General features: G+C 40.0%; 1 protein-coding gene and 1 pseudogene across 1 annotated transcript; both read right to left on the bottom strand.

Annotated features, from left to right (window-relative positions):
* Positions 1–34,987: 34,987 nt before the first annotated feature.
* On the bottom strand, positions 34,988–35,901 carry LOC142437146 (olfactory receptor 10J5-like; annotated as a pseudogene).
* Positions 35,902–45,912: 10,011 nt separating this feature from the next.
* Positions 45,913–46,694, bottom strand: LOC142438533 (serum amyloid P-component-like). Its single transcript, XM_075540791.1, has 2 exons — positions 46,631–46,694; positions 45,913–46,520 (listed from the first exon to the last, which is right to left on the bottom strand). Exons 1-2 carry the CDS (start codon positions 46,692–46,694, stop codon positions 45,913–45,915), a joined length of 672 nt encoding a protein of 223 aa, XP_075396906.1.
* Between the last annotated feature and the right edge of the window lie 25,395 nt (positions 46,695–72,089).

Here is a 72,089-nt window from a genome sequence, read left to right as displayed (position 1 = left end):
GCACAACCTGGCCTGTTCAAAAATCATATCCATCATCTCTAGTCACAGGCCATCTTCTTATCACCCCCACTGCTGCCAGCCACCAAACTGCCACTCCCTTATGTAGTATCTCAATACCCAAACACAGTAGGCCACAGGCAGGCACCACCCTCATGGTTCCCAGCCTCACAAAGCTCAGGGCTTCCGTGTCTTTTGGAAATATGTCACCAAGTGCTACCTTAATGACACACAAAAAGCAACAACACTCTCAACAAGAAAACAAGAGAAACAATGGAACATCGGAAGTAATCCTAAACCAAATGACACTCAAGAGGAAGCAGGCGTTGATCTGTCACAAAAAGAAATCCTCAGAGTGCTTCTTGGAGTTTCAGGAGGTGATGTCCAAGAACCAAAGGGAAATACAAGACTTCAGGGGCAAGGCAACAGAAGCAGAAAACAAAACAAGATAACAGACCTCACAAACAGACTGGAAGGGGAGGAGAATCATACCAGTGATCTCGAAGACACTAGGCAGACTTCAACAAATGAGAAAGACAGTAAAGAAGACAATCAAAGAGGCAGAAGAAAACCTGAGATCAATGACAGATGCTATGAAGAGGAGCAATAATCGAATAATAGGAATACTGGAACAATAAAAAGTCAACAGCTAAAGTATCAAAGGAATTCCAGGAATAAAACTTCCCCACTTAATGAATGAGAATCAAACAATCCTACAGAAGGCAGGGAGGACACCAATTAGACCAAACCCCAGGAAGAAATCACTAAGGGACATAATAGTTAAATTACCCAACTTTGAGGATAAGTAAGAACTCCTAAGAGCAGCTAGAGAAAAGGCAGTCATATACAATGGCACTCAGGCAATAATATGCTCAGACCTATCAACAGATACAATGAAGAGGAGGAGAGAGTGGAGTAACATGTTCAGAAAATTGAGAGAAAACAATGCCAATTCAGGAATCCTCTATCTCACCAAACTGTCTTTCAAGATAGATGGAGAGGTAAGAGTCTTCCTGTACAAGGGAAAACTAAAAGAACATGTTATGACACCCAACCATAAAAAATTCTTGTCAATTCACTGTGGTCAGAAAATCAACATTCACCAAGTACAAATAGGAGATCACTACGTAGAGCAACATCACATGGAAGTCAATGTGGCGAAAACAACCACCAAAATAACATTGCCTTAATGTCGAAAAGAAGGCAAGAATGAAGCCCCTCCCCCCCAACATGTAGTTTGTACAATGTTATTTGAGGAGAAAGGAAAACACTCAACACCAAAGTCATGGGATGACAACAATGCATCCACAGTTGATGGCAATAATTTCGAATGTCAATTGTGTGAATTCACCCATTAAAAGACAAAGACTAGCAGACTGGCTCCAATAACATAACCCAAGAATTTGTTGCCTGCCAGAGACTCACCTTCAGCTCACAGACAAAAATAGGCTAAGAATAAAAAGCTGGCAAAAAATACACCATGCAAACAATAAAAAAAAGCAGGGGTTGCAATCCTAATCTCAGACAAAATCATTTTCAAGTGCAAATCATTACAAGCGATAAGGATGGTCACTGTATAATGCTAAAAAGATCAGTAAATCAAGAACCAGTGAGCATAATATTTGTATATATGCCCAATGAGTGACCCAGAAAATTTGCCAAAAAAATTCTTCAAAAAATGAAAACAGAAATCACAGAGTCAACAATCATAGTATGTGACTTTAATATACTGCTACCAGAGAATGATAGTCAGCAGGACAGAAGCTCAACAAGGAAGCTAAACACCACAATTAGGTGACTTCACATGATAGACATTTATACAGCTAACCATCCAAATGAAAAATTTTCCCTTATTTCCAAGTGCATGTGGCTTTTATTAAAAAATAGACCACATGCTGGGGCACAAGTAGAGCATGAATAAATTCAAACATAGAGATCACTCATATGTCCCTCTTGGACCATCACGCCATTAAGCTGGAGATAAAAAGATGATCAAAAAACAAGGACAAATTTGGAAGATGACTAACAATCTGTTGTGGAAGGAGTGGGTATCTGCCAAAATTAGAGAGTAAATTAGGATGTTTTTTAGAAACTAACAAGAATGAGAACACAATGTACCAAAACCTATGGAACACAGCAGTTGTTTGTTAGCGATTAATGTACATATCAAAGGTTGTTTGATAGTGATTAATATACATATGAAAAAGGAAGATAGACTCAAGACTGATAAGCTATCACAAAATCTGCACCAACTAGAGCAGACTCAGCAGAACAATCCCTCCAATAGCAAAAGAAATAAAAATAAAAACCAGGGCAGAGATTAAGGAGTGGGAATACAAGGGAACAATGCAAAAATCTGATGCAACAAAAAGCAGGTTCTTTGAAAGGATTAACAGAATCGATAGATTGCTGGCAAACCTAACCACAGAAAGGAAGGAGCAAACATCAATAGCCAGGATGAAGAATGAATCAGGGGAAATTACAACACATTCTAATGAGATTAAAAGGATAATTGAGAACAACTATGAAAATATTTATTCCAATGAATTCAACAATCTGGAATACATGGACAAATACTTGGAAAAACAATCCTTCCCTAGAATATCCCAGGTAGCAGTCAAGAACCTCAATAGACCCATAGAAATTGAATAAAGAGATATAGTCTCAAGAAGCTACCAACTTACAAAAGCTCCCAGACCAGACAGCTTCACAGAATTCAGGGAAGAGCTGACACTGATCCTACACAAATTACTCCAGAACATAGGAGAAGGCGGTAAACTCCCAAACTCATTCTACGAAGCTAGTATAACACTGATACCCAAACTGAACAAGAATCCCACAGGAATAGAGAACTGCAGACTAATATCGCTAACGAACATTGATGCAAAAATCCTTAACAAAATATTTTCCAACAGAATACAAAAGTATATTAAACACATCATTTATCGTTACCAAATAGGATTCATTTCAGGTTTTCAGGGATGGTCCAACATCCTAAAGTCCATCAACATCATCCATCACATTGAGAAGAAAATGCATAAGACCTACATGATAATAAAAGCATTCGACAACATCTAACACCCATTCCTAATTAAGACACTCAAGAAAATAGGAATGAAAAGGGAATTCCTAAAGTTAATACAAGCTATCTATGAAATAACCAACAGCCAACATGGTGGTCAATGGAGAAAAGATTAAAACAATCCCACTGAAAAAGGGGACCAGCCAATGATGCCCTTGTTTGCACTTATATTCAGCATTGTACTGGAGGTCTTAGCTAACAATTTTAAGGTAAAAAAGAACATTAGAGACATTTGTCTGGGGGAGGCAGAGGTGAAACTGTCATTATTTGCAGATGACATGATTCTATACATTGAAAACCCCCAATCTCCACAACAGGAGTGCTGGTAGCAATAGGGGAATGTGGAAGAGTGGCTGTATACAAGATCAACAAACTGAAGTCTATTGGATTGCTATATACATTGAACAAGTCCACAGAAGAGGATATCAAGAAGGCAGTGCCCTTCACAGTAGCCAAGCAGAAATTGAAATACCTAGGGAAACACCTAACTAAAAAATCCAAAATATTTTGATGAGGAAAACTAAAGAACCCTATTAAAGAAACCCAAAGTGACCTCCACAAAACGAAGAATATCCCATGGATTCAACATAGTAAAAATGTCAATCCTACCTAATGCACACTATAAGTTTGATGCTATACTGATACAAATACCAACAACCTTATTCAAAGAAATGGAAAAATTGATTACCAACTTCAGATGGAGAGGGAAGAAGACCACAATTAGCAGAGAACTCCTCAAGAGGAAAGATGAAATTGGAGGGCTTGCTTTACCTGGCTTTAAAACATACTACACAGCCACAGTGTCAATACAGTGTGGTACTGGTATAATGATAGGTACTCCGACCAAGAGAAAGAACAGAAAACCCAGAAATAAAACCAGCAGCATATAGACAATTGATCTTTGATAAGGGACCAAGTGGTTCAGGAAAAAATGTATATCTACATGCAGAAAAATGACGCAAGATCTTTACCTCACCCCATGTACAAAAACAAACTCAAGGTGGATAATAACCTCGAAATAAAACCCCATACTATAAAGGCCATCAACGAAGAAATCAGGACAAACCTGAGTACGTTGGCACAGGGAATATATAGGCTAACTTCAATAGGTAAGGACACACACACACACAGAAGAAGCTGAAATTGACAAATGGAATATTCTAAAGATAAAACACCTGTGTGCATCTGAAGACTTCACCAAGATAGTAATAAGAGAAACCCAAAGACTGGGAGAAAATCTTTAGCAATGGCACATCAGACAAAGGGCTTATTACTAAAATATACAGCATCCTAATAGCCTGAAATAAGAAAACAGCAGAGAACTCTCTGAGGAGAAGGGCAAAAGACCTGCACAGAAGTTTCACCAGGGAAGAAAAGCAAATGACCAATAAACATATGAGAAAATTTACATGATCACTAGCCATGAGAGAAATGCAAATTAAAACAACTAAGAGCTATCACCTAACACCCCTGAAGATACCCCAGTTAAAAAAAAACAAACTGGAGATCAAAAATGATGGAGGAAATGTGGCGAGATTGGAACTTTCATTCATTGCTGTTATTCTTGTAGACTGATACATACAGCCACACCACACTATCATGGCCCCAGTTCTATCTTACAAATATGTTTAGATCACAGCATGTAAACAGGTACAGATAAGAAGTCTCGACACATGGAAGCCAGAAAGCCAGAACAGATAATCCCCTCAGGACCAATAATGAATGTAGTGATACCATGAGGGTAGGGCAAAGGAGGGGGAGAAAGAGGAGAAAGGGGGAAACAATTGCAATGATTGACATACAACCACCTCCACTCCCTGCCTAGGGGAAAAAACAACAGAAATATGGTTGAAGGGAGACAGTGGATGGTGTAAAATATGAAAATAAAAATAATTTATAAATTATCAAGGGTTCAAGAGGGTGGGAGGGTGGAAGAAGGAGAGGAAAAAGAAGAGTTGATACAAAGGGCTTCAGTAGAAAGAAAATGTTTTGAAAATGATGATAGCAACATATGTACAAATGTGCTTGATAACAATTGATGTATGGATTGTTCTAAGAGCTTTAAGAGCACCCCCATGAGATGATTTATTAAAATTAAAAAGCCGAAAAACATTGTTTATGAAATTTGTCCATATGTTCCTTGTAATAGTAATTTATTAATTCTCATTGCAACATTATAATATACAATGCATTCATTGTACTGTTAATGAGACACTTTTTATCTATTATGGCTATTGCCTCTATGAACATTATTGTATGAAGTATTGTATGCCTATTTACTGTAGAAAGAATCATTGGATCAATAAGTCTATTGGAATTAAAAGGTTTTGTTGAATGAGGGGGAAGAGGGGCTGTTCTTCAATAGAAAGCATTCATTAAAAAAAAAATCTTATCATAGTGAATGAAGGGGGGAAGTGCAGAGTGGAGACCCAAAGCCCATTTGTCGGCCACTGAAGATCCCCTTACAGAGGAGGAGATGAGTCAGTCAGGGTGTGACATAACACCGATGAAGAATACAGCTTTCCTCCAGTTCCTAAATGCTTCCCCACACCCTACCATGATCCGAATTCTACTTTGCAAGTCTGGATAGAGCAGAAGTTGTACACTGGTGCAGATGAGAGCTGGAGGCACAGGGAATCCAGGGTTGATGATATCTTCAGGATCAGGGGTGTGAGGGGCGATACTGGGAGGGTAGAGGGTGAGTGGGTTGGAAAGGGGGAACCGATCACAAGGATCTGCATGTGACCTCCTCCCTGGGGGACAGACAACAGAAAAGTGGGTGAAGGGAGACGTGGGATAGGGCAAGATATGACAAAATAATAATTTATAAATTATCAAGGGCTCATGAGGGAGGGGAGCAGGGAGAGAGGGGGAAAAGAGGACTTGATGCAAAGGGCTTAAGTGGAGAGCAAATGCTTTGAAAATGATGAGGGCAAAGAATGTACAAATGTGCTTTATACAATTGATGTAAGTATATGTATGGATTGTGATAAGAGTTGTATGAGCCCCTAATATGTTAAAAAAAAAAGAAAATAAAGAAGTCACTGGTAGTCTAACTAAATATGCTATATCAAATAAATATTCATTTGCTAAATGAGTAAGAAAAAAGAAATGCACTGTTATATCGCCATTTGTCTTCTTGTCAGTTTATATACAATACAAATTGTTAGGGAATTTTTCCAAAAGGAAAATTTAAAATGATTGGTTGTCATTCCTTAATGGACAGGAGGCAGCTTGTACTGGTTTATTAAGTTTATGTTACTCGTGACTTATTGAATTATTTAAACTGTCCCCGATGCTCTATTATACATTTTTTAGTTTCTAGGAAGGCTGAGAGCATCCTCTTAACTGATCTTCCATATGACCCATGAGCTTTGATTGTCACGATAGAGAAGAAAAGGGCGAAGGGGGCTTTGCAGGAAGAGAAGTCAGAGAGAAGAGGAAACACGAAGAGCAATTGCAATGAAAAACAACTAAAAGGCAAATGCATTATTATTATTATTATTTTTGCAAATGCATTATTAAAAGAGCAAGCAGCTCAGTACTCTGCATGGTGTTGAGGTGGGATTTGAGGGTCAAAAATCCCTCATGCCAGAAGAAAGGTAATGTGAATAAGAGACTTGAATCAACTCTGGGTTGTTTTTTTTTAACTTTGTTCTGGGTTTAAATATTTTATGCTTTTTTTTTATTGAGGTTTTAAATCTGTTTAATTTTCTTATTCTCGTTAGCTCTCCGTCATTTTTGTGTTTACTGCTCTGCTGGTGTCATTGCCAGGTCTCTCCCATAGTATTTATCAATACTAATGAGTTAGCCTACACCATTCACTGGATTATGAATCCTTGGAGGAGGCCTTTCCAAGTTGAATTAATTAATTTACTAATCAGTTAATTAGTGTATTTTCTCTGTCCTAACTTTCTGTTTCAGTGGCCTACTTTGTCCTGTTTCAGGGATGAGAACTGGTAGCCCTGCCAGCGTCCTTGATAACTAAAGCCCACATGCTCTTGCCTTTTGATGGATGAGCCTACCCCTTCATCCCAAGTCACCGTGAATTAAGATGGACGAGTGTTCGATCCTAAATCATGTATCACTTCAGCTCAGCAGATAGTTGCTTTTGTCGTCAGCCACTGGCCCTCAGTGCTTCTCGGACCCAGAGAAGGTTTCCTAAAGCACAGTCTCTGAGAACCCTGATGAAAGACAACAACGTTTCTCATGAATAGGGAAAAGTCTCAGGTTATCTACTTTTGAAATAGAAATTCAATTACAGGATACACACACGGACACAAGCACAGACTTCAAACGTTTTGTGCAAGCAATGAAATTTCCCCAAGAACCTTTTGAAGACAGCATGTGCAACTCTGTGTGTAAAACATTTCATGAATGTGTGACCTTGTTCTTAGAAAAGCCCCATGGTTGACTTAATGCTCTGCTGAAAATCTTAAGAACTTACAAACAATAGTTTTGCATTTTTGTTGTGCAATGAGACCTGAAAATTAAGTAGTCTAATCATCACTCTGTGCGTGTGTGTCTGTGTGTGCAAGCACTTTGGAATAGTGTTATAAATACTAGGGGGCTTCAAAATGTTTGTGAAAAAATCCATTATTTAATTCCGTTTTTCCACAAACTTTTTGAAGTCCCCTTGAAGAAATATACATGCCCTTACTTCAGAAACTGACGGTGAAGACTTACTTTTCTAAAAGTTATTTCCCAATGTTAGTGGGGATATCAAGAAAAGAGTAATCTCACTTATTACAGTGGTAATGTAATTTTCTTTTCCTGGAGAGAAATTTCATATATAATGTATCAATATATCTTTTAAAAGTCCTCTTGCATTTGAAATTCAAAATCTTCATACTTAAAAAAAATCTTTGCCCCTAGGTATATTTAGTTGTGAATTTTATTGCTTTTATTTTAAAGTTTATTTTTATGATAGTGATTCATGCCCATAGTTTAAAAATCAAAAAATACTTTATACTTAAATAACACAGTTTTCTGCTTCATACTTTCTTACTTCTCAATCCTACTTTTGGGAAACTAGTTAGCTATGTCTTTTGGTATTTACCATTTATACATTATTTCTTGATATATCAAATATAAGTATTATATTAATGTCCTATTCCACTATAGATGACTTAGGTCTCTAACACCTTCCCCAAATCACACTAATCTATTGAATGTGTATAATGTTGCATGTATTCTTAAGAAATTTATTTGTATTGTTTGTCTTACATTTCAAATGTATGGAATTACTGTTATATATTTCATTATTTCTTGCTATTTTCACTAAGCACCACATATCAAATAGCTATGAATAAGTTTAGTCACAATAACATTCTTAGTAATAGAAAACTACTAAAACAAAGCTAAATGTCTATTAGTTTTTGAAAGGTGCAAATGAGCACAGTGCTTGGCCGCTGACTTTAGGGTTGGGGGTTTGAATTTATCCAGTGATCTACTGAAAAATGAGCCATTGAAAACCCTATGAAACAAAGTTTTTAAGGTGGCACATATGGGCTTACCCTGAGTCAGAGTTGACTCAATGGTAACTTAAAAAAATCCATTCACAAGAGGCAGATTAAATTGTAGTGAAACATTCTGTTACAGTTAAAAAAGAGAGAGAGAATGAACCAAGGCTTCCCCCTGGTTAGAAAGTGCAGAATCAGTGCAAATGGGTCACTTTCTGCCTGGACAGACAACTGGTTTTGTGTACTGAGGGGCTCAACCAGGGCCTTTTTCTCGCTTTCTAATGCTTCTCCAGACCATCTTGGCCATCATTTCCTGGGCATTGGCTTCCCTTTTGAATTACTTTTTCTAATTTTAATCCCTGAATTTATTCACATTCACTTTGGTCCTTCCTGCTGTGAGTTTCCAAGACTGTAACCCTTTACAGGAATAGGCAGCCCGGTCTTTCTCCTGAGCAGCAGCTGGTGGTTTTGAACGGTCACCCACCCAGTAGTTTATTAAAATGCAACCAAGTATTGTTACGCATTTTTTGTTTTGGGTGTTCGATGCCTGATACTCGATCCCATCAACACCTCATGACCACACAGGCTGGTGTGCTTCTTCCAAGTGGACTTTGTTGCTTCTCAGTTAGATGACTGTTTCTTTTGCTTCAATCTTTTAAGACCCCAGACGTTATAGCTGCCAGGAACCATCAGCTTTCTTCATCACTTATTTGCTTATGCACCCATTTTGTCTTCAGCCATTGTGTCGGGAAGGTGAGCAGCTCAGACTGCTAGGTTATTTGAACAAAGTGTTCTTATGTTGAGGGAGTTCTTGAGTGGAGGCCCAATGTCCATCTGCTACCTTAATAGTTAACATATAAATATATGTACATAGATCTATGTCCCTATCATTATATATAAATATGTTTACATATGTACATGTCTGTATTTAGACCTTTGCCTCTTAGTTTTTCCTCTATTTTCTTTTACTTTCCTCTTGTCCTACTATCATGTTCGGCCATTATTTGGGTTTCAGTAATTCTTCTTTTTTAGCTACATTGCCCTTGTTTAAGCCCCACCAGGCACCATATGCCCTCATTGCAATTGATTTTAGATCACTTGTTCCCTTGTCCCTGGGTTTTTGACACCCACCTTCTTTTCCCCCGCTTCCCCCTCTTCCGTGTCCCCCTGTAACCATTGGTCCTGTTGTTTTCTATGATATATATTTCTATTGATATGTATCCATCTCAATGTGAATTAGGGGGGGGTGCAGAGTGGAGACCGAAAACCCATCTGTAGGCAAGTGGACATCCCCTTACAGAAAGGTCACAAGGAATACACGTGTCAGTCAAGGTGCAATATAGCACCAATGAAACATATAACTTTCCTCTAGTTCTTTAATGCTTCCTCGCCCTACTATCATGACCCCAATTCTACTTTACAAATCTGACTAGACCAGAGCATGTACACTGGTACAAATAAGAGCTGGAAACACAGGTAATCCAGGACAGACAAACCCTTCAGGACCAATAATGAGAGTAGCAACACCAGGAGGGTAAGGGGAAGCTGGGGGGAGAAAAGGAGAACCTATCACAAAGCCCCATCTATAATCCCCTCCCAGGGGACAGACAACAGAAAAGTGGGTAAAGGGAGACAGTAGTTGGTGTAAGACATGAAAAATAAATGATAAATTATCAGGGGTTCAAGAGGGAAGGAGGTGGGGGAGGGAGGGGAAAATGAGGAGCTGATACCAAGGGCTCAAGTAGAAAGAACATATGTTGAAAATGATGATGGCAACATATGTACAAATGTGCTTGACACAATGGATGTGTGTATGGATTGTGATAAGAGCTGTACAAGCCCCAATAAAATGATATAAAGCAACCGAGATACTAATAAGTGTTTTAATTTCTCATAGATCAATGGTTCTACTAGAGAAAAGTAAAAGGAAAGCTTAAATATTCAAGATTATGCATATGTAGTTAAATGTTTATGTATTCTCATGTTTTGTTCTTTTTTATGCGCTTTCTTTTTCCCTTCATCTTTTCCCCTTGAGAAGAATGTGTAAATGTGGCTGCAGATCCAGGCAAAATAGCACAGGTGTTCAAAAAAGACTGGCTATATGGCTGTTAACTATGAACCAGAGTCACTAATTTCTCTGGGACTGAGTCCTCTGGGTGGGATAACACTGTTTCGGCAGTATAGGGACAATTCAATGCTTACAGCTTGAATTTGGAAGTCCAGATTTGATTCTCACTGTGTTTGTTACTAAAACCATATAGTTATAAAAAGAGACTTGTGGGGAAGCCTCTGAACACAAGTTGAGAAGGTGCCGGCTTTAAGTCAGGACTGGGAAGTTGCACTGAGTTCCTTGTTTGGTAGGCCCAAGGACTGCTTCACATGCTGGCTTTTAGCACTGGATTCTTAAAAGGTTCTCATAAGGAAAAGGAATGGAGGCTCTTCCCAGATAAACTATCTGGAATAAGAGGAATAATACTGACTTGGGGTTGGGAGAGAGATACAATTGATAGAATATAAAGGGAATATTAGATATAAAGTCTGGGTCAATTATTTATCCTACATACTGTTCTATGATTCATTACATACTATTATATTATTCACTATATATTACATTCCTTTGCCCTTTGTCATTATGGATTGAAACTGACTCAATGACACCAAACAACAACAACAAAGATGGTCACTATCATTTGACGCTTGATGTCACCTGCAGCATTTGTTGTTTCCCTTAATCCAGAGTTATTGTTACTATCAAGTCAATTCCGTCTCATAGCCACCCCATGTGACAGAATGTTATTGTCCCATGGGACTCCCTAGGCTACAATCCTTATAGACGTAGATTGCAGTGTTAGTCTGGTTTGACTAGAGAAACACATTCCGAGACACTCACATGTGTCTAAGAAAGAGCTTGATATATAAGAGCAGTTGAATATTGAGAAAATATCCCAGCCCAGTCCAGATCAAGTCCATACGTCCGATATTAGCCCATATATCTGATATCAATCCATAAAGTCCTCTTCAGACTCACACAATACATGCAATGATGCCGAATGCAGGAAGTGGGCCAGTGGGTGGGAAGTCTTGGGGATCCAGTGGGATTGTAAGCATCTCAGTGAAGTCAGGGGTCTTCACGTGGCTTCTCTGACTCCATCAGCCTCTCGCCACCTGTCTTCTCCACAAGGATGTCTCACAGGGAGCGAGTCTAGAGAAAGAGTGTCTCCTGCTTCCAAGGAGGAAATACAGGTGTTCCCAGAACCCTCAGGAGAAGACCATGCCTACACTGAGGCCTCATTGGCTGTATCCTGATTGACAGGCTAGACTCCACCCCTACACTCTTAATCCTCGAATTGACACCAGATTGTATAACTACCACAGAAACCGTTGTCAATTTGACACTTCCACGTAACTCTTTAGTCATATATAATTTTCAAGCAAACAATAATAAATCATATCTGTACCCAATAGGATAAAACTAAAATGCATAAAATTAAAAAATGTGTCACCCTCATTTAAACATAACATTCTGTAAGTGAACAAAACAAAAATAGTCTATGCCTAGCAATTGCAGTTAAGTAACACCTACACCTTGATCCTATAATCTTATGAATATATTCCCCCACCTAGGAAAGTTTGTAAGCATTCTCACCAATGCATTTTTGTTTGTTTACTGTTTACTGTTTGCTGTGAATCTTCTGATGCCCATTGCCCACTTTTGACACCTCATCATCGCACCGACTGGTGTGCTTCTTCCATGTGGGCTTGTTGCTTCACTGTTGAATGGCCGCTTGTTTAACTTCAAGCCTTTAATACCCCAGACACTATATCTTGTAATAGCCTGGCACCATCCTCTGTCTTCATCACATCTGCTTAGGCACCCATTTTGTCTTTAGAGATCATGTAGAGAGGGGATGTGAGCATCACAGAATGCCGGTTTGTTAGAACAAAGTGTTCATGTAATGAGGGAAGGTGTGAGCAGAGGTCCAAGGCCTATCTGCAGCTTCAATGTATTGCCTTATACATATATGTACATAGGCAGATACCACTATTGTTATGGATTAATGTATTTACATAAGTACACACCTCTGTTAATCTCCCTATTTATGTCTTTGCTTCCTCAAGCTTGCCTCTGTTTCCTTTTTTCTTTTCCTGCCCCAGTATTGTTTTCCCACTTCTTCCATCTCTTAGTGCTTCCTCTCCACTAGCTTGGTGTTGCTCTAGTACTCACAGGATCTCTACCCTCTCCTAGATGCTGGCTCTGCTTCCCTAGTTGTTCCCCTGTCCATAACGCTGTCTGCTCACCACACCCTCCTCCCCACCTCCTTCCTCCTCTACCTTCTGGAGCCATTCGTCCCATTGCCTACTCCCTGGGCTTCCCTCCCATGGTCCAACTCATATAATTAGGCACCGCATCCATGTCGTAGTCCAAACAGTAAGAAAACCTACGGTTAAAGAAAGAAAGGGGAAGAGAAAAAAAGTGAGAGAAAGAAAAAAGATCCTAAATTTGACCAGGTCTGTTTGCTGGTCCCCATGGGACACTCCCCTCTGGTCCTGAGGGAGATCTGGGGCTGCCAGATCCAAAGTCCATTCTTGGGGCTCCTCAGGGGCTGTGTTCTTGGCTTTACTCCAGTTGCTGATCTGCTATGCTCCATTCCCAGACTGTCTCCCCACCGTGTGTCCCCATTATTGTCTCATCTCCACATGCTCCAGTTAGGGGGCAACATATCTTGAGCTATTTGTAGTCCCACAGTGCTCTCAGTGCCCCAGCAGCTCCATGCAGGGAGCTCATCCTCTGGGCTTGGTGTGCCTACATAGAGTCTAGGCCTATGGCCCCTTTCTCTTTTTCCTTCTTGGCTTACTTCCATCTGGGTATGGTAGGTTGATTCCTTACCCCCACCAGAAGGTCTAGTGTTGTCATCTGCTGCACACAGGGGTCAGGCTGGTTCTGGTTGGGACTGGCCCCATCGTCTTTTGTTTTCATGGATTCTTTCATGTGTTACATTGCCCTCCTGGTTTGATGCATCATGGTAGGGTCTGTATGCACCCTTCAATTCTGTGGAGACACAACCAATAGTCTCCCCCTGGGTGGTTTAGCACTCTGTTCCCCCGATGTCATTCTCTCCCAGTCTGTGGGCTGCCTTGTTACCCTCTGGGTGAAGTCTTTCGAGGTGCACTGGTGTTTTATTCTTATTAAATCCCATTTGTCGATTTTCAGTTAAACTCAATTCTTAAATAATCAAGTTCAATCCTTATCTAATTTATCTTAATCCTTGTCCAAACTACTCCATTGATACAAAGTATGGGAATAGGCCTCTGACAGCATCAAACCAGATCCAAGTTTTCTGTCAGCCATTTTGACCTTTGGTCAACCATTTTCCATAAGCAACACGGTTTCTGAGAAATTAAAGGGGCAGTTTCTACCCCTGAACTCAAAATATACATTAATCACATTCCTTTTTGCCATTTCAAACAGCAATAACCAAAATAAAATAATCAAAATGTTTACTTTCCATATTCTTTCCAGAATACAACACGATGAACTGCATAGTTATATCTGACCTCCAGCTAGCCAAAGAAGAAAAACTGCCATGAGGAAGAAGTTGAACAAGCATCTACTCTCCATCTTAATTGTTCATTTCTCTAGTACTACACTCCTGGTAACATAATGTGTTAGTCCAGGTAGACTAGAGAACCAAATTCAGAGAGACTCATATGTGTATAAGAAAGAGATTTATATACAAAGACAATTGAATATTGAGAAAACATTCCCGCCCAGTCCAGATCAAGTCCATAAGTCTGAAATTAGCCCATATGTCCAGTATCAGTCTGTAAATTCCTCTTCAGACCCTCACAACACATACAATGATGCCGAATGCAGGAAGATCACAGGCTAGTGGGTGGGAAGTCTTGTGGATCCAGTGAGATTGTAGGGGTCTTCACATGGCTTCTCCAGATCCAGAGGTCTGGCTCCATCAGCCTCTCTCCATATATCTTCTCCACAAGGATATCTCCCAGGGAGTGAGACTAGAGAGTGTCTCCCGCCTCCAAGGAGGAATACAGGTGTTCCCAGAATACTCAGGAGAAGATCATGCCCATACTGAAGCCTCATTGGCTATATCCTGATTGACAGGTTAGACTCTATCCCTACACTCTTAATCCTCAAATTGACACCAGATTACCACAATTACCAAGTATATTGTCCCATCGGAGGACTGGTGAGCTCAGATCACTGTCACTTTTGTTGCCAAACACTTTAGCACCGCACTACCAGAGCTCTTTATGGCTCCAAACGTCATTAGCATTTATTCTCTCCTCAAGACTGTATGGTGGTCATAACTTGTGATGATGGGGCATTCCGAGTCCCACCCATTCTTTCAATTCCTGATGTTAACACATCACTCTGACTTTGAGACACTGCAGCAGAGCTCACCGACATCTTTTCCTCCCTGTTGGATGGGCAGCAGACAGCGATCTGACACCAACCCTTAGAAGCAAACTGAAAAAACAAACAAACAAAAAAAAACAAACAAAACCAGAAAGAGTTGTCAGGGAGAATAGCAGGGCAAGATCGTGCTGGTGATCAAATGGATTCCACTGAAGAGAGGCTGGAGGTAACATTCAAGCTCCCCACCCTAGAGGGCAAGAAAGCCCAACAGGAAGAGATGGCATTTGGCCTCTGCAGTTAGGATCTGAGAAGGAGGGGACCCCATGTCTATACCCCAGGAGCTGTTTGCGAACATTTTTAGAGTCCTACAAAAACCTACGCATGCACTAAACCTGGAGCTTGGATGCCTGCCCCACACAAACCAGAGAAACCATGATAATCATCTTCGCAGATGACTTCACATGTAACTGGACATGATTTATCTACATTCCTCTTCTTACTCATCTCAAACCTTGCAGAGCTAAGTCTATTTTGCACTTGTTTAGGTAATAAAAGAAGCCCTTCCCTTCCAGCCAGGTCTGTAAGACAGAGGGAGTTGAGATGTGATAGAAATGCATATTGTTATATTTGTTTCTTTTCAAGCCTATGTATGATTAGTTGAACCATAAAAAAACAAACAAGCAAATCTCCTGGTCCTATGCCATCCTCAGAGTTTTTTCTTATGTTTGAGTCCATGACTGCAGCCACTGTGTCAAATCATCTTGCCAAATGTCTTCCTCTTTTCACTGTCCCTCTACTTTACAAAGCATGATATCCTTTTACAGGGACTGGTCTCTGGATACATGCTACATGAGGCGAGATACACGTCCAAGATACATGAGACAAAGACTAACTATCCTTGTTTCTAAGAAGCATTCTTCCAAGAAACATTTGTTTGTTCCTTTGCAAGTCCATGGTACTTGCAATATTTTTTGCCAACACCATAGTTCAAATGCATCAATCATTCTTAGCTCTTCCTTATTCATTGTCCAATTTTCATGTGCATTTGTGGTGACTGAAAATATTATGGCTTGGGCTAGGTGCCCCTTATCCTCTAAGTAACATCTTTGCTTTACAACAATTGAAATAGATTTTGTGCAGCAGATTTATCCAAAGAAATGTGCCACTCGATCTCTTGACTGCTGCTTTCCTCAGCATTAATTATGTATTAAAACAAGAAAAAAATCTAGGACAACTTTAATCTTTTCTCTATTTGTTATGATGTTAACTGATGGTCCAGTTATGAGGGTTTTTGTTTTATTTACATTAGTTGCAATCCATATTTAAGGTTGCAATACTTGATCCTCACAAGCAATTCTTCAAATTCTCCTTATTTCCAGCAAGTAAATGGTATCTGCACATCACATGTTGTTAATAAGTACTTCTCCAATCCTGATGACACATTTTTCTTGATGTAATCCAATTTCCTTGATTATTTGCTTAGCATACAGATTGAACAAATATGGTGAGAGAATACAACTCTGATGCACACCCTTCTTGAATTTGGACCATGCAGTATTCCCTTGCTCTGTTCACACAACTGCCTCTTGATCTATGTACAGGTTCAGCATGAGCACCATTAAGCACACCATTCTCATGCTTCTCAAGACTATCCATAGTTTGTTATGACCCACACAGTTGAAAGTCTTGGCATAGTCAATGACACACAAGTCAACAAATTTCTGCTATTTTCTACTTTCAACTAAGCTGCATCTAACATCACAATGATTTCCCTTGTTCCAAGTTCTCTTTTGAAGCTGGTCTGATGTTCTGGCAGCTCCCTGTCAATGTACTGCTTCAATTGTTTTTGGATTATCTTCAACAAAGTTTTACTTGCATGTGATAGTAATGATATTGTTCTATGATTTGAGTATTCTTTTGGGTAACCTTTTTTTAAAAACGGATTCAAATAGGATCTCTTCTAGTCAGTTGTCTGCAAAATTTCCTGGCATAGATAAACGAGTGCTTCCAGTGCTTCCTTCTATCAGCTTGCTCTTCTCAACTTCCTCTTTCTTGCAGAACTGGTTGGAGGATCTTTTCTTACCTAAATAAGGACAAATCATTCTTACATATAAAGACTTAGCTCTGCCATGTGTTGAGGTGGGTAAGAAGAGGAACTGGTATTCATTGTCAACTAAGCCCACATGGAAGAAGCCAGCTTGTGTAAACCATCCAAATTTGAAGGAGTGAATGGTATCAGAGTTTACATTCTGAACACTCAGCTTGCAGAAGGTTGTGGATGATAGTGGAAGCCCAAACTCCATTTACAGGATGCCCACATGGATTAAGCCTCTGGGGACTACTCTTTAATCACAGTCCGGGGGTGTGAATAGCCTTGTTATCAGACAGAGAGCATGGCAAAGTCCATTGTAGTAGATTTGTTTAAGTTAAATTGTAATACCTAATTTTCTAATCTTCCTTTTGACTCATTTTGAAGTTGCTTCCATTTCTAATATTTTCTGAGTTCTTTTTGATTGGTTTCCCACCCTGTTTTGTTTAGTCATTGTTGGTTGTATTGTCGCTGTTGTTTGCCTTTTATTTGTGTTTTATATGATTTTCTGTATATCAACTCCAAGATAGGTAAATCTACAGAGACAGCAACTGGATAAACAATCACCCAGGAGCATGGCAAGGGAGGATAGGAGGAAATGGGGAGCTAACAACAATGACTGTGAGAAGAAAATGTTCTGAAATTGACTGTGGCGATGCTTGCACGACTCTTCTTCATGTGAATGAATGATTATATTGTATGAGCTGTTAAGTATATGCCAATAAATCAATTTTTAAAGCATAAAGTGAATCAGAATATGTATGAATTAATGAATGCAAAATGACGAGCTGCTCTCTAAACCTTTACTTAATTCACAATAAAAAGTTTTAAAAAATTCCCAGAGACCTGCTTTTGGCTATCGCTCTTTGGACTTCTTCCTTAGGACCATTGGTTCTTGATCATATACTTCCTCTTGAAATGGTTTGATATCAACCCCAAACTAGTTATTTTTTGGTACCATGACAGTGTGTTCTTTCCATCTTCTTTCGATATTTTATGCATTATTCAACACTTTTTCCATAGAGGCTTTCAATATTGCAATTCATGACTTGAATTTTTCTTTAGTTTTTTTCAGTTTAAGATATTGAGCATGCTAAGCGGGGCCATCTAGCTCAGAAGCAACAAAGCCCACAGAGAAGAAGCACACGGCCTAAGCGAATACAAGGTGTTGAATGGACCATGTAGCAGATACAAAGGAACAAAAACAATCATTGTGTGATCACCTTCCTCACATAATTGCTGAAGACGAAAGTGTGCATAAGCAAGTGTGACGAAGAAGGCTGATGGTGCCCGGCTACTGAGAGATATAGCGTCTGGGGACTTAAAGGCTTGAAAGCAAACAAGCGGCCATCTAGCCCAGAAGCAACCGAGCCCACACAGAAGCAGCACACCAACATAGGTGACCATGAAGGACAGAGGAGACCAGGTCTCCAACAACAAAGGTGGGGTGGTGGTGAGAATCACATCACCGTGAAAGAGGGGGAGTGCATGATGGGGACCCAATGCCCACCTGTAGACAGCTGGACACCCCTTCCAGAGGGGTAGTGAGGAGGAGATGGGCCACTCAGGGTTCAGTGTAGCAACAATGAAACTCAAAACCTTCCTCTAGTTCCTGAACGCTTCCTCCCCTCCCAATCATCATGACCCCAATTCTACTTTGCCTTGCGGACCTGGTTATACCAGAGGATGTACAGCAGTGCAGTGGGAATCTGGAGGCACAGGGAATCTAGGACAGATGAACCCCTCAACACCAGCGGTGGGAGTGGCGACACCAGGAGGGAAGGGCGTGTAGAAAGGGAGAACCGATCTCGGAGATCTATGTGTAACCTCCTCTCTGGGAGATGGGCAATGGGGAGGCGGGTGAGGGGAGACGCCGGGGAGTGTAAGGTAAGATATAATAATTATTTATAAACTATCAAGGGACCAGGAGTGGGATCGGGGAGGGGGGGCGATGGGGGGAAAAAAGGGAAACCGAGCTGATTCCAGGAACCCAAGTGGAAGGTGAATTATGAGAGTGACGAGTGCAACGAATGTATAAGGGTGCTTTGCTCAATTGATGTATGTACAGATTGTGATAAGAGCCCTATGAGCCCCAATAAAAAGATTAAAAAAAAGATATTGAGCATGCTCTTCATTTTTCCTTTCTAACTCTAGGTCTTTGCACTTCTCAATATAATAGTTTTCTTTGTCCTTTTGAGCTGCCCATTGCAATTTTCAGTTGAGCCCTTTGACTTCATTTCTTCCATTTGTCCTAACTACTCTAAAATTAAGAGCAAAATTAAGTATCTTCTGATATCCACTTTGATCTTTTCTCTCTTTCTTGTATTTTATTATTTTTTTCTGAAACATATTAACGTTTATTATTTCTGCCTGTTATTTAAAAAATCATTTTATTGGGGTTCATACAACTCTTATCACAATCCACTTGTGTCAAGCACTTTTGTATATTTGTTTCCCTCATCATTCTCTAAACATTTGTTTTCTACTTGAGTCCTTGGTATCAGCAACTTATTTTTTACCCTCCCTCCCCACTGACCCCTCTCCCATGAACCCTTGATAATTTATAATTTATTATTATTTTGTCACATCCTACACCATCCAACATCTTCCTTCACCCACTCCATCCCCCAGAGAGGAGGTTATATGTAGATCCTTGTAATCCATTCCCCCTTTCTTCCTGACCTTCCCTGCACCCTCCTGGTACTCTCACCACTGGTCCTGAGGGGATCATCTGTGTCTCCAGCCCCTATCTGTACCAGTGTACATCCTCCAGTTCAGCCAGATTTGTAAGGCAGAATTGGAATCATGATAGTGGGCGGCGAGGAAGCATTCAAGAACTAGAGGAAAATTGTATGTTTCATCCTGCACCCTGACTGTCTTGTGTCCTCCGCTGGGCTTGAAGATAAAAAGTGGCCATCTACTGAGAAATGACAAAGCCCATATGGAAGAAGCACACCAGCTTGTGAGATCATGAGGTGTTGAAGGGAACAGGTATCAGACATCAATACCAAAAAATTCATAACATCGTGAATGAGGGAGAGTGCAGAGTGGGGACGCAGGCCCATCTGTGGGCAAGTGGACATCCTCTTTCTTGTATTTTAAATGATCCATTGCTTTATTCTTTTAGAATGTTCTTGACATCCTCACACAGCTCATCAGGTCTTCTGTCTTAAGTGTTCAATGCATTGAGATGTTCTGGAAATTCAAGCGGTATATTTGAAGTTCATATTCTGAATGTCACGAACAAGTTAAATTTTCTTCAGCTTTAACTTGAACTTACAGATGAGAAGTTGATGGACTTCTCCACAATTAATCGCTGGCCTGATTCTAGGGGCTGATACTGAGCTTCCCTATGATCTCTTCTTACAGATGTAATCAAATTGATTTGAAGTTATTTGCAGTGAAGAAGCTGTTGGTCCTGGGAAATTTTATGTGATCTCCAATCCTGTTTCTATCACCAAGGCCATATTTCCCAACTACGCTTACTTTCTCTTTGTTTCCAACTTTTCACTCCAGTCACAAGTAATGATCAGTGCAATTTTGGGTTTCATTACATTGAGTTGTAATCCATACTAAAATCTGAAATATTCTTTCTCTTAAAAAATCATTTTTGGGGGCCTATTACAGCTCTTATAACAATCCATACATCCATTGTGTCTAGCACATTTGTACATATGTTGCCATTATCCTTTTCTAAACATTTTCTTTCTACTTGAGCCCTTGGTATCAGCTCCTCATTTTTTCCCTTACTCCCTCATGAACCCTTGAGAATTGATAAATTTTTATTATTTTTATCTTTTACACCCATCAAGGTCTCTCTTCACTCACATTTCTCTTGTTCATCCCCCTGGGGGGAGGGATGGTTATATATAAATCATTATGATTGTTTTCCACCTTCTCGCTACCCTCATAGTATCACTACTTCAATTATTGTTCTTGAGGGGTTTATCTGTCCTGGATTCCATGTGTTGAGAGCTTGTATCTGTACCAGGGTACATGCTCTGCTCTAGCCAGATTTGTAAGGTAGAAATGGGGTCATAATAGTGGGGTGGGGGGAAGCATTAAAGACCTAGAGGAATGTTGTATTTTTCATCAGTGCTATACTTCACCTTGGCTGTGATCTTCCTTGTGACCCTTCTGTGAGGGGATATCCAGTTGTCTACAGATGGGCTTTGGGTCTCCACTACTCCCCTGGCCCCCTCCCACCTTGTTCCCATCTACATGATTATTTTTTCTGGGTCTTCTGATGCCTGATACCTGATCCTATTGACACCTCATGATCACATCCATGTGGTCTTTGTTGCTTCCCAGCTAGATGACCACTTGTTTATCTTCAAGCCTTTAAGACCCCAGGTGTTATATCTTTTGATAGCCAGGCACCATCAGCTTTCTTCAACACATTTGCTTATGCGCCCATTTTGTCTTCAGTAATCATGTCAGAAAGGTGAGCATCACAGAATTCCAGGTTACTAGAACAAAATGTTCTTGTATTGAGAGAGTACTTGAGTAGAGGCCCAATGCCCATCTGCTACCTTAATATTTAATCTATAATATATGTACATAGATCTATGTCCCTAACGTTATATATCAATATGTTTACATATATAGATACCTGTATTTATACTTCTATAAATGACCTTTGCCTCCTACTTTTCCCCTCTATTTCTTTGTACTTTCCTCTTGTCCCACTATCATGTTCAACTTTCATTTGGCTTTCAATAATTCCACTGGGCTACATTGCACTTGATCAAACTCCACCAGGCATCCTCTGCCATCCTTGCCATTAATTTTAGATCACTTGTTCCCTGTCCCTGAGTTTGTTGGCTCCCTCCTTCCTTTCCTCCACACTCCCTCTCCCATGTCCCACTAGAACCATCAGTCCCATTGTTTTCTCCATAAGATTGTTTATCCTGCCTATCTTATATAGATAGACATGAATAAAAAGAAAAAGAGAGAGAGAACGAGAGAAAATAAAGAAAATAAAAGCCTATAAACAGTCCCAGATTTGTCTGTTGACCTTTATGAATGTTTTCTGATTCAGTCTGAAAAGGTGCCAAGCCTTGCCCTCGATGTCTATTTTTGGATTTCCTTGGGAAACTTCATTGCTTTGCTCATTTTGCTGCTCTGTGGATCTCCCCTCATGTTTTGCCTTGGTGTGGTTGGGTCAGACCAGGCACAATTCCCGCACTGTGCCTCCAATGTTGTTCCCCATAGTGCTATGGGTCAGTGAGGGGATTCTTCGGGTGGGGCCAGCCCTATGGTCCTCTCTGTGCAGTGATAGCTCTGGGCAGGAATATCGTCCTTGGGGCTTAGTGGGCCAGGATACATTCCTCTCTTTCTTTCTCTCTCCTTCTGTCTTAGTTTCCTCTTGCGTGTTCTGGGAAGACCTGCCCCTCTCCCTGAGCTGTAGCTTCAGTGCTGTCCTCTGTAGTGCATTCTTCTGGTGAGGGCGTCCATGTAGCTAGGATTGGGGCCAGCCCCGCAGACCTCTCTATTGGTTCGCTGTGCATCATGCCAGTATGTTGCTTTCAAGTCTTGGCACACCAGGTTGAGGTCTGGTCCCTCTCTCCCTTTCCTGTGGCGATACAAACAATGCCCCCCCCCACTACCCATACCCCCCTTTTATCTCTTTTGTCCTCCTTTTTAGTTGGCTGCCATATGTATCCTTGGGTTGGGTCTGAGTCCTGCCACAGTACCTGGATCTCACTCCATGAATTTATGCATTTAGAGAAAGCTGCAATTCTTGATCTTCATCAGCAAGTGCTTCAAGTCCTCATTTTCAGTAAGCAAAGTTGTGCCATCTCCATATTACAGTTTGTTAATAAGCTTTCCTCCAAACCTAATGACAAGTTCATCTTCCTATAATCTACTTCAGTTATTTGCTCAGCATACAGCTCAAATAAGTATGCTGAGAGGATACAACCCTGACACACACCTTTCCTAATTTCAAATCATGCAACATTCCCCCTTTTTTTTTTCACACAACTGCCTCTTGATCCATGTACAAGTTCAGCATGAGCACCATTAAGTGCACCATTCCCATTATTTTCAAGGCTATCAATCGTTTTTTATGATTTACACAATTGAATGCTCTGGCATACCCAAAAAAATACAAGTAAATCTATTTCTGGTATTCTCTACTTTTGGTCAAGATCCATTTGACATTAGCAATGATATTCCTTAGTCCACATCCTCTTCCAAATCCAGCCTGAACATCAGGCAGCTCCCTGTCAATGCACTGCTCCTTCCATTATTGGATGGTCTTCAGGAAAATTTTGCTTGCATGTAATATTTGTAATTGTTCTATAATTTGCACCTTCTGTTGGGTCATCTTTCTGTGTAATAGGTACAAATATGGATCTCTTCCAGTGAGTTGGTCAAGTCACCGTTTTCTCAATTTCATACATCCTTCAGTATTTTTCCCATCGGATCTTTTAATATTGCATGCCTTGGTATGAAATTTTTCTTTATTTTTTCCAGTTCTTTCTAGTTTCATTTTTGTTTTGTTACCTTAGCAACTAAATATTACCTTTTTGTACCCACATGTCTGTACCACTACAAACTTTCCCCCAAAGATTGAAATTGCAGGTTGTTGATTTTGTATGTGTGTGTATGTGCTTAATTTTACCTGATAAGACACCCTGGATACTGTTAGAAAGATGTTTGGTTAGGATTTTTCTTACCTAGTTGCAGCAGCCTGGGAAAAGTGGGTGCTTTTTGCCTGCATCTGCCCCACCTTCACAAATGTTTAAGTGAGACTTTTTGCCTGCCTGCAGCTCAATCTTGTTGTTGTCAGCCCATCTTGACTTACAGTTATCCCATAAAGCAGAGTAGAACTGCCCTATATGGCTTCCTTGAGTGAACTCTACAAAAGCAGTTCAACCTAGTGTCTTCTACTGTTTATTCCACTGTTGACATCTCCAATCCCTACTTTGCAACTTGCGGATGGTGGTGGGGTGGGAGAAGAGGCTGACTGGATGCTGTGTATGGTACCATGTCCCATCTCAAAGTATGATGAAATCCTCATCTCTGGTACCTATGAATGTGACCTTGTTTGAAAACAGTCTTTGAAGATACTATAAGTAAAGTTAGCAGGAGGTCAAACTATGTAAGTGATGTCCTTATAAAAGAAGAGACAGAAAGATAGAGGAAGAGTAGCCACATGAAGATATATCAGCATGGCCAAGGATCTCTGGAGCTACCAGAAACTGGGAGAGACAAGAGGAGACCTTCCCTCAGAGCCTTTTGGGAGGATGACCAGATGATATCTTGATTTGGATTTCTCTCCAGAATAATGGGTCAAACAAACATAGCAACACTGTGTGATGGTGCAGGAATGGGTGGTGTTATTGTCTGTTATACAGGGGCCATAGTCATAAGTTAGAACTTACTTCATAGGACCTAACAGCAACATCCAAAACTGTGAGGCAATACATATCTATTCTTTAAAACGATCTAGTGTGGGGGACTTTGTCGGTAACCCCAGGAGATCTCCAGTTGCCTTAATCTGACTTCTGTGTGGCCCCATTATTAACAACAGTGTGTGAGTGTTTATAGAGAGCCAGATATATGTGCATAGGTTCATGTATATTGTGATAGTTAGGTTTTATATCAACTTGGGTGGGACAGAATACTCCCATGATATGGCCTAACCTAGTGTGGGCAACTCCATAATGGAATCTTTTGCAAGGCAGCCAAGCAGCTGTGGGAGAATAGATCTCCTTAACCTCCTCATAATTTCCTAGACCAGCAGATATCAACCTTCCTAAAGTCACAACCCTTTAATACAGTTCCTCATGTATTCCATAAAATTATTTTTGATGCTACTTTATCACTGTAATTTTGCTATTGTTACGAATCAGGCAATCCCTGTGAAAGGGTCACTCGACTCCTAAAGGGGTCCCGACCCATAGGTTGAGAACCGCTGGATCCTAGATAGAGCTTTCACTCAGGATATTGCCTACTCTTAGTATAAATTGATGGCATGTGAAATCTAGCTCACTTGAACTCCTGAACTTAGATCTTGCATCTGGTTCATCAACTTTCTCCTATGTTTCCTGCCAATATCTGGAGCCATCAATGGACTAACGAAGTTTTATTCAGTCTATCAATCTCAAATTCATTCAACTCAGCGTCCATTAGCACATGGTCTCATCTTCCTGTTTCCTGTTCATCAGCCCCTGAAATTATAGGTGTAAGGAGAAACCTTCAACTTATATCTGAGACACAGATTTGAACTGGATTAGACTTAACCACTTCTACCACAGTGTGAAACATTTCTTAATCTAAGTTTCTTTCTACATACATACAAATATCACTGGTTTTGCTTCTCTAGAGAATCAGCCTAACATATATATCTTCAATCATATAGAAATAGATTGTCAATCTCTTTAGATTTTCCCATGCCCTATAAAATGATGGAAGGAAAATAGCAACTGATGGCATGCAGCCAACTCTTCTACTTACTAAGCCTATGGCAGGTTATTTATCCTTAGCTACCCCTCTCTATAAAAATATGAACACTCCCCAGGTTATATGATATCTCTTATTTTGCAAACGTGGCAATACAGGCACTGATGAGGTAGAGTGCCTAGTGAATAACAAAAGCAAAATTGGAAGCCAGGCTATGATTCTAGATCTTTGGTCCTCACACTTATATTAATCTACTTCTCAAAGGTGTTTCTTGACAGGTAATTCTTTATACTGTTTATCTGATTTCTCTATGCTATTAGAATTTGGGAACAGTATGCAGGAAGGAAGGATCCTTTTTATAGTCCAGCACATTGATAACTCAGATATGTGACATCTCAAACTTTAAGGCCAGAAAGGAAACAGAAAGATCACAAATAGGCAACACACTCTCATAAATGATGATTGAGTTCTGCGGCACTCTGCATTGTTTTGCTAATTTGGAATTCTTGTTTTATTCAAAGATACTTGTCTTAAAAGCTATATTCCCCTGGCATCTGATATATATCTATCCATCAGGATTATCTTTTCTGCTTCTTGGTCTCCTTTCTCTTCTCCTACAGAGAGTTGATCCCTTAAACCAAGCCGATTGCTGATGGTTGGGATTTCAAAATCTGTTTTTCATATTTTCCCTTTCTTCATTATAGAAGGAATAAGTGTTGGGAAAAGAGGTGGTGAGAAATGTGAGAATTTTGGCCTCAGCCATAAAGAAGACTGAGCTTTTGCTCCAGAGAAAGACAAAACTTAAAATTGTGGAAGAATGTTCTGGCTTCATAACAGATTTATCATTTTGCCAAAAGTATAATTAGGAGATGTTATGATTCTTAATTTAATATAACATATCAATCATTTTTTGTTTAAAAATGCTTCTTTCAAAATAAATTTCAAAAGTTAGATTCTAATATGAGTAAAAATTCTTGTCCTGATAACATTCTTTAATGTCAAGTTTGACTGCTCTTGGTTCTGTGTTACTGAAGCTTTAATTCAAGCAAATGAATGAACACTCGGGGTGAGAGGAGTCCGGAAGCAAATGTTATGTTTAAGTACACAGTTGGAGCCACTGTGTCAGTCCATCTTATTGAGGGTCTTCCTCTTATTTTCTGCCTCTCCACTTTACCACGCTGTGGCAGTTGCATAATTTCAGGTCAATTTGAAGATATATAAAAGTTGGAGTGGAGTTAAGCCTGGCAATCAGGTCACAGCCTGATGTGACTCCTTGTGTATGTGTGGCCTTCTCATAAGGAGGTTCCTGAACTTCCCCTTTGCTCTGCCTTCACCTTCTTGCTGGCTGACCCAGCTTGCTTCCAGAGCCCTGCGATATTACCACTGTCATTGGATTCACATGACATTGCACCCACCAACCCGTGATCTTCCTGCATTTTGCATCATTGTACATGACTGTTGTGTGAGTCTGAAGAGGGAATTTTAAACTAGTAATGGTTGGAGTTGATATGGACAGTGCTGGGATGTTTTCTTGATATATAATTACTTCTTGATAAAAAGCTCTTCCTTACACATACATGAATGTCACCAGATTTGTTTCTTTAGTCAACCGGCCTAACACACAAGCATAATGTCTTTCTTCAGGGACTAGTCTTTCTTGATAACATTCCAAAGCAACATGTGACCAATTCTCGCCATATTTGCCTCTAAGGAGCATTCTGGCTGTACTTCTTCCTAGATAGTTCTGCTTGTTCTTTTGGCAGTTCATCTTCTTTTCCAACACCATAGTCCAACACCATAGTCCAAATGCAAGGATATTTTTGGTCTTCCTTGTTCAACATCCAGTTTTCACGTGCATAGGAATGAGCTGAAAATACTATGGCTTGAGTCAGGCATACTCTAGTTATCAGAGTAACATCTTTGCTTTTCAATATTTGAAAATAGTATTGTGCAGCAGAGTTAACCAATGGAATTCATATTTTGATCTCTTGACAGCTGCTCCCATGAGCACTGATAGTGGATTGAGCCAAGAGGAAAATTTTTCACAATTTCAATAATTTCTGTGTATTGTGATGTTACTTATTGATCCAGTTATGAAGATTTTGATTTCTTTCTACTGAGTTGTAATCCATACTGAAGACTGCAGTCATTGTTCTTCATCAGCAAGTGTTCAAGTCCTCCTCACTTTCGGCAAGCAAGGTTGAGTCATCTACATATCACAGGCTGTTAATAAACCCTTTTACCGTCTTTTCATATAATCCAGATTCTCTGATGATTTGCTCAGCATATAGATTATATAAATATAGTGAGAGGATACAACCTTGGCACACAACTGTCGTGTTTAAACCATCCTTGTTTTTGTTCACCCAAATGACTGTTGATCCATGTACAGATTCCACATGAGCAAATGAAATGTTCAGGAATTTCCATTTTTCTCAAAGTTATCCATAGTTTGTTGTGATCCACTAAGTCAAATACATCTGATATCAGTAATATAATCCCTTGTTCACATTCTCTTCTTAATCGGTCCTGAACCTCTGGCAGCTCCCTGTCAACGCACTGTTGCAACTGTTGTTGTATGAACTTCAGAAAAATAATACTTTCATGTGACACTGATGATATTGTTCATAATTTGAGAATTCTGTTATAAATGGGAACACATATGAATCTCTTCCAGTCAGTTGGTCGAGTAACTGTCTTCCAGCTGTCTTGGCTAGACGAGTGAGTGCTTCCAAGGCTTGATCAGTTTGCAGAAACATTTCAAGTGATATTCCATCAATTCCTGGAGCCTTGCTTTTGGCTAATGCCTTTTCTTTTTTGTTTTTCAATCCTTTTGTTAGGGGCTCATACAACTACTCTCACAATCCATACATGCATCAATTGTGTAAAGCACATTTGTACAATCATTGCCCTCATCATTCTCAAAACATTTGCTCTCCACCCAAGCCCCTGGCAATGGCTCCTCATTTTTTATGCTCCCCAGTCCCTCATGAACTTTTAATACTTTATAAATTATTATATTGTCATATCTTGCCCTTTCTGACGCCTCCTGTCACCCACTTTTCTGTTGTCCATTCTCCAGGGAGGAGGTCACATGTAGATCCTTGTAATCGGTTCCCCCTTTCCATCCCACCCTCCCTCTACCCTCCCAGTATCACCACTCACACCATTTGTCCTGAAGGGATCATCCACCCTGGATTCCCTGTGTTTCCAGTTCCTGTCTGTACCAGTGTACATTCTCTGGTCTAGCCAGACTTGCAAGGTAAAATTTGGATCACGGTAGTAGGGTGGGGGTTGGGGGGTGGGGAAAGGAAGCATTTAGGAACTAGAGGTAAGTTGTATTTTTCATCATTGCTACATCACACCCTGACTGGCTCGTCTCCTCCCCGAGATCCTTCTGTAAGGGGATATTCATTGGTCTACAAATGAGCTTTGAGTCTCCACTCCACACTTCCCACCTCATTCACTATGATATGATTTGTTGTTCTGATGATGCCAAGTACCTGATCCCTTAGACACCTCATGATCGCACAGGCTGGTGTGTTTCTTCCATGTGAGCTTTGTTGCTTCTGAGCTAGATGGCTGCTTATTTACCTTCAAGCCTTTAAGACCCCAGATGCTATATCTTTTGATAGCCAGGCACCATCAACATTCTTCGCCACATTTGCTTATGCACCCATTTGTCTTCAGCGATTGTATCATGGAGGTGTGAACACAAAGATATGATTTTTTGTTCTTTGATTTCTGACAACTGATCCCTTAGACACCTCATAATCACACAGGCTGGTGTGCTTTTTCCATGTGGGCTTTGTTGCTTCTGAGCTGGATGGCCACTTGTTTATCTTCAAGCCTTTAAGACCCCAGACACTATATCTTTTGATAGCCAGGCACCATCAGCTTTCTTCACCACATTTTCTTATTCACCCTCCTTTGCTTTCCATGGTAGTTTTTATGTCTTCCTTCAGTGCCATTGGTTCTGGATTACAGGATTTGTCCTGAAATGGCTGAGGTCAACTTGTTCTTTTCGATACAATGACTCTGTATTCTTTTCATATTCTTTGGGTGCTTCCTGAACTATTAAATATTTTGCCCATAGAATCTCTCATTGTTCATCTTTTTTCTTGGGTCCTTTCAGTTTAAGATATGCTGAACATGTTCTTCCTCTTTGTTTTTAACTCTAAGTCTTTACAAAATTCATTTGAATATTTTACTGTGTCTTCTATAGCTTCCCTTTGAATCGTCCTGTTCAGCTATTTTACTTCATCAGTTACTCCTTTTGCCTTAGCTACTTACTCCACAATTAAGAGCAAGTTTGAGAATCTCTTCTGACATTCATGCTGATATTTTCCATCTTTCCTGTCTTTAAAAGATCTTTTGCTTTCTTCTCAATTGATATTTTTCATATCTTCCCACAGATAATCAGATCTTCTATCATGAATTTTCAGTGTATAAAATCTGTTCTTGAGATGTTTTTGAAATTCAGGTAGGACATATTCATGGTCATATTTTGGCTCTCCTGAACTTGATCTCATTTCCTTCAATTTCAACCTGAACTATCTATGAGCAATTAATTGTTCCACAGTCACTCCCTGCCTTGTTTTAGGGGCCCATATTGAACTTCTCCATGGTCTCTTCCCAGGGATCTGGTCAATTAAATTTTGTATATTCCATAAGGAGAAGTTCACATGTCTTGTGTTGTTAAAAAGAGATATTTGTGATGAAAAAGTTGTTGGTCTTGCAAAATTTTATCATGTGTATGTCAGCTTCATTTCTATTACCAAGGCCATGTTATCAACTACTTTTCCTTCCTCTTTGTTTCTAGTTTTTACATTTTATTGCTAATAATTATCAATGCATATTGATTGCATGTTTTATCAATTTCAAACTGATGATGTGGAAAAATTTCTTCAATTGTTCAATCTCTTGTTTTTGGGTTGGTACATAATTTTGAATAATAGTTGTACTGATTCAATTATTTGCATGTGAATAGACCTTATCCTGTCACAGAAAGCATTGTCTGTGATATTCACGATAGCTCTTGAAATTTCCTTTTTGATAATGAATGTAAAGTCATCCCTCTTGGTTGTATCATTCCTAGCATAGTAAACCATGAATTTCTGATTCAAAATGGTCTATATCAGTCAATTTTATCTCACTAATGCATAGAATATCTACCTTTATGCATTTCATTTCTAATGAATTCCTAATTTCCTACATTCATCCTTCATACACACAATCAAGTATTAATTGATATTAGTAGCTATTTCTTCTCATTTTGTATCATAGCCCTTCAGCAAATGAAGGATTAACTCTAAGAACCTTTACTTCATCTGAGTCTTTATAATTGAGTTTACTTTGGGAAGGCAATTCTTCCTCATTCATATTTTAAATGCCCTCGACCCTGAGGAGCTCATCATCTGGCGCTATTGCTGATAATATTCTGCTTCAATGCAGGGGATTTTCAGTAATTGACAATGTTACAATGACGTCCATAGAGTTTTCTGTGACTAATTCATCTGAAGTAGACAGCCTATTTCTTCTTCATAGTTTTTTCTTAGTCTGGAAGTGCTGCTGAAACCTGTTCACTTTAGGTAACCTTGTTGGTATTTGAAATACCAGTGACATAGTTTCAAGCATCATAACAACACCCAAGCTTGAATGTATGACAAGCTGACAGATAAGTGGTGGCCCTAGCATAGTAATTTCTACACAACAAGTTATTAACCACCTCACAAGGATTATGGAATTCCCTCCTCCACCATGCATTGTTTTAGGCAAAGAATGTAGAAATAAGAAAATTGTTCCTGATCATAAAATGCTTACGGTTTAGTGATGCAAAAGACTCATTGCTAAGCAACAAAATTATAATGAGAAAAATGTTATAAATAATAAAATTTTTACACAAAGAATTTTAGGGACATACGAGTAAGAACAACTCATTTCCTAAGGGGGATTGAGGCTAGTTATGCCACCAAGGGCAGCATAAGGTAGAATTTATCACTAGCCAACAGTGTGAGAAAAATAAGTAAGTGGGGATTAAAAATATTTTTGATGTACAGTGAAATTAAAAACAGTGTTATTGAAGGCATTGCCACATCTCCAACCCTCATGCTTATGTAACCAGTGCCAGCCACACACATTTTGAAGATTTACAAGTTAACAATTCATGAATTGGAGTCTAAAATAATGTTCTACACATGTATAAATTCTTCTGCTCACCAGTCTTTTACCATTGACTAAATTAATCTTACTATCAATAGAAGTATCATGATTATTCACAGGGATGGCTTACAATAAAATATGTAGTATTTTATTTAAGGCTTACAATAAAATATGATGTACTACAATAGAACAATAATGATGTCTCTAAAAGCGGACCAAGGACATATAGAAACCATACTTGTATGAATGGATTTTGAGTTCTCACTTGATTGTAGTCTTAATATAAGAATAATTAATTCTTGTGACATGGCCCTGCCAAATATTCACCCTCATGAGGAGATCACTAAAATTTGATGCCATAGCACATTGTGGTGAAGAAATCAGATGTCATCCAGCTACCAGAAAAAAAATGGACTCTGTGGGTGGGTCTAAAAGGCATTTAAATAAGGAGTCAGCTAAGTCCTCGCAGAAGAAGCACACCAGCTTGTGATACAAGGATTGTAAATAATAAAATAAAAACCTAGAGAGGGGACTAGTACAGATGCCTAAATTCTAAATACTTGTTTTGCAGAACACTATGAATGTTAGTAGAAGCCCAGTATCCATTTTCATGATTCCTATGTGAATTGAGTTCATGGTAAATCCTTACTGTCCATAGACTAGGAACATGAACGGTCCTGATATCTGACAAAGAACTTTGTAAAGTGGAATTTAGCAGCAGTACTTAGGCTGGACTGTAAACTCTTGTCACTAGACCTCCCTTTGGATGTATTTTGGACTTATTGGAAAACGTTAGTATTCTTTGCTTTCGCTTAAGATTGAGGTCCTTTTCTGTTTTCTATGTTTACTCTTCCTGGGTCTCTTGTGCCTTTTGTCCTTGTTTGGTATGTTTTTTTGTATAAGGAATCTGGGATGGGTGGATTTATAAAGACAGTAGCTGTACTAATGATTCATGGGGGGCACAGAAAAGGAGGGTGGGGGAAATGGGGAGTCAATACCAAGGGGTACAATAAGGGAGAAAAATTTCCAAAGTTGATTGTGTTGGTGATTGTGCAACTCTTCTGGATATGATTAAACTATTGAATTGTATGATATATTGCTTATATCTCAATTAAACTACTTTTTAGATTAAAAAGTAAATATTAAAAAGGTGTATTAATTAAAAGTGGTCTTGTGAATACAGAGCAAGGACCTGAACCTAGGTCTTCTGATTTAAGGTCTTCTGCCCTTTCCACTATACAGTGCAGCATCCAATTAAAATTTTAGAAGAAAAAGCATATTAAAGATAAAATAAAATAAAACCTTTGTAAGCAAGAGGGTGGGGAAAGGAGATATTTCTTTTTCAAAGTTCAGGACTCATCTCTCCTGCCACCTCTTTTCTGGCCCAACTCTGACATAGAACTTCTGATTGCACAAGGGACCTCTGGTCTGTCCACAGTGGTGGGCATTTATATTGAGGAAGAATCCTGGAGAAACCTTTCTCTTTGATCCTGAACTGATCAAAGAATGACTGTGTGGGGAAACAGGGAGAGGCAGAATGGGATGGGGAGGCAACCAATGCCACCGAAGAGAAAGTTGTAACAGCCACTTTGATCACCAGCAGCTTTTCCATGATCACTCCACTTTCCTGCTTCGAGCTATCTTTCTGTCTGATGCCGTTCTTTTCTAAGCAGAAAGATCGTTTAAGGAGAGAGCAGTTGCCGGTCCCAAGGGATTTACAAGGGTGAAATTAAGCACTTGCAGTATAGATAGTATGGATGGTCACGGCCTGCCACTTCTTTCTCCCACAGAGCCTCTTGTGGAATCGAACCATTGACCTTTCGGTTAAACAGATGAATGCTCAACCCCTGAGCCATCAGGGATCCTTCTAATAGAGCTAGAGGCATTTGCTTTACTTTACATTTCTTGAAGAATTAAGTGGTTGCACATTTATATTTCTACTCCTGATGGGTGTACTGTTTGTTTAGCTTTGTTTTTGTCGTTATACTATTGTCCAGGAAGTGCCATGGTGTGTTAGGCAGAGTTCTCTCCAGGAAACTTATGATTCTATATATATATATATATATATATATATATATATATATATATATATATATATATATATATGAGGATAGGTTTATTCAGGGAAAAGGAATATAACAGCTAATTAGTCCACACAGTAGTACAGAGAGTGCCATTCAACTCACTTCCACGGAGCAGTTAATATACTGAAGGTTCTTCAACTCACGTGTGCTGCTGGGTCCAAGGTAACGGAAGCAGACAGCAGAGTCCTCCCTTGGGCAAGGCAAGCAGAGTCTGCCTATAGGCAGCAAACAGCAGGGTGGGTCACCAACAGTCAGTAGCTTGAGAGCTTAGTGAAGCAGGCCCAGATGAAATGGCAATGCTAGGCAACTGGATCCGCCAGCCTCAAGATCAAGTGATGTATGCACCAGCAGCATGGTGAAGCAGGTCACAAGGAGCCTCAAGCTTTAGCGACATGATCCACAGTTTGGCTTGGTTCAGTGTAGCTCATAGGTTGAGGCAGAGAACTAGCTAAAGCAGCAGCATGCTCCAGGACACTCCAATCACCAGAGAGCAAGAGAAAGGGGGTGGTGGTGGCTTGCAGAGTCATTTATCTCTTTGCCCTCCAATCAGATGGCAGCCTGATCAATCCCCCATGTTCTTATGGGCCAGGTTAGTGGAATAAAACTGACTATAACACATGGTGTTGTGAAAATGAAGAATAATTTTATGCCTCTCACATCAAACAGGACAAAGCTCTCTTTGATCAGCTTCTTTTCTTCACAGTGCATAGAGAAGAGCTCCCCTGGAGAGAACTCATCCTCCAGGAGAACTGGAGAAGCACACACTCAAATCAGAGAGGGCAGAGTTTGCACCACCCACGCCACGACCAGCTCGCTGAAGACCATATTGCCTGAAAACAGGCTTTCTTATGGATCAATTAATAAAGACTGAAATCTCAAGGGTGAAACCAGTGTTTTTCAACTTCTTAATCTCTTTTGCTGTTTCCCCACTAATATACAAATCGCATCTTTCCCTCAAGACGGTACTAGTTTTTCTTCCAAGGCATTCCTCACTATTAATCATTCTGGATGGGAAAATCCCCTCCCCAATTTTTATTTTCTATATGTTATATTATGAAAGTCAGGGACATAAAAATCAAACATGAAATAACAACATTTAATATAGTTTCAAATAGTCCCTTGCCCTACTTCAGAGATTTGGATATGCTTTCTTTAAAATCATGCCCATCCTCCTCAATTTGAAACTCCCTGGACAAAACTTTGAAATATATGGAAACAAAGTATACATTGTACAGAACAAACTTGTGAGGTTGCTTAATTCAATATGGAAACATACTGTTCAGGGGTAAAAATCCTTTTATCAAACGGGTCAATATATTAAGAAATATTTCTGCCCACGGCTCGGCATAGAGCATTCTTGACTTCCTTGTTTCTCAGATTGTAAACAACGGGGTTTAGCAGGGGAGTGATGATTGTGTACATTACAGAGAGATGGAGGTCTTATTCCTCAGAGTTCTCTGATTTGGACTTGAGGTAGGCAATGGAGGCACAGCCGTAGTGGACGATGACCACAGTGAGGTGGGAGGCACAAGTGCCAAAGGCCTTCTTTCGGCTCTCTGATGAGGCAATCTTGAGGATTGTTGAGATGATAAGAACATAGGAGATAAAGACCAGGCCCATGGGGACAAGGATCACAAATAAACTGACAGCAAAATTGATTATCTCATTGATTGTAGTGTTAATACAAGAGAGTTTCATGAAAGGGAGGATGACACAGAAGAAATGTCCAACCACCCTGTGACAAAATGGTAAAGTAAATATAGATGCCACCTGAACAGCTGCCATGATCAGGCCAATACCAAAAGCTCCATCCATCAACTGGACACACACCCTCTTGCTCATAATGAGTGCACATCTCAGTGAGTTGCAGATGGCCACATAGCGGTCCTAGCCCATCACTGTGAGCAGGAAGCAGTTGTTGATGGCCAAGGTGACAAAGAAAAGCATTTGAGTGGTACAGCCTGCCAGGGAGATGGGTGGCTCTGGGATATGACACTGGAGAGCATCCGTGGAACGATGACTGGTGTGTACACAGTCTCAGAACTGGACAGTGTGCTCAGGAAGAAGTATGTATGAGTGTGGAGGTGACGGTGCATGCGGATGGCATTACCAGCCAATGTTGATATGTACAGAATGAGAAAAACCACAAGGAGGGTGATCTGCTGCTCAGGAAAGCTGGAGAATCCCGGGCAAACAAATTCTGTCACCTTGGAGAGGTTATTTCTCTGCATTCCTTAATTTCTGTGTCTGAAAGCAACATAGGGTGTTCAACACGAGTCTATTCCATTGCAGCATGGACTCTACAGCAGGTATTGAGATGTGTGTATGGAGAACACTGAAATAAAAGAGTAAAAAAATAATATATATATATATAACAGGAAGGAATCAGCCTAGGTCATGTAGTTATCTTCCTGAGTTTTGCTTTACCCTCAATCTTCCTTTAATCTTTTGGTCAATAGGTGAGACCATCGTACATATGTTTTCAAAATATCACCATAAACGCACTGTTTTTGCAGTGAAGGAGTAAAGACAATTTCTTTGAACACCATGGAAGCCATGGGGCTCTGACTCAAGCAGCCCAGCTTGGTCATTTTTTCTCTCCTGGGGGAAGTGGAAGTAGCTTGATCTCTTAACTGAGGGCCTGGGAAAACTGCTTTCACCCCAATGCAGTCACAGATTTGTTATAAATATGCTTCATGTAAATATGAATTTACTTTCTTTGAATGATGGCTGGTGACCCATTAGCTAGAGGGAGAGTGGCGAGGTACACAGGCCTGAGAACAAAGGGAAAAAGAAACAACCTTATCATCTCTGGGACACGTTTGTATTCGATTGAATGGACAATGAAGTGATTATCTTAAGAAAAGATATTCTTAAAACTGGGGATGGAAACCCCCAAAGGGAGCCAGATCATGACACATGACAACACAGAACAGCTACTTTAAGTCAATACCCCCTACCCACAACTGCTACGTGTTTGTTCAGAGGAGAGGTTGTGTAGTGTGTGAGGGAAAGGTGAAGGATAGTCAAGAAGGGATTATCACTGTCTCTGCTTAAGGAATTCGGCTAGAGCCAAAGTGAAACCATTTCGCCCCAAACAGGCGCTCCCTCTCTCTCTCTCTCTCTCTCTCTCTCTCTCTCTCTCTCTCTCTCTCTCTCTCTCACACACACACACACACACACACACACACCTCTCTCACACACACTTCTCTCTCTCTCCCACACACACATACACACACCTGTCTCTCTCTCTCTCTCTCTCTCTCACACACACACACACACACACACACACACACCACATGCAGTAATTGAGATTTTCCCTTTGGAGAGCAGATATTCAGTACATTTGAGTAAACAATTATACTTCCGGTAGAGGATTACCCATTCATTCTAAATGTTCCATGTATTCTTCCCCAATTATATTACTCTCCTGCACAGAAGTACCTTCATGCATTTCTTCCTTCTTAAAAGTTTCATTTAAAAATATTTTCAAGGATGTCTTAGTATCCTTTATAGGTTGAAGGCAAATGTCTCATTGCTCCGACTTCCTAAATCTCTCTTTTTGAAGTGTAAAAGCAACCCCAAATTGTTCCTCTAAATGGACTTGCAGATCAAATACCAAACACAGGGCGATTGCCTTTCCTGCAAGTGGGGAGAGCCCCAGTGAAAGAGAGGGAAAGTATGGGGTGAGGATATGGTTAATGTTCATTGTTTACACAAAAGCCAGCAGGTAGCATTAAACACCAATGTCTGTCTTGGGATGGGGGAGGAGGCCAGAGAAGATGTCATGGAATCAAAGAAGAGCACTGAGTAGATGGGCAAATTCTACCCACAGGGCTTGGGGCAGCTGTTAAAACTGAAATCACGGACAATTTCAGTAGCAGATAATTACCTCCCTTCCTTTCATCTGGTTGCTGTTTTTGAGCCTTTACCCAGCCAGAAGTGACTGCAGCTGGGCACGGTCGCAACACCCTTTTAACACCCAAATCGGGGCTTTCTCTGTGTCTGAGCCCCAAGGGTGGTTCTGTGCAGGGAACACACCAATAGATAATCTCGCAAGCACAGAAGAGAACAGAAAGGAGCTTTCAAGATGATTTATACATTCCAGAAGGATGGAAACCCCGTGGGAGAGAAAGAACACTGAAATGTTCTCATGCATCAAAATTGTAGTCATGAAGCCAATATTTCTACCAGAGGGAAGGAAAACAAAGTGGAGGCGGGGGACACACAGTGTGAGGATGTGGAAGAACCTCTGCTTACAAAGGGAAGAAATTACGACAAAATCTTTGGATACTTACAAATACTTAAAATCTCTATAAGCAAAATCTGTATCTGGTATCAGCATGTATGTTTTTAATAGTCAAAAGAGTTTAGGTAAGCTAAGTCCCTCTGTAATCAATTTTTGTGTGCAAAGGAATTGTGCAGTTAAAAAATATATTCTCTGCCACATTGCCAGCTTTTCTGTTTTCTACTTTACCCATTCTTTTTTTTTTTAACTTCCTTCCTTTTTCCCACCGTTCTTCCTTTAGTTTTTTACAAACAAAGTTTGTCTAAGGGGTCAGGGATGGAGGAGTTGACTTCTTAATATTTTAATTATGATTATGTGAACATTAAAAGAATATGAAGATAGAGGCACGACTTTAGACAAAGGTCTCATTGGGTCCCAAACAGTCAACTTACCCTTTAAATCTGTGAAATCTGTGTTTTCTCCCCTTTCTGGCTTTAGAACAGATTAGAATGTTGTAGTTTATTCATTAACTTGTTTAATAACTTATTAACTGAAAAGATAAGAAATCTTATTATCATTGGTGAAACAAAAGCCCAGATTTACCAACTCAACCTTATCAGATTAGGTCGCTCACATTTCTCTGGACTCTGGCTGACTCACACGATGACGATGACGCGTTCACCCTGAGCCACTCTGGCCCTGGTGGATCTGTTTGTTGAGCAGCTGGCCCTTTAAGCTTTATTACTGGGAAGTGACTCTCAGAGGAGAAACTCTGTTTTCTACCTTTTGTCTCCTGGGTTAATACGTCATCGAGAGACTTACCATGAATCCCGTGGGTCTTCACGGAAACAGAATCCAGAAATGAACCAGGAGATCTCATTACAAATGCAACAAGATTTGCTCTTAAGTGACCTGGAACCTAACTTTTCTTCTAGAGCAAAAAATGACTCATCTCAAATGAAGGATATGTTGAATGCCAAATGGTATCATGTCTATTCTTTGGAACCTTTGTTAATGTTTTCCATTGTTTATTTATCAGCGAAACTACTCAGGTGTATAAATCAAAATGATGCCATGCTATGTATATAGAAAGAGTTCATCTCATTTCTCCCACCATCGGGGCATGTGTATGAGGTTGGCTGGTGCAAACAATTTGTATTTTACCATTGAACTTGGTGGTATAGTGATTGTGTGTCAGGCTGCCTACTCTTGTCCGGAGTTACAGTCTTGGAAACCCATGGGAGCAGTTCTATCACATCCTATAGGATCACTTGAGTCAGAATTGACTTGATGGCAATGAATTGGGATTTTGGATTTGTAACCTAAAGGTTGATGGTTAGAATCCACCCAGTGGATGTAAAAGAAAGGACAGAAATTTGCTTAATAAAAGTTACAGTAGAAACAGAAAAGAAATCTATGGAGTAGCTCTGCTCTGGAATCTATGAGGTTGCCATAAGCTGGAATTGACTCAACAGCAAAAAGATTTCTGTTTTGTTTTGTTTTTTGTTCTGTTTTTGTCAGGTAAGCTTTCAGTTTGGGGACAGGGACTTAAAATGGAGCATGAATATTTCTTTACTGATATGCAGGATAATATCAAGAAGTTAAGGCAGATGATTGAAAGCTTTGGAAAAATCATCCTCTTGCTCATCCTTTTCATTAGCAGCGCAAACACTTGCTGATCCCTTATAATGTGCCCAAAGATGTACACAGTAGGTGCTTTGTAAGTGTTACCACATATAATCCTCACAAGAATCCTTTGAGTGACAAGTAAGTGGAGGAGCTCCAAATGAGGAGATGAGCTACTGTAATAGCTCCAGCTCTGGGTGAAGTTCTTTGCATCTGCCTTCGTTGGTCCCTCTAGCTACAGCCCTTTGAGCTCACTGGAGGGCTCAGGGCAGCAGTGCAATAGGGACTACTTGGAGAGAGCTGTTGGCTTGCTGGGAAAGAGAAGAGGGCTGCGTTCCTCCTCTCCTGGTAGAATGAACTATGGTCTTTTTCTAATTCCTCCAGCTCATACCTAGTGAGGGACCTACATGGAATCAAGAGAGCTTGAGATGTGTTCATGGTTAGGCTATTTGAACACTCGGAAGGCTTGAGAAACCTGAAGTCATGGTGGAAATAGCCAAATAGTATCTGTATTCAAATCAGCCTGGGCTTTTTGAAATTTGGGGGACAAAGGATTAATAAATGTTTATGTTGGACAAGGTGGGGACCACATGAAAGCAAGGGTTGATGTATGATAATATTGGGCTATTTCCCCAAAAAAAGACTTCTCAGGGGGAAAATGGCTTCCAAGAATAAGAAACAGACATTAACACTAGCTCTTTATTTTTATTAATACATCTTTTATTTGGAGCTCTTACACATATTATAACAGTGCATACATCCATTATATTGAGAGGATATGCACAATTATTGCCACCAATGATTTCAAAACATTATCTTTCTTCTTGAGCCCCTTTTCAGTTCCTGCCCTTCACCTGCAATCATCTTACTGGTTATGGAAGAAGTTGTAAACTAATCACCAAGAATAACACACAGTGGCATTAAGGAGTATATAGGATATAAACTTGATGTAGATGAAATGCTAATGATATGAGGCAGAGGTAGCGAGCAATAGGTTATGGATGGTATTAAACGATGTGAAATTAATCCTGTAGGATATAGGAAGGCAAAGAATCCTATTGGTGCAGTAGTTAGGAATCTTGACTGCTAACCCAAAGGTCAGTGGCTGGAACTCACCAGCTGCTGGGCAGGAGAAAAATGTAGCAATCTGTTTCTGTAAAGATTATAGCCTTGGAAACTCCATGAGGCAGTTCCACTTGGAATAGACTCAGTAGAAACAGGACCTGGGAAGCCAAAGACTATTTTTAACAGGGATTAAAGGAACAAAAGTCAAAACACAATATTACAGTGTGTTACAACTCAGAATGCTGATTATTAGAACTATTCTATATTTACATGATGCAGATTTATTAGAATATAAATTCCAACTAGGAAACGACTTCATTTCATTCAATATTGTGTTTCCAGCACTTGATGCAGTACTTGGCATAGAGTAATTACGCAATAAATACTTGAATGAGTGAATGATACTACTTGATAGAAAACTTGTTTTGTCCCTGAAAATTTGTTTTAGCTTCCTTGATAGAGGATACTGTGAAACTAACACTGATAGTCTACCATTAAGCAATGCTAGGGTAAATAATGTGTTTATATGTTTTTGGTGGAAGTATCTGTTATATGAGAATAGATAAGTTTTTCTAGTAGCCATAGTCTATGGAAAGGCAGTTAACATTAAGAAACCAAATTGTACATTTGAAAGCATGAGATGGCAATTGGAAACAAAACAATCCCAACATTGCAAACAATTCTATATAATCAGCTTGAAGGAGCCCTGGAAGCATAGTGGGTTGCATTGAGCCACTAAGCATGGAGTCAGCAGTTTGAAGCCCCTAGTTTTTCCCAGGGAGAATGATCAAGCTTTCTACTCCTATAAGGAGTTACCATCTTGGAGACCCAGAGGGTTAGTTCTACCCTTTTCTGTAGTCACTATGAGTCAGAATCAACTCTATGGAAATGAGTTTGATTTTGAGTTTAACCATCCTAAGGGCCTTAATGGGTTTCAACCTGCTGTGGTAGTTACATACTCCAGTGTCAACTTGTGAAGGGGTGGGGTTTAGCATGTCAATCAGGTCGCAGCTTGATGACCTTATTTGGAGGCACTACAGAGATACAAAGCCAGATAGACTCACTCCCTGTGAGACAATGAGCCTGATGGAGCTACACTGATGCAGCCAGAGCCCTTGAGCTGGAGGAGCCATGTGGAGACCCATGCCACTGTTGAAATGCTTCTGCCGCCACTGGATCGACAAGACTTCCCACCCACTGGCCTGTGATCTTCTTGTATTTGGTATCATTGCTTGTGTTTTGTGACTCTGAAGAGGAATTTACAGACTGGTACTGGACATATGGGTTAATATAGGACTTATGAACTTGATCTGGACTGGCCTGGTTTGTTTTCTTACTGTACAATTATTTTTTATATAAGATACTTTCTGATACAAATATGAATGTTTCTGGGTTTGTTTCTCTAGTCTACCTGTACTAAAACATTATGGTACCTTGGGATGGAGCTCTAGAGAAACAAATCCTCAAGATGTAGAGCAGATGTTTTTTTGACCACTGCCTCATGGTAAATTTTTCTTCTCTGGCTAACCAGATGTCAGATGTGACCATGCAGTTTACCATGTTGTTTTCTATAAAGAATATGGGAAGTTAAAACTTTGACTATTTTGTTTGGTTGTTGTCTTTGGTTATGCCTTTTTGAAATAGTGGAAATGAATGTTGTTAATATATATTTTAGGCTCAGGGATAGAAATCCCCTCTTGAATTTCTCAGAGACCAGGCTGCCTACTGACAATGGCTGACAGATAGTCAAAATGGCTGACAGAAAGCCTGGCTCTGGCTAGATGCTGTCAGAGACCTAATCCTATTTTTGGTATCAATAGAATAGTTTAGATAAGGATTGAGCTAAGATAGATAAGGATTGAACTTGATTGTGTTAAGAATTGAGTTTAGTATCTAATTCTACTTTGCTTATACTGCTTTTTTCTGCTTTGTTATTGATATAATGATTGATGGAAATGATTATTGGTAAGTATGAAAATAGAGAGCATGAAATCCCACTTATCTTCAGCCATTAAAATTGGATCATTAAATGGGTCCTGGCCTGGGATGTTTTCTTACTGTAAAATTACTCTTTGTATAAAGTTCTTTCCTATACATCTATGAGTGTCTATGAATGTGTTTCTTTAGTCTACCTAGACTAACACACTTGCCAAAGATGAAATTTAAATGTTCTTAAAGAAGCACATTGAATAAAACACAATAATCATTACAATTGTTAACAAAGGCAAGCAAGGTATGAGGTGGGAGAGTCACGTTTTCCTATTTCTAGGGTACAGTGGTCTCATGTAAATTTGAATTATATGTCACATATTGGTTTACAGGTTTGTCCTTAAGAGATGGCCCTTTTTGGTTCTTGGTACTTTCAAAGTTAGTTTTATTGAGATATAATTAACATGTCATACAATTCAGTAGTTCCATCATATCTAGAAGGGTTGAGTGATTGTCACCACAATCAACCTTGGAACCTGTTCTTTCTTCTTGTCCTCATTGATGGTGACTTCCTCCACCTGCCTGTTCCATACCCTCAGGCAATCATTAAGCCTCATAAGTCCACCCACATCAGCTTTCCTGTACAGAAAAGCAGAGAAAGCAAAGGCAAACATAAAAAGAGGACCCAACAACAATGACCATATAAAACAGAAAAAACCCTCAATCTCAGAGAAAATTAACATTTCAGAATAAATTAAAATGTATTCAAAAAGAGATCTAATGACTAATTACTATGGTTAAAATCCACTTTACAAGGCTCTTTCTCTGCTATTAGGGCTGTTCACATTCCTAGTTTATGGAAAGTGAGGAGTCATCAAGGATTCAAATCTGTGTCGGAACCCCCCAAATGGATTTTACGTTTCCACTCACATCTGTAGCATTCCTCAAAACAGTGTTTAGAATTTAAGCAATGACACCATTCCTTCATCCTTGGACTTAGGTGTGATCCAAGGATTGGACTGTGTGATCCAAGGTGACTATTTTAGTCAATAGTAAAACACTGTTCGCATAAGAATTTATATATATTTAGGACTTCATATTAGACTCCAATATTATGAATTGTCAACTTGTATATCTTCAAAATGTGGGGTGCCTGGACACTAGTTATACAAGCCATCAGACCTTGAGATGTACCACTTTCATTACCATTTATGAAATCAGAGCCATGCCTGGCAGACTAACGCACATCATAAAAAAAACAGTGGACTTGGGCTTCAAAAGAACAAATTCATGTTGGTTTTGGGCCACCAATTGCTGGACAACCTCAAAACAATTCATTGAGACTACTAAAAGTCCAATAACAACCTAGTCCCTAACTTTGGAATAGTGATTGCCTGCTTCTTCTCCTACTAGTGCATTTCAACTTAAGGTTCAAGGGAGCATTTCCGTTTCTTAGTTCTGCTACAAGGGGGCTTAAGATAAAGTCCAGTTTCCTTAATGGACTTTCCTTCTTGTATAGTCTATGGAGAGTATTTTATATCTTGAAAGAGCAGAATCTAATGACCCACTTGCCTGGGTTATCAAAAGCTGATTAGAAACTAGGTCAAAGTGTTCAGTTAGGAACATCATATTGGCCATATTTTCCCCTTGAAGTCTCTAGAAGTTATGTTAAGTGTTTTTCTCAATGATGGGATGCCACACCCAGCTTACCCACCATCAGAAGTGTAATTACTTCCTCAGATACACACAAGTTCCCCCCTTATGTTGATATGATTTCCCAGTAAGAATCACTAATTACTTTCATAGGATTGCCTGCTGATTTGGGATGGCTATAGAACACTGTTAGGTGGCAGGAATTAATTGATCTTCTCCTTCTCCCCTCAACATGGGGAAACTGACATCATGTGGAGTGATGCCACCTCTCGGGGTTATTTTGAAGATGTTCTAAAAGGAGAGTGATATATAGTTTGAGAACTAGGTAGGCACATGATCTTGTTGCTTGGGAGACCAGAACCTGCCTTTTTTCTTGGTTTTTATGCTTAATGTGATGGGCTCATATAATATTTGTTGTTTTGTGACTGACTAACTTCACTCAGCATAAGGGTTTCCAAACCCACTATATCCTGGGGCATTTAATGGTTTTATTACTGTTTTTTTTTTTTTAAGGATGCAGAGTATTCCACTGTGGGTCTGTAACAGAGTTTCTGTATCCATTGTCCAACTGATGGTCATTTGGGTTGTATAGTGAACTGTGCTGCAATGAACACGGAAGAGTGTATATCTGTTTGTTTTCTGTCTTTTACTTCTTTGGGGTTCAGACCTAGCAGAGGTATTACTGGGTTGGGAGCATCCAGGGCTGTATTCTTTTTAATATGGGTATACTGTGTGTGGTATGAAGGAGCCTTGCTGGTGTAATGGGTTACACATTGAGCTGCTAACCACTAGGCCAACAATTTGAAGCAGATCCATGGGAGAAAGACAAGGCTTTCTACTCCCATAAAGATTTAACATCTCAGGAACACAAAGGTGTCAGTCTTGCCCTGTCCTAGAGAGACTTGATGAGTCAGATTCTGCTCAATGACAGTGAATTTGTTCAAGTTCTTTTTGTGTGTGTGGTAAGTAGGACCTGGAATGATCTGCCTAGAATGGACTAGGGGCTGATTTTTGTTGACATCATCTAGAGAAGTGATGAAGAAAATATCCTCTTTTTAAGAAGGGGGGTTGGGGTAAGGTGGGCGCCAGAAGCCTGCTGTGATCTAATCTAATTTGGACTTTGAATTTCCAAAAATGAGAGAAAATAAATTTCTATTTTCTAAAACAATTTTATTGATGTGGTTCTGCTATCGCAGAAGCTCTAGGTAACTTAGACCATGCTGTCTGGTCTTGTGCCATCTTCTCAATTGTTGGAATACTCAAATCCAGTATTGCGACCACTCTGTGTTCTGATGCCTTCCAGCTTCGGGGTTCATCTTGTAGTACTCTATCAGACAAGATTTTATGACGAGCCATAAGGTTTTATTGACTAATTCCCTAGAGTCTATTAAAATCACACTGAATCTGTCCACCATGACTGACTCTATTGTTACTTGAAATAGTGGAGGAATACAGTGCAACACAAAAGCAACTCACAAGCCACCACAGGTTGACAAAATGATGACAGACATTGTGACCCTATATTTCCACAACCTGATTTTTCTGAATAATAAAACAATCATTACCAAATAAAAATGTTTTGAACTGTGATAAGCAATAAATAATTGCAAATGACATAATACAATATTTTATTTATTATACAAACATACAGACAGGAAATTCAAAGAAGATAAAGATACAAATATAGAATCTGGTAACCAGTTGCTTTGGATAGATCCCTTAGGCCACAATCACACTCTTGTTATTTCCAGTCCATGGGCTTGATGATGACATATCCATTAATCTCATAATTGAGATTCTCCCAGTTCAGGATACTAGGAGTGGTGGGAACGCCATTATATGTAGAGTGGATCTCTTCTCTACTCAGTATAGAATCCCACATGTACAAATCCCCGATCTCTCCTACAAAGGACTGTTTCTTGCTAAATCCACCCCCATAGGAGTCCTGTTCTTGCCCCAGGATAATTTTTGGGCTAGCCCCCACAGAGTATCCCTTCTTCAGACCCTTCTTCACTGCGGGTTTCCCATTGACCCAGAGCTGGGCGATGCCCGAAGCAGACTCCCAGCTGGCACAGATGTGCACCGGGACAGGGAAATCCTCAAGCACATTAAACCTGGCTTCAGTTTGTCCAATGTATAGATGATACACTCCAGTTCTTCCTTTAAAAATTAATAGTTCATTATCCTTGTCCTTTGTGCTATAGGAGAAGAGGCTGTAGGGTCGTGAGAGATCACTGTAGGCTCGAAGACACAAGGTAAAATTCTCCAGAGGTTCATCCAGATGGGTGATCAAGCTCACATGGTCCCTAGATGATTCTCGAGGGAAAACAAACACCTGCCCACTCAGGTCTGTGAAGGGAAATGGGGGGTGGTGATATGAAATCAAGGGAGAAAAAAATCACAAATTGAACCACTTTTCTCATCCCATACTCCCTGAACAGCCTCTGGGACCTCCTTACCTGTCTGAGCAAAGGCTCCTGTGAGAGTGATGAGGAGGGAGACCCAGAGCAGTAGCTTGTCCATATGCTTGGCTTGGGATTGTTGCAACGACACTGGTGATGAGGACAGGGGCAGCAAATGGCACTGTGGCTGTGTCCACCTGGCTTCTGATTCGGTTATGTAGGCTTTTCATTCTCCAGACCTCCGCTTTCCACAGTTTGTATGCACATTTGGGTGAGGGTGGGGATGAAGAGCACCAATAAAAATGAAGGATTGTCCTGACCTGCTCCTTGGTGCCAGAAATCAGAGCTGCCAAAGGACAAACAGTGGGAAAGGCCCCAGGCTGGGAAATCAATGGGAGTTACTTATTAGACACCAGTGACTGCCAGAATTCCAACTCCTTTGACTCAGACTCTAGTGCTGGGGGCAAATGAAATGTCAGGGAAGAGAGTGGTTCTAGAGTGCAGGATTATCGATGGCAAGAGGTGTCCACGGAGCTGTTAAGAAGAGCTGACTTCACTCGCCAGGGTCTGACTGTCTAATGAGCATGTGCTCTGCCAGGAACACCTTACACAGGGAGAATCTCCCTTACTCGAGCCTCTCTCCTGGGGTGCAGGCGCAAATATTTACATTCAGTTAGCGTTTCTGAGACTAGTTTTCTGTCGGAAGAACATCCTTAGATTCCGATTTATGCTGGAACTACTGAACATGCTTTGATTATTTTACTATTATAATGCCCAGGCTTTGCTACAGGAAAAGACGGAACTGGGGCACACATGTCCTCTATGCCAGGTGCTCAGTGTTGTGTACTTAGTGTCATATTCTATTCCTTGACTCCCTTTTCTCAGATCTTCTCATTTCACATTATGACGTGTTTTTTCCTGGTGCCCTGACGAATCCTGGAGACGTCTCCTTAGGTGCTGGCATCTTGTTCACTTATCTTCTCTGCTTCTTTGGATCCCTGGCTATTGAATATGAATTTATAGCCATGTCTATTGATGACCAAATGAATTTCTCAGACTCATATTTATTTAATTATCCCCAGGCTCTAAACTAAGTTCTGGGGGTTCATGGTAATTTGCGGGGTTCCTGCTCCTCCACTGAGAATAGTGTGCTTCAGTAGCCAGCCTTCAAAACTGCTTTGCCTTTAAGATATTAAATAGAAGCTCCCCTCTCGGGTCACTTTCTTCCCTCTGCTCCCATTTCCTAAATTCTATGTACTTTTAAGCATCTCCTCCGAATGCCCACTCTCTTGATCATTTCCTTTCCTGTCAATTTATTCCAGGTCTCATGGGCAGCCTTTTCAGTGACACAATAGCTGCCACCAAGAATTCCCATCAATGTTTATTCATTGCAGCATTTTTCACAAGAGCCAAAATGTCGAAACATCAGCTATTCCTATCAAAGGATGAATGGATAAACAGAACGTGGTATATACACATAATGGAATATTACTCAGCCAAACAAGAAAAAATATGGTACATGCCATAGCATGGGTGTTCTTCAAAAACATTATGTTGAGTGAAATACGTCAATTGTGAATGGGGGAAGACAATATTATCTCACTTATATGAAAAAATAAGCATAACAGAAATTATTAGTGGTTGCCAAAGGTTGATATGGGCCTTGGTGGTGCTCTGGGTTAGTTCTTGGTCTACTAACCACGTGAGAGGCATTTCAAACTAACCATCGGCTCTTTGAGAAAAAGATGAGGTTACCTGCTCCTTGTAAAAATTGATCGTACACTGGTACAGATAGGAACTGTAAACACAGGGAATCTAGGGTGCATGATACCTTCAGGGCCAGCGGTGTGAGTGGCGATACTGGGAAGGTAGAGGGAGAGTGGGTTTGGAAAGAGCGGACCGATTACAAGAATCTACATGTGACCTTCTCCCTGGGTGGACAACAGAAAAGTGGGTGAAGGGAGACGTTGGACGGGGCAAGATATGACAAAAATAATAATTTATAAATTATCAAGGGCTCATAAGGGAGGGGGGAGCAGGGAGGGAAGGGGGAAATGTGGACCTGATACTGGGGGCTTTAGTGGAGAACAAATGTTTTGAGAATGATGAAGGCAATGAATGTACAGATGTGCTTCACGCAATTGATGTATGTATGGATTGTGATAAGAGTTGTATGAGCCTCTAATAAAATGATTAAAAAATTGATCGTCTTGGAAAACTCATAAATCCTTACTATGAGTTGGAATTGACTGGATGACAGTGATTTGATTTAGTTTTGGTACCAAGATTGAAGGAAGGAGAAAGAAGGAGTATTTGCTTAAGAGGAACTGATTTTCTTAAAGGCTTGTAATATCGATAATGGGTATGCAACTGCAAGAATATAATCATTGTCACTAAAATATACATAATCAAATTATTGAGTGGGAAAATCTTTGGTTGTATAATTTTAACCCCCACTAAACAAACAACTTATGGAGCACTGTCTGGTACATACGAAGGGTTACCCCTTTAAAAAGCTGGAATTGCCCTCGGCAGATTAGACCTTTAGAATAAACATTTTTTCTCACTAGGCAAGCATCGAGCAACTCACTCTGAGTTAGTGCACCCAATGGTGTTGCCTGGGAAAGTTCTATCTGGTCACAGTGAATTCTTTAGTGAAAACAGTTTCACTCAAATCGTGTGTGTGTGTGTGTGTGTGTGTGTGTGTGTGTGTGTGTGTGTGTGAGTGATGGCTGATTTAGGAGAATAGCATGCAGCTGTGAAATTTTATTTCGTGCTCAGGAAAATGTTGCAGAAACTGTTGTGATGTTGAATACAGCTTACAAGGACAGTGCTATGGGGAAAGCTCAAGTGTACAAGTGGGTTTCTCATTTTATAAAAAGGTGAAATGTCTATTGACTTTAAGTCTCATTCTGGACATCTGTCAACTTCCTGATCAGATAAAAATGTTGACTCAGTGCATTTGGAGTCGTTTTTCGAGATCATACTGTTAAACTTTCTATTTAGAGGGTCTGGACAGATTGTGTAATAGTGTGTCACAAAAAGGTCTGATTTGTGGCATATGGGGGACTGGTTTTGCCACCACAACAATGCACCTGCTCATGCAGCCATGTCAGTGCACCAGTTTTTGGCAAAAAACCAACATGCCTCTCTTGCTCCACCCACCTTATTCACCTGACCTCACTCCAGGCAACTTTGTGTTTCCTGGAATGAAGAGGAACATGAAAGGAGAGAGATTTGAGGACATAGAAGAGGTGAAGTAAAGAACGAGGGAGGTGCTGTCAGCCATCCAAACAGATGAGTTTGAAAAATATTTCCAAGAATGGCATCACAGTTTTGACAAATGTATTAAATGCTAAGGAGAGTACTTTGAAGGTGATAAAGTTGTTTTGTAAAAAAATTTAAATACATATCTTTGAAAAAAAATCTTTGTTTTTTTGGGGGGTATCCCCTCATAGTAATCATTCCATAAAGGGATGTGTTTATGATGATGATTTAGAAGTCTTTTATGACATTAATATCTTTAAAATGTTATGAAGTGTTATAGATATTCGTGTATTTATTGAATAGTCTGCGCATGGAAAATTCTGGGAAGAAGAGTTTCAGGAGTAATTATATTTCAGTCACATATTTTATCTAGCCATTTTAATGCACATAAAATGGAGCCTGGTATATAATTTTAAATTATAAGATTTCAAAATGGGGAGGACTTTTTATATAAAACAGTTAAATAGCAATAAAAAGTAGAATACAGCTGAGTAATAGGATCAGGCAATGAGAGAAGTAGGAGCCGGGAGGTAAGTTTTACTGGGAACCCAGGTCCTCTAATTCCCTTTCCCAGATGTTAATTAATGAGGGCCATAAAATTCACAGAACACAAGGTTCACTGACTGTTTCGATTTTCATCATAAATCAATACATTAACACTCTATTAATAACCACCAAAACATGCAGCGCAGATCAGAGACTCTTCCAATGAGAGCGAGGGCGTGAACTGGATGGGGCTCCACACTAAGGTCCACATAAGGAGCACTCTGGGATGGAGTCACCAGGAGAGGTTGCAGGTAAGGATGTTTATGTTGTTGGGGTCAAAGGCCAGGGTTTATAGCTGAACATTAAACAGGGACAAGTTCAACCTTGTTGGAAGGTAGGGTTCAAAGTAGAGTGGGGAAAAGGTATGGAGCATAGGAGACCTGATTCCGTGGTTTGTTTCCTTGTCTGAAATATGTTTTCCAGGACTTGGTGCTACTGGAATCATTGAAGAGAGACCTGAGGATTATTTTTCCCCATTCTGAAAAAGGAGGCTCTGACTTCAGAATATAGGAACATCCAGGGTCTTCAGAATATAGGAACATCCAGGAACATCCAGGAACATTCTGAAAAAGGAGGCTCTGACTTCAGAATATAGGAACATCCAGGGAGTTTCCCAGGGGAGCTAACCTCTCCTGCTGCTGCAAGGTTCTTGCCTGCCTCCCTGCGCATGACCATTCAGAGGAGCGATCACGATGGCTTCTGCTTGGGCGCCTCTGAAAGGAGTGGAAGTTGGGGCAATGAAAGATGACAATACACTGGATAGGTTTAGCGAGACCTCTGTGTGCCAGACAGAGCTGTCCTCGTTACATTAGTTGAAATACAATAAAGTCTACTTCAGGAGAGGATACAGACATGGAATTGGCATCACTCAAAAGAAGGTCTGACAAGCTCAGAGCCGGAGAAAGGCGGAGGTAGGAGATGCAGCTGAAGATTTTTTGTAGGATCAAAGAATGTCTTAAAGACTCCTTCCAAGACTTTTAGGTGATTAATGAGCTAGAATAACTACTGGGGAAAATTGTATAGGAAGAAAATGAAGTAGAACAGAGGGTAAGACAGGATTTTGGTGCTAATTAACAATTCATTGTCATACATTCTGTTAGCAGTAAAGAAATTCAAGAGCATTGATTTGTAATAGATGAAAGACAATGGAAATATGAAGAGTAGCTGATTGTCACACCTTGTGGGTGGTGGTATAAAATTAAAGATACATGATCGTAGGCTGATGGAAAGGTCTTATGGAAAAGGAAGAACAGACGAAGATGAGATTATATATGTATTTATATGTATATATATACACACACGGAATATGGAACAAAATTAGATTTAGCTAAAATTTCTGATTGCGTTTGAATTGGAAAAATACAGAGTCACTGGTGCATAGAAAACAATTAGAGAGGCAGTTAATGTGGAGAAAGTAGAGGGTGGAAGATCATCTGGGTTTCCCAAATGCTAAATTTGAAATGATAGTGTGACCTATACCTCGAAAAGGCCAGTGGAGAATTTGAAATATGTGAGTGCCACTTGGGATTAGATATATAGGTTTCAGAGGAATCAACATATAAATGATGATGAAACAAAAATGGATGATCTCTTCCAGTGGAGGAGAAATGAGAGAAAAGGTCAGGAAGCCACACACTGGCTTGAGGAAACATTCAAATTCATGCGCTTGGTTAGGAAGAGAAGTGTCAGGAAAGGAGACAAACAAAAGTCTGGCAGACAGGAAGGTGGTGTGTGCCGTGCCATGGCGACCCGGTGAGAGGCAGTTTCCAGAAAGCAGCGTGCAGTGGCTTTAGGCGCATCAGAGAAATCTCAGTAGAAGGGTAGCTTTAGCAATAAAAACTTCACGAGTGACCTTTGAAAGAGCACTTTCGGTAAAGTGAGTGTGGCAGAAGCCAGGTTTCAGAGGATGATGGAGGGAGAAAGAGGAAGAATCTGTTTTTTAAGGTTCACTAATTTTGACAAGGGGGAAAAATGGAGAGAAACAGGATTCTCTATGCATGACCCAGTGCATATTTCCCACACAGATAACAGACTCGTTTTGGTGTCTCTGTTTCCTGCCCTACAACATTATACTCAACAGTGGAGACAAATCAGTGTCCACCTGAGATTATGACTGACCTTTCTACCAAAGGCACTATTTCAAGGTGTATATACCAGGCTCCAGGCTGAAGGCAGTTTTCTCCCTTTTCCTATCAAATTCTGGCATCACTTCCAGTTGACCTATCACTCTGCAGACCCTGCTGATAGACAAGAGTCTTTCACTGACCCAAGGTTGCTGTTCCTAATTGCAGGCTTCATTTACCAAATAAAATCCCTCACTAAGCTTCTCATCTCTTCTGGATTCAGTCACTTAGCTAAACCAAATTTATCTGACTTCACTTATCCAAACTGAAATCCCATTTCTGAACTCACCATTCAGCAGAAATTATTTTCTAGGGTGCTAATAAGAGGTGCCACACAGTCCCTCCTGACTCAGAGTGACCCTGTGTCCAACAGAATGAAACACTGCCCAGTCCTACACCATCCTCACAGTGGTTTTCATTTGAGCCCATCTTTGCAGCCACTGTGTCAATCCATCTTTTTAAAACATTGAATTAGGGGCTCATACAACTCTTATCCCAATCCACACATATACATACATCAATTGTATAAAGCACATCCGTACATTCTTTGCCCTAATCATTCTCAAAGCATTTGCTCTGCACTTAAGCCCTTTGCATCAGGTCTCCTTTTTTCCCCTCCCTCCCCGCTCCCCCCTCCCTCATGAGCCCTTGATAATTTATAGATTATTATTTTGTCATATCTTGCCCTATCCGGCATCTCCCTTTGCCCTCTTTTCTGTTGTCCGTCCACCAGGGAGGAGGTCACATGTAGATCCTTGTAATCGGTTCCCACTTTCCAACCCACTCTCCCTCTACTCTCCCAGTATCACCCCTCACACCCCTGGTCCTGAAGGCATCATCCACCCTGGATTCCCTGTGCCTCCAGCTCCTATATGTACCAGTGTACAACCTCGGCTCTATCCAGATTTGCAAGGTAGAATTCAGATCATGGTAGTTGGGGGGGGGGGAGGGAAAAGCATTTAGGAACTGGAGGAAAGCTGTATTCTTCATCGGTGCTACATTGCACCCTGACTCACTCATATCCTCCCCTAGACCCCTCTGTGAGGGGATCTCCAGTACCCGACAAATGGCCTTTGGATCTCAACTCTGCACTTCCCCCTTCATTCACTATGGTAAGATTTTTTTTTGATGATGCCTTAAACATGATCCCTTTGACACCTCGTGATCGCACAGGCTGGTGTGCTTCTTCCATGTGGGCTTTGTTGCTTCTGAGCTAGATGGCGGCTTGTTCACCTTCAAGCCTTTAAGAACCCAGACACTACCTCTTTCGATAGCCGGGCACCTTCAACTTTCTTTTTTTTTAAGATTTTCTTTTCTTTTCTCATTTTCACTGATATTCTAAATTACCAATCAGGATGATTTTTTCCCAAGGGCAGATACTGTATACAGTATACAGGTTTTCAGCATTTTTCATGCAGTTTTTTTGTGTGGTAAAATTAGGTGCCTCGGCTGATACTCGAGTATACACAGTATCTTCTGATAACGTGTCCAAAGTAAGTGAGATGAAATCTCACCATCCTTATTTTTAAGGACTGTTCTGACTCTTCACTTTTCCTGAGACGGTTTTGTCCATTCTTCTGGAAGTTCATGATATAGCCTATATTCTTAACCAATACCTTATTCCTTGTCGAACTTTTGAATGCATATTCGAAGGGGTGCTGGAAAATATTATGGCTTGGTTCAATCACACTTTAGTCCTCAAAGTAGTTTCTTTCTATTTTAACAGAAAATGACTTTAAAGACATAATTTTCAGCAGATTTTCTCAATGCAATAGGTAAGTTGATTCCTTGACGTGCTTCTTCCTTTGGGAGTTGATTGCGGATTCCAGTAAAGTGAAATCTTTGGCAAGTTCAACCTTTTCTGTATTCATCATGAGGTTGTTTGTTGGTTCATTTTTTCAAAATCATTTTATTGGGATCTTACAACTCTTATAACATTCCATACATTAATTGTATCAAGAGTATTTGTACATATGTTGCCATCATCGTTTCCAAAACATTTTCTAGTTGAGCCCTTGGTATAATCTCCTCTTTACCCCCCTCCCTCCACCACCCCTCCCACCCTTGTGCATCCTTGATCAATTATATATTGCTATTGTTATTTCGTATCTTACACTGTCCATTGTCTCCCTTCACCCACATTTCTGTTATCCATCCCCTTCGGGATGGTGGTGTGGTTATATATCCAATCTTGAGGTGAATTCTCCCTTTCTCACCCTTCACCCTCCCTGACATCCTCTTTCCCTCATGATAACACTACTACCATTACTGTTCCTTCAGGGTTTATCTGTCCTGAATTCAATGTGTGGAGGGCTCTTATCTGTACCAATGTGTGTTCTTCGGTCTAGCCAGATTTGTTAGAACTGGGTCGTGGTATTGTGGGGGAGGAAGTGTTTTGGAATGATGTGTGATTTGGTGGTGCTATACTGCATCTTGATTGAATTACCCCTTCCTTATACCACTTCTCTGGGGGGATATGCGATTGCGTATCTACAGATGGGCTTTGGGTCTCCACTCCAAGTCCCCTCTTTCGCATCAATCTAGTTGTTTGTTTTGGATCTTTTGATATCTGAGGCCTGATCCCGTCGACAACTCATGATCACACAGGCTGGTGCTTCTTTCATGTGGAGCTATTTGCTTCTCTTTAAGACCCCAGATGTTATATCTTTTGATAGCTGGGCATCATCCACTCTCTTTGAGAATGTCTGTTGTCTTTATGTTGAGGAGTAATCCATACAGAAGACATCTCCATCAGTAAGTCCTTCAAGTCCTCTTCACTCTCAACAAAGAAGTTTGTGCTCATGGGGAACCTGTTCATAAATCTAGATGCAGTCATTTAAACAGAACAATGGAATATTGCATGGTTCAAAACTGGGGAATATGTGTGTCAGGGCTGGATCTTTTCACTGTACTTACTTAACCTGTATGTTCAGTATATAATCCAAGAGGCTGGACTAGATAAAGAGCAGAGTATCAAGATTGGAGGACGGCTCATTAACCTCCAATTAACGACACAACAACCTCCAATTCCATGACGTTAGGAGACCAGTCATTGGCTTTTTCTCATGCTAGCATGTTTCAGACTTAAGTCCAAGGGAGTATGTTGGTTCTTCCAATCTGCTACAGGTGAGTCTGAGGTAGAGCCAAGTTCACTTAGTGGGATTTCCACATTGAATCCTTCTGGTGTGGCCTATGAAGGATGTTGCTTTCATAAAGCATTTAACTGGAAAATTTCTTCAGAAGTAGATTTCCAGGTCCTTCTTCGTAGTCTGTCTTATTTCAGACGTTCCATTGAAATCTGTTTACCATCGGTGAGCCCATTGGTATTGTAAGTACTGGGGCCATAGCCTCCAACAGCACAGCAACACACAAGCCACCACAGTAACAATTTCTCAGTCTTTATTCTTTTCCACGTTCTTAAACTGTAACTCACTTCCTTTTGTACCACTCATATTTATAACTTTTACTATGATGAAAATATATGTAACAAACTTCTTTTATAACAACAATTTTACATGTACAATTCAATCACACTGATTACATTCTTCAGTTTGTGGCAACATTCTCCCAAACCTTGTCCAAATAGTTCTACCATCAGGAACAAATGTTAAGCAAAAATGTCCCTACCCACCTTCCACCTTCTCCTAGAAACAAGTAATAGTCTTTGTCTATATATTTGCTTAATTCATATAAGTGAGATCATACAATATCTGTCTTCTTGCAGCAGATTTATTTCCATTGCCACGGTGTTTTCAATGTCCCCGATGTAGTAGCATGCCTTAATAGTCCATTTCCCTTTACTACCGAGAAGTAATCCATGCATACTACATTTTGTATCTCTATTTATTTGTTGATGAATGACATTTTGGTTGGTTCATGTTTGTTTGTTTATTTCAACTCTCTCCTTATGGTTTATGGTTTCTTCCTGACACTAGTATATGGAGGAGGAAGCGCTCAATGAAGAAGAAATGAAAGTGGCTCAGTTAATATGTCTTGAATGTAGTGAAGAAACAAGTACCCTTCTCTTTGTATAGAAAAATATTTCTCAGCACAGGGTATGGATGCAATAAAGAAGTGTGTGCAGATTTCTCACTGGTCTGGCCCAAAGAGGTTTTGAATAAAGTCACATTGTTTCATTCTTGCCAACTTGTTTTTCCCTAGGCCATGATTCTGCCCATAACCTGGAATCTGTTTCAGAATAAGAATTTTATCATGCTGAATAATTTCACTAATTTCTCGGAAACTACACAATACAGAAAAAGACAATGTGTTCCCTCTTCACCAATATTTCAAGCAGATCAAATAGAAAACTTTATTTCAAATTAGTGTAAGTATTTATATTGATCTTATGTACTAGAAAGAAACTAGGCAGCTATTATTTCTGCTCCAGGGTGTACATTACTGTATAGTGATACTATTCTAGGAAGACTTTGATGACATATTCTTTTTTTAAATTAAATACTATTATTGGGGGCTTTAGATCTCTTATAACAATCTGTACATTTATCCATTGAGTCAAGAACATTTGTACATATGTTGCCATCATCATTTTCAAAGCATTTTCTTACATGAACCCTTTGTATCAGTTGCTCATTTCCCCCTCCCCCCCACCCTCCCTCCCTCATGAACACTTGATAAGTTATAGATTATTATTTTCATATCTTATATCATCCTCTGTGACCCTTTGCCCACTTTTCTGTTGTCCATCCCCCTGAGAGGGGGTTATATGTTGATCCTTGTGATTGATTCCCCCTTTTTCTCCCCACCTTACCCTTATCCTTCCAGTATCTCTATTCTCATTGTTGGTCCTGAGGGGTTTATCTATCCTGGATTCCCCCTGTTGCTGGCTCTTATCTGTAGCAGTGTGCATGTTCTGTTCTAATCTGATTTGTAAGGTATAATTGAGGTCATGATAGTTGGGGGGGGGGGGTTGTCAAAGCACTAAAGAACTAGAGGAACGTTGTATGTTTCATCAGTGCTATACTGCACCTTGACTGGCTTGTCACTTCCTTGTGACCCTTCTGTGGGGATTGTCCAAATGTCTACAGATGGGCTTTGGGTCTCCACTCCTCATCCCCATCCCCGCATTCACATTGGTAAAATTTTGTTCTGGGTCTTAGATGCCTGATACCTTATCCAATTGACACCTCATGATCACACAGCCTGGTGTGCTTCTTCCATGTGGGCCTTGTGCAGCTAGATGGCCACTTGTTTATCTTCAAGCCTTTAAGACCCCAGACACTATATCTCTTGATAGCTGGGCACCATCAGCTTTCTTCACCACATTTGCTTATGCACCCGCTTTGTCTTCGGCAACAGTGTCTTGAAGGTGAGCATCTAAAAATCCAGAATGCTGGATTATTAGAACAAAGTGTTCTTGTGTTGAGGGAGTACTTGAGTCAAGGCCCTGTGTTCATCTGCTACCTTAACTCTTAACAAATGGATATAAGTACATAGATCTATTTCCCTCTTGTTTTATATAAATATATTTACATATGTGCATGTCTGTATTTAAATCTCTATAAATGTCCTTTGTCTCCTGGTTCTTTCCTCTATTTCCTTTTCCTTTCCTCTTGTCCCACCATCATGTTCAGCCTTCACTTGGGTTTAGTAATTCCTTGCTGTTACATTGCCCTTGATTAAGCCCCACTGGGCATCCTAATCCTTCTCTACATTGATTTTAGTTCACTTGTTTTTCCCTTGTCCCTGTGTTGGTTGCCCAACCCCCTTCCTTTCTCCCACCTCCCCTTCTCCCGTATCCCTGCCCCCCACCCCAACCATCAGGTTCATAGTTTTCGTCTCCAAATTGTTTATCCCACCTATCTTAGCTAGATATACATGCAGAGACATTAATAAGCACAAAAATCTAACAAAGCTACACAAAACAACAAATGAAGACAAACCAACAAAACAATAACAATCACAACAAAAAAACAAAATAACAAGAACAAAAAGAAAGGCAATGACAAAAAAAAGGAAATGTCTATAAATAGTTCACTGTCTGTGTTTTAACCTTTAGGAATGTTTTCCAGTCTAATCTGATGGGGTGTCACACACTGATCCCAAAGTCTATTTTTGGTATTCCCTGGGACCTTCATTGCTTTGCTCTCCTTGCTGCTCTGTAGCATGCCCTTAGTGTTTTGCCGTCATATTGGACACAATTCCCACATGGTGTCTCCAGTGTTGTCCCCATAGCGCTATGGTTCAGTAAGGGATGCCATGTCTCGTGGTGGGGCCAGCCCTCTCTGTGCATTGTCTGCTCTGCGCAGGAATATTGTGATGACTTATTCTTATGTATGAGCTTTTTGATGGAAAATTCTTCTGGTTCCCACTTTACCTAGTCATTCAATGCTTGACTTTTGAATGTGAGTGGTGCAAATGCAACTGTGATAACGAAAACGATTACTTCAATTTAACAATCTTGGGGTGGGAGTACTTGAGTCATTCCCCAACCTCATGATGTAACTTATACATCCTTCAATAGGCATTCTAAAGAAGCAAAGAGAGGCCCTTCTCTTCACGGATCCAAGAGTGTGCATGTAGGTAGTAGGAATTTCTGTTGTTGAAAAAAGGTATTTCCAATGAATAAATCTTGCAAAACAAACAAACAAACAAATACCTATCTACAACTATCACAATGAGACTTTCTACTCCCCTGAAGAGTTATAGTCTCCAAAACCCACGGAGACAGTACTACCCTGTCTTGTCATATAATTATGAGTCATAATTGAATCAATGTCAGTGAGCTGAGTGACAAATACAAATTTCTCTGAAAGAGATCACATTAGAAGGTTCTGGATAGAGTGGGAGAAAAGGGTAGAACAAAACTCAAAATCATAAAAATCCTACTTATTGATCCTATAGAGAGTATTGGACCTCCTGTGACTATGATCCTTAGTCACCCTTTAGGTCTAGAAATGAACTCCTCCAACGGCTCAATTTCCAGCCAAACAAGAGACCGATCTACAGGAAGAAAGTAACATGAGGGAGGTACACATTTCTTAGACTAATCAAACATTTGAGAGCCAAAGGAATTATATACCTAATGAAAAATTCAGAAGTTAGGAAATAAGAAGGAATGGAAAGAGAAAACACAGGGGAAAAGTGGAATAAATGATCTTACACTGGTTATGATCAATGATATAAAACAATGTAGATGGATTTTTGAATGGAAAACATATACATACTTTGTAAATCATCACCCCACATACTATAACAAGTTTTTCAAAAAGTCGGTGACATTGATGATGTTTACTGCTTCGACCACTGACCTACCCCTTTTCCAAAGCCCCCCATCAACTTTAATTGATGATTAGTGTCTCTTCAGCACTAAGTCCCCTTTTCTTCTCCTTTCCACTTGCGCTTACTGGACAATACACGAGTACACTATAGCTTTATATATTCTTTATGGTAAATATTTCCTATCAGTGGAATTATATTATATTGGTCTCTTACTTCATTCTTGATGTTTCTAATGTATGCCATCTAGATCTCTTTAAAGTATTGAGGAGCAAAGATGTCACGTTGAGGTTTAAGGTGTTACTTATAGATAAGGTAAGCCAAATCATGGCATTTTTATTGCCTCACATGAATATGAAAGTTAGACACTAAATAAAGAAGACTAAAAAAATTGATGCCGTTGAATTAGGTGCTGGTGAAGAATATTGAAAGAACAAACATATCTGTCTTGGAAGAAGTTCAGTCAGAATGCTCGTTAGAAACGTGGATGGTGACACATGGTCTCATGTACTTCTGACAAGAGAGGCCAATCTCTGGGAAAAGACATCATGCTTGATAAATGGAAGAGAAACAAAAAGGAGGATGACCCTGAATGAGATGGACAGACACAGTGGCCACAATAATAGGCTCAAATATGACAGTTGTGAGGTTAGCTCAGGAAGAGGCCGTGTTTCACTCTATTGTATGTAGCGTCACTATGAATCAAAACTGACCAAATTCCACCTTACAACAACTTAAAGACTGAAGGTTGTCTATCATAAATTTGGGTATTCTTTATTTTAATTTGTTTCCATTAAGGTTAGTGAATTTGTAGCTTATGTATAAGTGTGTGCTTACTCTCCAAGTGTTTGAAGCTCTTTCCATTTTCTTTCTATTACTAATTTCTAAGTTCTATTTCATTGTGATCAGAGGACATTTTCTGCATTATTTCAACTAGTTTACATTTTGTTAAGATTTTTCTTGTGCCTTAGGATATGATCTGTCTTGATATGTGTTCTTTTGGTTCTTGAAAAGAATGTGCTTTCTTCTGTTGTTAGGTGGAGTGTTTTATAAACATCAATTAGATCACGGCATTTGAAGGAGGTAGATTTCTGATGGTAGACAACATTTGAATTGGGTCTGTATGTTAGACAGGATTAGCTAGAAAAACAAACCCAGGACACTTGTTATTTTATATATATTTATATAGATAGATATGAAATAAGAAATTAACAGTTAATTAATTTATAGAGAAGTACAAATGGCTCAGTGCAACTCACTTCCATGAGACAGCTAATACACTGGCAATCCTTCAAGTCTTGAGGGCCACCAGGTGCAAGTCAAGGAAGCAGACAGCTGAGTCCTCTGTAGAGCAATTCAGGCTATCCAGGCCACAGGCAGCAAAGAGCTATGTAGATCACCAAGTCAGACAGATGACAGAGTATGACAGTCACCAGCTCAAGCATGCTTGAATTCACATTTGCATTTTAAACTATGTGAAGAACTGTGGTTTTTATCTTTGCTGGCCTGGAAATATATTTGAAGATCATTAAATGCCAAACTTACTGCCCTTGAATCAATTCCTACTCATAGGGACCCTGTTGAGCAGGTAGAATTGCTGTCGTGGGTTTCCTAGACTGTAAGTCTTCATGGGGGTAGCAAGTCCCGTCTTTCTCCCATGGTATGGCTCGTGGTTTAGTACTGCTGGCTTTGTGGTCAGTAGCCCATTGGGTAACTACAGTGCTACCAGGGCTCTTTGAAGATCAGAGATACATGCAATGGTACATGTGCATTTGTCTCATGAATGAGACAAATCAGGGATTCAATCTATTACTTAAAGGAATTAAGTCAGTTTATTGTGCCAACTTGGTCAATAAACACGTGTGGGATTAATTGAAGGGCAGAGTGATAAATGACTTGGTGAGCCTTGCCTTTCTAGTTCTTGGATCTCTTGCTTTGTGATGGTTGCACCAGGGTGCAGCTGTCTTAGCAGTTCCCTGCTTCAGCTTGCAAGGCTGACTTCCTGCAAGACATCCCCAAGGAGAAGCCGCATGGACCTATTCCAATGCAGCCCTGGGTGCTGGGGAAGCTGTGTGGAGACCCCTGCCAGCGCTGAGATGCTTTCACCCGCACTGACTCAGCTTTCCTCCTGCAGTTGGCATCATTGCATCTGTTTTGTGAGATGGAGGAGGACTTTGTGGATTGGTGTCATACATATGGGCTAATGGGTTAATGTTGGACTTGTGGGCTTGAGCAGCACTGGGTTGGAATATTTTCTTGATGTGCACTTTTAACATAAAACTCTCTCTTACATATGAGTTGTTGTGGAGTTGTTTCCCTAAAGCACCCAGACCAATACAGACATCTTCCTCCATTAAGTTATTTTATACTCTATTGAATCAAGAGTTGTTCCTGGAGAATTCCAAGACTTCTCATACCTTTGTCTTTTTAACTTTCTTTTTATATTCCGATTAAAATCTGGAAGTGGAGGAAGACAGAGAGCTAAGGAACAAGGCAGATATTCAGTTTTCTGTTTGGGGAAACCAACAGTAAATAAGTGCAAAGAAGCATTCTGTATAAGTGACATTAAAATGAGATGTTTGTTAAGACTGTCAAGAAAATGTAAGAAGCAAAAGTTTCTTTAGGAACCAACCACCACAATTTTTTCAAAAACAGGGTCTATGGCTGCTCCTAAGGGACTTTCATGGTATAGAGAAAAACAGATAAAGGAGAGTGGCAGTTTTCAAGAAGTATACCACTGTACATTAGAGCAACCAACATTGATATGTGACACACTCCTGTATGTTCTTTTTAAGTTATCTTTAATTTTCCCAAAGTTTCCAGACAAGTAACAAACTTATTTTATGGAAGAAAGACTCTTCTAGACATCTTTAAACTTTGCTTTTCAAGAAACAAAGAACGAAGCAAAAATTGAAAATCAGAGAGAGGAAAGCAGAAATAGAAGTCAAGAATCATAGAACAGACATACCACAAAATTTCATGACTTAACCTTGTGGAATTTTCTTTCTTACTCAAGTGAAATCTAACTGATGGTTCTGATTGACAAAGGACTCTCTTCCAACTCATGACTCAAAGACTTGATGTAATTTGGCTTGGCCATTCTTGGGACCTCAGTGTTCTCTGCTGGAGTTTCTGCGTCCAGATGAAGATTGGGAAGGATGGCAGAAAAAGATTCACCTGCTTCTTAACCTGTTGGCTGCATCCTAGAGAGTGTCAAATTCTATACTTTCCACTTGTGGGAGCTAATCCTAGGGCTTCAGTTAGAAGTAAGAGCGCTAGGAAATGTAGTTCTTGGCTGAGCAGTGGCTTCCCAATAGTCATGCTATACTTTAGAAAATGAAGTAAAAACATTTTGCTGAAGGAATATATATTCTTTTCTGTTATAGAATTCTAGTACCTTTAGAGTAAAATGAAGTTAGTTTTCTGTACTTGGTTTGAATTAGATACATAAAACTCCAATCCTTAGAATCAATATTCAAGAGTATTCCACTGATGGCATCTTCTACCATAGGGGTAAATTGTGCTTCCCTAATTTCATTTTATAATTTATCTGCAGTTGTCACCCTATCTCTGGCAATATCTCACAGATGCTAGAAAGGATCTTTTCCTGAAAGTTCTGACATTTTTGTTCAATTAGTGTTTGATTAAGGAGTCTTGGTAGCACCCTGGTCAAAAGCTTGGTTGCTAACTGAAAGATTGGTTGTTCAAATCCACCAGCTATTCCATGGGTCAAAAATGTGGCAGTCCAGCATCTGTAAAAATGTATAGGTTGGGAAACCCTCTATGTAGTTCCATTCTGTCCTATATGATGGTTATAAGTCAGAATCCACTTGGAAATGGGTTGGTTTTTGAGTGTTTTGTTTAAGAAAAGGGACATCTCTTAAAGATAATTCCAAGTAGAAGGAAAAAAGAAATGTTAGAAACTCAATTTAGATATACTTGGCCTACTTTGAAAACAAACCAAAAAAATGAAATCATCTGTCAAGATTGAGACATGCTAAGTAAGATGTGAGTTTTTTAAAACAGAGAAAATAAAAAGACTGAAGCATTCTTGTAGGAGAGTTGTGGATGAGAGCTTGGATTGAACACAGGCATAGCATAAATACATAAAAAGCCATGCCAACCATCCACATCTAGGATCCAACCATGTGCAAAGCTGAAGGTGTACCCAGATTACAGCTCCCTTATTTGAGGCACCCATGCCTGCATGGGTGCAGAGCTGTAGGCATGAATGACAGATGAATCTTGTTTCCTGTTTCCATTGGGGACATCAGTGTGCCCTGTGTACACAGGAATGTGTTGAGATGGGAGCCCTCCCAGGGCTGTGTTTGGATGGGAGCCCTCGCACAGATGATTCTGTAAAGAGAAGGATTCTAATCCGCATATGAGGTTGTAGCCCCGAAGAAGGCATGAGGGGCTCCCGGGTTCTTAGAAGACTCTCACAAGAAAGGTGCAAGGGCATGAGTGTTGTGGGCGAGACAGAAGGATGTGACGTGCATGTCAAGAGATGAGGCAGCTTAGTGAAGGACTAGAAAATGGACAGTTTCTGGAGCAGAGATTAAGCCCACTCGTTAAATTCAGGAGGGATAGGATAGAGGTAAAGCTCGTGGGCTTGGACGCCAAACTAATGGCTTTGAATTTTGTCCCTGCCACTTATCAGGTGAGTGATGCCCTGAGTTCTTTAACCTCTCTTCACCTTAGGTACCTATCTAATTCCTATCTCACTGGGTTATTGGGGTGTTTAAATAAGTCGAGTATTCAATGAAGCATCCAGAATAAACCTGGCATTCGGTAAATATTTTAAAGCAGTTTAGCTCTCATTATTATTTATAGCTCTCTGTGTACCCATCAGTTCTAGTGAGAAATTGATATCTCCACAAAACAATATAAATATGGAACGAATGAATATGTGAATGAAAGATATGACTTTTTATATGCTATGTTTTTAAACATGGAGATTATATTTTATTAAATACCTAAAAGAAAACCTATTGAGACAATTGTTTCAGATTCTTAATGCTGCTGTAACGTACATACCCCAAGTGGGTGGCTTGAAAACCAGGAATTGGTTTTCTCATTATCATGGAGTCTAAGTATCCAAATCCGGGCTCCTGCAGTGTAGATTCTTTCCCTGTTGGCAGCCCTGGGCATTCGTTGGTTCTTTAACGTTCTTTGGCTTACAGATAATTTTCACATGGTGTCTGTTTGCCTGTCTTGTGTGTCTCTGTATTTATTTGTATCATTTTTACAACTCAGGAGTGATTAGGTTATGACTATATCATATACTAGCATGATCTCATTAGCATAAAAATCCTCTTTCCAAACAGGATCATCTCTACAGGTATGAGGTCCAAGATTTAAATAGTTACCTGAGGAGTACAAAATTCAATCCTGTTTAGTATTTGTCCTCTCTTTTCTTCCCCCCAAATTCATTCCTTTCCTGCACTTGTAAAATGGTTGTCTATTTTTCTCTCATCTTTGTCTAATTTTTTCCAAAACCTGGGGAACATTCTTTAAATAGTTATCAAACATTTATTAAGGAGGAAGTTTGGGGAGGGGAGAAGAAGAAAAAATCTCCCCTATTCTGAGAAATGTAGCGCTGTCCCTAAAGCTGCCTGCTGCCTGCAGTAAACCTCTGTAGTTCACCTGTTGTAGCTTTCTTCGGTGTCAGTGGTGGACTTGAGATGTCCACCTTTGTGATAGTCCTCCCTTCAAGAGTTGGAGTTTACCTCCTGGTCCCTGGAGTGTAGATTGGATTTAGTAACTTCTAAAAAAATAGGAACAAATAGATACAAGTGTAAACTTTTCCCAGAAACTGGGTCAGAAAGAGCACTTCAGCTTTCTGCTTGCTCTATAGCTGGTTCTTGGATCACCTGTTCTTGAGAATGCCAGCTGGACATTCAAAACTGGAGAGAAACTGAGGCCTTCTGCCAAGAGCCAGCAGGAAACATCGGCTCTGCCACCCACTCTGTGAGCGAGCCATCTTGGAAGGAGGTCAGCCTACTGAAACCTTCAGCTAGCTGTGGGACCTACTGCCATCCTGCATGCAACTTCATGGGAGACCCTGAGCCAGACCCACATAACTAAGGTACTCCATGGTTTCTGACTCAAAAACTACGTAAGTGCATAAATGTCTCTATCTTATACTGTTAACTCACAGAACCGTTTAAAAACTATTACTTCGTATGCATATTTCTTAATTATCTCACTCTCCTACATAACTATATTACACACATATGTGCACACACACAACCCACCAACTGAATTCCAAAATATAAATATTTTCCATCTAGGTTCTTAAATATTACATTTTTCTCCATCTCGGTAAATTTTGAGTGCTATTTAAGTGCTCTTTGGAATTGGCAATCTGATCAACTGCCTAGCTAACACATCCTTTCCTCTTTTTCTGTTTAGGGCCGAGAAACAATCTGATGCTGTTTTGGGTGTTTGCAGAGTTGGTGCTAGGTGCCATCGGTCCGTTCTGACCCGTAGTGACCCTGTGCACCACAGATGGAAACATCGCCCCATCCCACCGCATCCTCATGGTTGTTCTTTTATGTGAGTCTATTTTTGCAGCCATTGCATCACTCCACTTCATCGAGAATCTTCTTCCTATTTCTCTGATTTCTCTGCCCCTCCATTTTATTGAGCATGATGCCCTTCTCCAGTGACTGATCTCTCCTGGGTAACAGTCTGAAGCACGTGAGATGAAATCTTGCCATCCTTGCTTCTAAGGAGACGTCTGCATGTACTTCTTTCAAGATAGATTTGCTTATTCTTTTAGCAGTTCACGATACTTTCAATGTTCTTTGCCAGCACCGTAATTCAAATGAGTCAATTCTTCTTTGGTTTCCTTATTCAGTGTGTGAGTAGCAGGCACCAAAGTCAAAAGGCACTACCCTGCAGTCAATTCCAACTAACAGTGACCCTACAATACTGGTGCGATGGGTTTCCAACATTGTGCATTTCTAACTGTAGAAAGTCTCATCTTTCTCCATTGGAGTGGCTGGTGCTTTCAATCTGCAACTGCATCCCTTGAGGTTAGCAGCCCAATATGTAACCCATGACATGACCAGGGCTCCTTAGCAGTAGGCTATAGGCTTTCACTCACTGAGAATGAGTTGACCCTGGAATGTAGTAGGTCCTAGGGCCAAGAAACAAGCCCTTGTGAGATCCTGGAACAAGCCACTATGCTTACTTTCTTTGGTATTCTTATGTCTTCATCAGAGAAAACCTAGACCAACCATATACGTGAAGTAGGATGAGGAGGATGGAATGCACAGAGAGGCGTATTGCTGTGGTGACTGAATTATGTTGGTGGTTGAGTGGTAAATAGTTTCCCAGAAGTCACTGAACATTAATAAATACAGTGGGTATTTGTCGAGCAGTCTCTACATCCCAGACGTTGTTCTTGGTGCTTTGCACACAGGGAAGCTTGAGTTCACTTGATTTTGCATTTGGAGAGAGGGCCTTGAGCCCCAACCCAGTTAAAGTTAGCCTTCACCACTGCACTGCTGTGTAAAGAATCCTTCTTCATCTCCCTACTCAAAAATCTCTATTTTTTTCAAAGGTGACTCTGTGAAAGGAGAAATCCATTAATAAAGTCCAAATGAAATGCATTTTATAGAAAAAGAATTTCCAAAGTGATTACAAATTCTCCAGCCTGAAAATTTTGTGATGCATTCATGTATCAAAGGGTTGGTCTTGGAATAATTTTAAACAATTCAAGGAAAAGAAAAATAGAGAGAGAGGAAAAACCCAAACCCAAGGATGCAAAAGAAGTGTTATTTGTTCAGCAAAGACTGTCAGAACCATAGACACTTATAAAGATACAAATCTTTGTGATTTAGGATGTGCCTAGAAAGTAAATATGTGTTCTCTTGTGGGGGCTCTGGGCAGCTGAGGAAATTAGTTCTTGTTAGTTTTTTCTTGACAGATCTGGGGAGAGCCTGAAGACCCACAGAACTCCCTTTCCACCTCACTACCTAGGGGAGGAGCAGTTGGCATGTGCATCCATCAGTCAGTGCCCCAATGTAGAGAGGCGAAACCATGCTAGCCTTTGTAAACAGCAAGGCCTTTAAAAAGTAAAATGTGCTCTTTTAAAGAACTATCTATCTGCACCAAAATGTTAGCAGAAATTCAAAAGGTTAGAGAAGAAATTAGAGGCCCATGAATTTATGCTAGTGGGGAGCGACAATTCTGAAAAGGAGGCGAGAGAATCGCACAACTTGAAGAAACTGATCAGCATCACTGAATTGTACATCTAGAAACTGATTCATTGGTATAGTATGTTCTGCTTTTGTTTACTTTCAACAGAAGCCCTCAATAAAATACATTATTCCATGTTGTTAAAGTAAGATTTGCTTACGAAATCACAGGAGAATGGCAAAGAACATTCTCTACTGTGTGTGGAGAAATGACTACCAGAACAATTTTGTGAAATCAGTTCCAAGGGATGTTTCTGTCTCTGTAAAAACCAGGAAGGTAAGAGGTCGGAGTCCGTCCCTGGGTGTCCAGCATACAAGGACACACTAGTTTCCTCCAGAAATAAGAATTTAATAGTAAGCCAGCGTTCAGGAGGTTGTTGCTGATGCTCAAGCAATGGACTCTCAGCAGGACGGTAGCTGTGGGCAGACACTAGAGCATACAGTTTCTTCCCACCACTATTTCAACAACTGCCTGTAGAAACAGAATATAAAAAGGTTGCTTCAAGAAAACTCAACATGGTCTCAATCTCTCTTGTCACAAAGTATATACATTATCCCAACATCTTTTCCAGAGAGGTGTCTATGAACTTCAGTTCTGGCTAATGAGACATACAGGCTTCTGAGTGAAATGGGATATACATACAGAACTTTTAGGAAAATCATGATTATTTGACAAATGATAAATGTTTCTGGTGCATCCACCTTCCCCTCTTACTACCTAGTGCCTGACCATAAGGGGTAAAACCGTAGAAGTTACATTGTTACCTACAAGGTTAGAGTCAGCATATTTCGGAAACCCAAACTCCAAACTCACTGCCATCGTTGATTCTGACTCAGAAGGACCCCACAGGACAGAGTAGAACCGCCCCTGTGGGTTTCTGAGACAGTAACTCTTTGTAGGAGTAGCAGGCTTTGCCTTTCTCCCACAGAGCAGCTGTAGAAAATCTGAAGAGACCCGTAACAGAAGTGTAACTACAGAAAGTCATCAAGAAACCTCCACCATGACAGGCCTACGACCAGATGGCTTCACAGGGGAATTCTACCAAGTGTTCAGTGAAGCACTGTCACCAATTCCAAACAGCCTGTTCCAGAGTACAGAAAGGGACAGCAAGCTTTTAAGCACAGCCTGTGAAGTGAGCATAAGCCTACTACCAAAAACAAATCAAGACCCACAGACACAGAACACTGTAGATAGATAGATGCAAAAATTCTCAACAAAATTCTGGTCAATAAAATCCAACAACATATCCAAAAAAATAATCCATCATGACCAAGTGGGATTCATACTAGGGATGCAAGGATGGTTCAACATTTGAAAAATAATCAATGTAACCCACCTCATAAATAAGACAGAGAATAATGAACATATTACCATATCAATATATGTAGAAAAAATCATTTGACAATATCCAACACTCCTTTCTGATAAAAGAACTCAGTAAAATAGGAATAGGGAGAAAATTCCTCAACATAATGAATGTCAAATATGAAAATCCAAAGAGCGATGTCACCCTCAATGGGGAAAAACTGAAAATATTGTCACTTCAAACAGGAACTAGACAAATGTACCACCTGTCATCACTCTTTTCAATACCTTGCTGGGAAACTTATCTAGAACAATTAGACACGGAAATAAGTCAAGGAAATACAACTGGACAAAAAAATGAAGCTCTTGCTATTTGCAGATGACATGAATTTATATAAAGAGAACCCCCAGGAGTTCAACAAAAGCACTGTTGGGAACAATTGAGAAATTTGGTAAAGTAAGAGGATACAATATTAATGAGCAAAAATTAATTTAATTTCTATTAACAGCAAAAAGACCTCTGCGATGACATCAAGAAAACAATACCATTTAAAATGGACCCATAAAAGATGAAATACTTGGAAATAAATTTAATGAAAACAATAAAATGCCTATACAAAGAAAGCGATAGAACATTATTAAAGAAATCAGGTCACATCCATTCTGAACATCCTTCATGGCATAAGGAAATATTTAGGTCTCATTTTCCATTTAGAAATAGATCACACATTAAACTAAATATCCAGTACTTTTTTCCCTAGCCACATTGGACGGTCAAATTCATTTTGATGTAACAATTCCTAGGATTATGTAAGCTCTACAGAGATGAGTGATCAACACACACATCTGACTGCTTCTCTGCCTTCTCTTCAGAGTGCCTTTCTCTTCATATGACCCTTTATGGACAGAGGGACATATCCTCTTCTTCTCTGATTTAGAATTATGGGGATACCTTAGATTAGACCAGGGTGCTGTTTCAGTATTGGTGTTCGAAGCTCAGGATTCAACCTAATCTGGTACATACCCACTGCAAGTTGTTGGAGAACCATGCTACACACCACTGCTCAGGGGCCTGGGCAAATGGAAGTGCCACCATTTGTAGCGGAGACAGAATGGATCCTGTAGACTTATTGATCCCATGAAAAAGAAAGAGAGCCCAGGAGGTTTCACATCTACCTTTAATTAACCCAGTGAGGTTGTGGCATATAACACTTCTCATAGGAGATGGATGGGTCATGCAGTCCAAGCTCACTGTTTGAGGAATTGAAAGTATGGTCTTCCACATGCCAAGAAGAGGAGAAATACAGGATTTTAGCAAACTCCATTATGATCTAATACAATCTTTTGAGAGGACGTCTTTGGTCAACTAGCACATGTTTTGTCTTACTAAAGTGTCCTTGGCCTTTCTTGCCCTGGAGCAAGGCAACGCACAGCTTAGTCCCAGAGGGAGCTCCATTAATGGAGAAATTAAAATGCATTAATGTAATGTTTTCAAATAAACAAACCAAAAATTCAAAGTAAATTTTTGTGTCTGACAGGGCATTCCTTCACTGACGCATAGCTCTATGGGGAACAGCACTGGAGACACTGTGAGGAAGGTGTGCCCAGTCTGCCACACACACAGCGGATGAAATGCAAAGGGAGTGCAACAGGACAGCTAGGAGAGCAAAGTAACCAAGTCCCCAAGGAATCCTGAAAATAGATTCTGACTCGTGGCACCGGCCTTGGCACCTCAACAGAGGTTGGAAAACAAGCATAAGGGCAGCAGACAGACCTGGAACAATATTTGTTTTTTTCTTTCACCCTATGTCTGTCCATATAAGATAGGCAGGACATAAAATCCTGATGAGAAAATAACAGGATGCTGTCCCTGTGGGACATTGGAGAGGAGGTGCCAGGAAGGGGAAGCAGCAAGTCAATAAATTTAGGGATAAAGAAACAACAAGAAATCTAAAATTGATGGCAATGAGGGAGTATAATGTCTGGTGGGTTTGATAAAGTACAATGTATCCAAGTGGAATTACTGAGAGGCACATGGAGGGTGAGCGTGATAGTGGGACATGGGGAAGGTGAAAGGAAATAGAGGAAAGAAGTAGAAGGCAAAAGCTATATGTAGAGGTATAGCTATAGGCATGTATATATGTAAATATATTAATTTATAATGAAAGGGATAGAGGCCAATATATAAACATTTATATGTTAAGTATTAAGATAGCAGACGGACTTTGGGTCTCTATTTAAGGCCTCCCTAAACACAAGAACACATTGTTCAAATAACCTGGCATTCTTCGGTACTCACCTTGCGGGCACAATGGCTGAAGACAAAAAGGTGCATAAACAAATGTGGTAAAGAATGTGGATGGTACCTGGCTATCAAAAGATATCATGTTTGGGGTCTTACATGCTTGAAGTTAAACAAGCAGTCATCTAGCAGGGAAGCGAATAAGCCCACATGGAAGAAGCACACTAGCCTGAGTGATCATGAGGTCTTGACAGGATCAGGTAACAAAAGATCCAAAACAATTATATTGATGTGAAAGAGGGGGATTGGAGTGGAGACCCAAAGCCCATCTGTAGATAGTTGGACATCTCCCCATGGAAGGGTTATAAGGAAGGACAATTCAACCTGAGTGCAGTATAGCACCAATGGAACACACACCATTCCTCTAGTTCCTGAATACCTCTTTTCCCCCGCCACAACCATTTTTCAGTTCTACTTTACAAATCTGGCTAGACCGGAGTACACATATTGGTATAGATAAGAGCTTTTGATACATGAAATTCAGAACAGATAAAACCATCAGGAACAGGTGGCCGTAGCAATATCA

Source organism: Tenrec ecaudatus, chromosome 1, assembly GCF_050624435.1.
Source record: "Tenrec ecaudatus isolate mTenEca1 chromosome 1, mTenEca1.hap1, whole genome shotgun sequence".
NCBI lineage: Eukaryota > Metazoa > Chordata > Mammalia > Afrosoricida > Tenrecidae > Tenrec > Tenrec ecaudatus.
The sequence above is the reverse complement of the archived record's forward strand: the minus strand, read 5'-3'. Positions and strand labels throughout refer to the sequence as shown.

Excerpts from the sequence above, each read along its gene's own strand:
- LOC142438533 (XM_075540791.1), bottom strand. The coding sequence starts at position 46,694 with ATGGACAAGCTACTGCTCTGGGTCTCCCTCCTCATCACTCTCACAGGA. Across the intron at positions 46,521-46,630 it reads AGGAGCCTTTGCTCAGACAG|ACCTGAGTGGGCAGGTGTTT; the intron begins GTAAGGAGGTCC and ends TTCCCTTCACAG.